Consider the following 72,089-nt stretch of genomic DNA (forward strand, 5'->3'; position numbering starts at 1 on the left):
TGTGTGTTCAGGACTGGAGGACGGGCAGAAAGAGAGAGAGAGAGAGAGAGAGAGAGAGAGAATGGGTGTTTTCTTTTTCATGAGTAGATTTGGTGTGGGTGTTATTTGTATAGTTCTCCAGTTGTAGCAAAGAGGGTTTTATTGCACAGTCATGTGTATTTATTTAGCACTTTCTTTTCTTGGGTTATTGATTTTTGGATGTGATACTTTTCTTCTATAGTTAACTTTTGGTGTAAGCTGCTACTAGTTTTAAGGGTCTGTAATTCAGTTTCAATGTATGTTGGGTGGTGATGTGTTCCAACAGATTATCTGCGAATGTTGAGTGTGACCTATTGCTTTTCAGTGCTCTGAGACGCTCTGTATACCTGGTTCTGAAATGCCTGTATGTTTGAACCACATATACAGACTGACAGCAATTGCAAGTTAGTTGGTATATACCTGACTGCCTGTATTTGTCAGTGTTTGTGGTATTTCTTCCAAGTCTGCGTTGTATTGTGTTGGTGGTTCTGTGTACTATGTTGAGTCCTTGGTTCTTTCGTGTATTACCCACCTTGTGTGTGACTTTGTCTTTGTAAGTCATTATGTGCCATTTGTTGCTAACTGTCTGCTGATTTGTTGTGTGTTGTGTTGTGTTTGTGTGCATGCTTCATGGTTATGTGTTGCTTGCTTTTGTATTTTGTGGTTTATTTTATCCACTATCTGCTGTGCAATTTGTTATATTATGTTCAGTTTTTTTGTGTTTGTTCATGGATGTTTTGTTCAGTCTGTGTAGTAAATATCTGAAGCTAGATTCTCTGTGAGATATGGGGTGATTTGACTGGCTAAGAATAAGGGTGCTGGTGATTGTGGGTTTCCTGTAGATTGTGAATTCATGTTTGTTGTTTCTCTTGTTTATGCTGAGATCTAAGAAATCTAGGACTTTAGACATAATGCAATACACAACATAAAGTGCACCAAATCGTTAATTCACATCATAACTGTGAAATGTAAGCAAATGATGTATAATATTTGACAACAATTATTCATTCACAATTGTAAATATTTTGTACCAGAAGTTTCTCTAAACGTTAATAAATAAAACAAATTACAATAAGAAAATATAATAACCCACTGAAAATAGCACAAAAAGTTCTGAAACATGTCTGGGTAAAAGGGCACTGTAAAGGTGTCTTACATAAGGCAGAATTCCTAGTCCTATGTATCCATTATGCTTTTTTATTACATACTGGCACCACTGTCAAAACTTTCTTCCTGAGAAACCTTGACGATTCACTGCTGGCCTGTGTCAATGCCACTGTTTAAAATGCATTGTGTATAGTTTTGATGTGATGTGATAGTCATTGTGAAATGACCTGTATTCATCGTTAATTAGTTAGTTGGTCGCGTGTTCCATTGATCAATCACACGGTATGGTAGCCGTTATGATGTGGAACATTTCAAGTGCACAAGAGATGCATATATGAAACAAGATTTTTTGATATATATGTATTACAATAGAGAGTTAAGGATTAATATTTCTATTATTTACCCTATTCCCTTTAATGGCACAACTATGTTTGTAGATTTATTTTTTCCTATTGAAGAATTCATCTATGGTATAGAAGGAGTTGTCAAGGAGATATGATTTAAATTTATTTTTGAAACTATTATTGTTGTCTGTCAGACATTTTATTTCATCTGGTAATCTGTCGATTATTTTTACAGCAGCGTATTTTACCCCTTTCTGTGTCAAAGATAGGTTGAGTAAAGGATAGTGTAAGTCTTTCTTTGTTCTGGTATTATAATCATGAATGTCAGTGTTGTTTTTAACTGGTCCATGTTGTTGAGAACAAATTTCATTAGTGAGTAAATGTACTGTAAGACTGTTGTAAGGATTCCCAATCTTTTAAAAGGATACCTACAAGATGTGCGACTATGAACCCCACACATTATTCTAACCACTTTCTTTTGAGCAGTGAATACTTTTTGTCTAAATGTTGAGTTACCCCAAAATATTATTCTGTATGACATCAGAAGTGAAAGTATGCAAAGCATGTTAGCTTACTAATTTGTGTATCCCCAAAATTGGCAATTATTCTGATTGCAAAAGATGCTGCACCTAGTCGCTTTAGAAGATCCAAAATACGAATTTCCCAATTAAGATTCTCATCTATGTGTACATCCAAAAACCTAGTATGCTCTACCCTGTCTACTGACTTCTGTTGATTTGTTATGTTTATTGAAGAATCTGTACTTTTTGCAGCAGAAAATTGGATGTACTGTGGTTTTTCAAATTTTAGAGCAAGCCCATTTGCAGAAAACCAATTTTCAATTGGAGTTTCTTTTACCGGTTTAATAATGATTCTTGTATCATTAGCAAACAGTGTCAGTTCAGATTCCTGTTTCAGACAGAAAGAGAAGTTGTTCACATATATCGAGAACAGAATGGGAGCTACGATTGAGCCCTGTGGCACATCTAATGTATTACTTTTGAATACATTATGGGAAAGGCAGTGATCAATGTCTTATAAATATTTACTATTAAAAACAGTCTTTATCACGATTTATTTATCAAGGTGACCGGTTTCGACCACTACTGTGGTCATCTTCAGACCGTTGAGTAGGAACTTCTTTCTGTTGGAGAATCACTACTCATGATTCTCCAACAGAAAGAGGTTCCTACTCAGTGGTCTGAAGATGACCACAGTAGTGGTCGAAACTGGTTACCTTGATAAATAAATCGTGATCAAGACTGCTTTTAATGTAATTTCACCCCAGTTAGATGAAGTGCTTATTTTAATCACTTGACCCATATAAGGAATCTTTCTGCTTCGTATTCTGTAGGTACAACTTAAACCACTCATACGTTATTTCATTTATACCATAGAACTGTAATTTCTGTAACATAATGTCATGGTTCGCACAACAAACGCTTTGGACATGTCACAGAAAATTCTTATTGGTGACATTTTAATATTTAAAGACTCTACTATGTGGACAGTGAAACTGTATATTGCTGTCTCAGTGGAACAGCATTTTTGAAATCTGAACTGTGATTTACTAAGTATCCCATTACTGTTGAGATGGCTAACCACTCTTGAGTACATTACTTTCTCGAAGATTTTTGAAAATATCATAGGCGAGGATACTGACCGATAATTATTGACATTTGTGTTGTCCCCATTTTAGTAGAGTGGCCTGACTGTGGCATATTTCAACCTGTCTGGGAAAATACCTTGCGTTACATATATATCTCATAACATCAGCTGTAATTGCTCCACATTGCTTTAGTACCGTATTAGAGATGTCATCTACTCCAACAGAACATTTATTTTCCAAAAATTTATTAATTTGACTTATGTAACAAGAGGTTGTTAGGTGAAACTTAATCTGACTAATTTTTTTCAAAACAGACTCTTCCATGTACTGCCTTGCTTTTTCTTTTGAGCTGTGCTCAACATTTTTTTCTCTACACTTAAGAAATGGTTGTTATATACAATAGTCACTTGTGTTCTGTTGGTTAGGATGGTCTCGTTCTCCTTAATAGTAATACTACCTACCCCAGTGGTTACTTTTCCTGTCTCCCTTCTAATAACATTCCATATTGATTTGATTTTATTGCCGGAGTTGTTAATTTCTTCTCTAACATCCATATTTCTTGATTTCCTTATAGCTTTTCTCAGTATGTTACAATAATTTTTATAGTGTAAAACTACTTCTGGGTCTTTACTAGTTCTTGCTGTCACATAAAGTTTTCTTTTTCTTTCTGAAGACACTTTAATACTTGTTGTAATCCAAGGTTTCTTTGAAAAGTGTGTGGTGTTACATTTAGTAATTACCTTTGGGTAACAATGTTCAAAAATGGATATAAATTTATCAAGAAATATGTATGCATTTAGCATTAGCATTTGGCTCATTATATACATCTTCAGAATTAACATTTCTTAAGCTTTCTTTGAAGTGCTCTATAGATACCGGGTTGAGCAACCTCTCACTTTTACTTAATAGTTTCCAAACTGTACACCCTGTTAGGTTTTGTTAGTCAATTAGTTGTGCATCATGGTCTGACAATCCATTTATCACATGGAAAGTTTATTTTACATCCTCTTTCTGTACAAATACATTATCTATAAGCGTGCTACTGTCTTGAGCTGTATGTGTGGGGAAATTGATCACTAATTCTAAGTTATATGTTGTTAATAACACTTCTAGTTCACTCTCAGAATTATTTAGAAAGTTTACATTGAAATCACCACAGATTAACAACTTCTTGTTTTTGTGTGACAGACAGCATAATAGGGAGTCAAACTTTCTTATGGATAGCTCCCAGTCTCCTAATGGGGACCTGTACACTATTGCTAATTTCAATACTACATTATCTAGCTCAAGTTCACATGCACAAACCTCAAAGTGCTGATCAACACAAAATTTGCTTACTTCTACAGTTTTGCATTGGTACTCTTGTTTTATGAAAATGGCAAACTCCTCCTTTATCCATCCTAGATCTACAAGAGTAAGATGCTAAATTATACCCATTTATACTGACACTATCCATGCCCACAGTTACATGATGTTCAGACAGACAGAGTATATCAATCTCATTCTTATTTTAGATATCATCTGAACACACTAATAGCTCACCTGTTATATCCCCCCCCCCCTGATATTTTGATGAAGTAAGTTGATGGTGGTGGTAAGTGTTTAACGTCCCGTCGACAACAAGGTCATTAGAGACGGAGCGCAAGCTCAGGTTAGGGAAGGATTGGGAAGGAAATCGGCCGTGCCCTTTCAAAGGAACCATCCCGGCATTTGCCTGAAACGATTTAGGTAAATCACAGAAAACCTAAATCAGGATGGCCGGAGACGGGATTGAACCGTCGTCCTCCCGAATGCGAGTCCAGTGTGCTAACCACTGCGCCACCTCGCTCGGTATGAAGTAAGTTGATACGACCCTTTGTTTTATCCCTATTTACTGTACATGAAGTTTCCTTTATTCTATTTATCTTGATTGTCATCTGTCTGGTCTTTGGCTTTAACCTAAAAATCCTGTCTACTTGGACCCATTAACCACAGGGATCACCCCTTGTATGACTGTGGACCCCTTAGAGTTTCTGCTAATAGAGAACATGTCTTATTTTTCCGTATCCTATTCAGGTGCAGGGCATGTGTAGTGTATCCCCACCTACCAATAGCATTTACTGGAACAACACTTATGTGAGATTTCGCCGGTGTCTGGAGCAGCCTGTTCAACTTAGTGTTAACATGCCTAATGACGCAGTGTTTACCCAGTGCTCATCATGGCGCTGAAAGACCTCCACAAACCCCACATCTGTGTGTTCAGTTTCTGCTCCTATGTCTAAAATTTTATGTCGTTAATATATTTCTTCCGGTGCTTCAAAATGCTCCACAATTATGCGAACACAACTATCAGTACCTGTAGTTCGTTTTTTTCAATTCAAAAGAATTAATATTTTTTCCGAAAAAGCCCTTGTATGGCTGTTGGGTCCGTGACAGCGCCGGGGCAACGCCATCTAGGCGTTGGCCGGGGCCGTAGTGTAACTGTGGGCATCTGCTGCTTGAATATACCGCCTTTGCTTATGAGATCTGTATGAGTAGCTCAGTCGTGTTGTCCGAGAAAAGAGAATGGCCAGTTTCTAGTTTAACTTGGTTTGAGTGCCTGCTATTTTTATTTATTTTTTTCTGAACTGTGAAACGTTGAGTTGGCAATAGTGTACCGAAAGACTTCGTTCACGTCAAAGTAGTATCTCTGGAAGTAATAGCTGCGCGATTCGGAATGGCAGGTGAAGCGACAATTATGCGGCTATGCAGAGGAACTTTTGGGAATGTAAGTTGACCTGTCATAATTCTGATTATATGGTGTCACTCCGAGAATCGGCCTGACTAAATGACGTTGAAGACTACGCTTCTAATGCATGACTTCTTGTAACAGTTACGCGATGGTATTATGTAACCCACCACTTTCTTAAGGTGATTTGGTATTTAAATGGCAAACACTGAGAAATGCATTGTTAGCAGGCACTTGATTTGGCACTAGATTCGTATTATCAGAAATAATTAGTAGGCTTATGATTTGTCATTAGATTCATCTTATTTTAAATAACAATTACGCATAAGCAGTAACAGTTCTTCGTATTTTTGACACAGAGAGAGAGAGAGAAGAAGACTACTCTTTGGTTTACTGTATATATATGATGATATGCTGTAGCTCTAAGGTCATCCATCACTAGTTTGCCAGTTTTGTGCGAAAGACAGATGTTGGTAATAACGGGTCAAGACGAATAGGCAATACGAGTCGTCGGAGTTGATCAGCGGGGTATTGTTAATGGCTGTTGGTGACGCCACACTTAACTGCGTATATTCACAGTATTATTGTTAGCCAGCGATTGTGGAAAAAAAAATCTGGTTGTGGTGACAGAAAGCTCTGTTGGTCTCAGATCTAGGTTAGGTTGGAAGGTGACAGCACTTGTCGTTTGCGAGTTGGCGGAAAAAAAAAAAAAAAATCATAGTTATGGTAACAGACATAGCATTGCCTGAGGTTTGCATCAGGTTAGGAGAACACAGTTAGCTCCATAGCTAACCTGTTTTAAAAAATAGCCACCGATATCATGTTACTGTCACCATGTTTTTTACACCATTTGTTCCTTGTTTCCTATGTCATCGGTCTGAGCCGACGAGACGTATTGAATATTTCTGTTTATTCAGAATAACTTCTTGTATAGTGTGCAGTGATATTATCTGCTCAGTCATTAAAGAGTTGAATGTTGTTAGTTCCTAATACATGTATAATCTTTCGATAGAAGATGTCATAAGCCCTTTGATCTGTTGTAGGTACGGAGGCTTCATAGTGCCACAAAGCAGCAAGCAGCGGCAGCAGCTGCTGTTGCTGCAGAGACTAAGGTGCAGCCAAGGATTAAAAAATTTTTAGTGTATCGATGGAATCCTGATAAGCCCACAGAAAAACCTACAATGCAAGAATATGATGTGGATCTCAACACGTAAGAACAAATTCAGCATTACCCATTGCTCTTCATTTTGAGGCACAGTGAGTTATGGGGTGTATACAATTGACGTGTCCGGAAAAATGGGCTTACAGTCAAATACAAAAACTGAAGAGATAAGTGTTGCCATCTGTTGCTGGATGAGGGAACTATAAAAATTAGCATGGTCTCATGACTATCACTTAGGGGTGAGACCAATGTCAATTTCAGTAGTTCCTGTACCTAGCAACAGATTGCAACATGTACCTAAGGTTTTACATTTGAGGGTTAGCCCATTTTTCCATCCATGTCTTCAGTAGTTTGTTTGTAATTGGCAAGTTCAGGGACTAGAGAATTAATATAAAATTTTAAATAGTAGTAATAAATAACACACAGGATAACAGAAAATGTTATTTGATCCCCATAATGTAATTATAGCAAATATGGTGGACCCATATTTTACTTGACATTGGATGATGTAATGCTCCGAGAGTAGAAGTTCTGTTTTTTCATTTTATTGTATGTCATGGTAGTGATTTGAATCCTTAATAAATAAATAAATAAACAAATTAAAGCTGAGAAAACAATTGACCACATCTTGAGCTGCTGCAAAGTGATCACCAAGACTGACTATAAACAGTGGCACTATTGGTTGCTTATGCCAAAGTAAAATCTACCGGTGGCAAAAAAATAAAAAATGACATTGACCCAACATTGACATAATCTAGAAAGCATTGCCAAAAACAAAAAGGTCAAATTACAATGGGACTTTGGACAGGTCGGCTTTTGGTACACAATATACCAGACATTACAATTATGGAGAACAAGAAAGTGTGGAGCATTGATACCACACGGGATTACAGAAAGGAGTTAAATAACTTAAAAAGATACAAGGACTTCAAAATTGAACTGTAGCTACTGTGGTGTAAACCAGTGAAAGTGCTCCCAGTGGCTGTCAGTGGCCAGTGCCAAAAGAGCTTAGTAACCACTTGAAAATCATTGGCATTAACAGTCAACTGCATTATAAAAAGTCCTTTGGGAGGTGTCAGCCTAATAAAAAAAATAGCAGGACCAGCATAATTACCTCTTTTTTATTGTTCTGATAATAATAATAACTCAAAGTAACACATTGTTTCATAACTTGTCATGTTTTGTGTTTATTTCACATATGCTCTGGGGAATATTAGCAATCCTTTGAAGTAAACTGAGTTGTCTAGAGATAATGAGATGACAGAAGGAAATATTGACCCAGTGAATGTTTAAAGCACGTGATCACAAAAATTGTAAAGCAAAATAAGAATACAAATAAATAAAACAATGCATATTTAACATTCTGTTTACTAGTTCTATCGCTAAGTCATGTTTTTCATACTATGCCCTTTTTGGAATTTTAATTTCAGGTGTGGTCCGATGGTGCTGGATGGTCTAATAAAAATAAAAAATGACATTGACCCAACATTGACATTCAGGAGATCATGCCGGGAAGGCATATGTGGATCCTGTGCAATGAACATTGGAGGTGTCAACACACTGGCATGTATCAGGTGCCTAAATTGAAAATGATTTTTCTGCTTATTTGTGGTCACAGTGTATCAAGGCTTTTGCAGCTAGTCATCAGGAGGACAAAATTTTGTATAAATGTGGCTTGAAGTTTCATTACAAAAGGGACTTCTAGATTGATTTATTTTACACATGATACTAATGCCTATGGCATAGACCATATCAATTCCGGCTGGCTAAGGAAAAAAATTACCTTCATAGTCTCAGATGTTATTGAATTTAGCATATGTTACAGTAAAGGACTAAGTAAGGAACAAACTTTTTTTCGTTTTATTTCCAAAAAAATTTCTGCTCCAAGATAAAGCCCTCCAAAGATGACACTGCACATGCCATTTTGAAAATGCATGTTTTGGAAAAAAAAAATTTAAATGTTTCTCTGACACAGTTTTTTGCCCTTTTTCGAAAGGTAGTTGCTTTATGATTACAAAGAAATCCTTCATTTGGACTTATTTGTCAAAGTTCTTTTACTATAGCATTGTGAACTTTTTATAATTTATGGGAAACATTTTTTTTCTTCAAAATGCGAATCCATTTTTTTTTATTAGTTTCATATAGTTCAACATTCCCTGAAAAGGAGAGCTTCCACTTTTCTAAGCTGAACATAAAGCAATTGAACTTTTTGTCATGCATAAAACCAGTTTTATCATCACATAACAGGTTCATAAAAATCAAAACCTAACCTTATTTAACATAGCTTTAGTTTTGAAAGATGAGGAAGCATTTTAAATGGTTTCAAATGTATGTGCAAGGTCCAAAGACTTAAAGGTGTCAATTTATACAACTTCTGTGCACTCTGCTTAGCTAGTCAATTAACTAAAAATATATTCCACTGCTTCAGCATCTTCCTTTGATATAAAGTGATGCCTTCGTGTTGAATCAATAGGAACTGGAGCACTTAAAATCTTCAAACCATTGTGAACAGGAAGTGAGCACTGATGGCATTGCTGCTGTCCTTCAACTGAAAACCTATATCCAGTAGTTGGTCCATGTGGTGGATGAAGTGCACTACAATTTCATTCAAGTCATAACTAGTGTCTATAATCTCTGCAATCCACCACACACACACACACACACACACACACACACACACACACACACACACACACACACACACACACACACGCTCGCGCGCCACAAACATCCCTCTTCTCAGGTTATGAATCTGAATATTATCCTGCTGTCTCTGACATGTTGACTGAACTAACAAAAATTTCTTCTTTCTTCCTCTTTAAAGTGCATGCAATATGAGTTCTCCCATTATGTTGAGTCTAAAAATTTGTCTTCTGAATTTCATTCACAGGAGTAGTTTGTTTGGACCATTCTTCTTTCTTCCGCTCACGGAATTCTTCGATTTCCTCTTTGGACAAAAGAATGAGGGCTCTGGATGTGTAAGATTTTAGAAATCATAAAATTCTCAGCATTCTGAATCGCAGCTGTATTTGGTCTAGAAAGATTATATTTTGTAGCTTGATGTTTCATTAGGCTCCTTCACCATCACAAGGCCCATTCCTGTGACCAGAATCACTGTATATCCAGTCATTTGGCGCAAGTGACTTACTCAATTCAGACAGCTGTTAAAGATTTTTAAAATGACTAGGAGCACCATCAGAAATAATGATGATCTTCTCTGCCCATTTACAGTTGAAGAATTTTGCGCATTGCTAGTAAAGCATGTGCTGAGTCATGTCCTGTGTCATCACTTATAACTACAACACTTGTGTCTTGTTTGAAAATATGTCCCACCTGTAAAAATTGAAACCTGGTCATTGTTGTTGTTGTTGTTGTTGTTGTTGTCTTCAGTCCTGAGACTGGTTTGATGCAGCTCTCCATGCTACTCTATCCTGTGCAAGCTGCTTCATCTCCCAGTACCTACTGCAACCTACATCCTTCTGAATCTGCTTAGTGTACTCATCTCTCGGTCTCCCTCTACGATTTTTACCCTCCACGCTGCCCTCCAATGCTAAATTTGTGATCCCTTGATGCCTCAAAACATGTCCTATCAACCGATCCCTTCTTCTAGTCAAGTTGTGCCACAAACTTCTCCCCAATCCTATTCAATACCTCCTCATTAGTTACGTGATCTATCCACCTTATCTTCAGTATTCTTCTGTAGCACCACATTTCGAAAGCTTCTATTCTCTTCTTGTCCAAACTAGTAATCGTCCATGTTTCACTTCCATACATGGCTACACTCCAAACAAATACTTTCAGAAACGACTTCCTGATACATAAATCTATATTCGATGTTAACAAATTTCTCTTCTTCAGAAACGCTTTCCTTGCCATTGCCAGTCTACATTTTATATCCTCTCTACTTCGACCATCATCAGTTATTTTACTTCCTAAATAGCAAAACTCTTTTACTACTTTAAGTGTCTCATTTCCTAATCTAATTCCCTCAGCATCACCCGATTTAATTTGACTACATTCCATTATCCTCGTTTTGCTTTTGTTAATGTTCATCTTATATCCTCCTTTCAAGACACTGTCCATTCCGTTCAACTGCTCTTCCAAGTCCTTTGCCGTCTCTGACAGAATTACAATGTCATCGGCGAACCTCAAAGTTTTTACTTCGTCTCCATGAATTTTAATACCTACTCCAAATTTTTCTTTTGTTTCCTTTACAGCTTGCTCAATATACAGATTGAATAACATCGGGGAGAGGCTACAACCCTGTCTCACTCCTTTCCCAACCACTGCTTCCCTTTCATGCCCCTCGACTCTTATTACTGCCATCTGGTTTCTGTACAAATTATAAATAGCCTTTCGCTCCCTGTATTTTACCCCTGCCACCTTTAGAATTTGAAAAAGAGTATTCCAGTCAACATTGTCAAAAGCTTTCTCTAAGTCTACAAATGCTAGAAACGTAGGTTTGCCTTTTCTTAATCTTTCTTCTAAGATAAGTCGTAAGGTCAGTATTGCCTCACGTGTTCCAACATTTCGACGGAATCCAAACTGATCCTCCCCGAGGTCTGCATCTACCAGTTTTTCCATTCGTCTGTAAAGAATTTGCGTTAGTATTTTGCAGCCTTGGCTTATTAAACTGATAGTTCGGTAATTTTCACATCTGTCAGCACCTGCTTTCTTTGGGATTGGAATTATTATATTCTTCTTGAAGTCTGAGGGTATTTCGCCTGTCTCATACATCTTTCTCACCAGCTGGTAGAGTTTTGTCATGACTGGCTCTCCCAAGGCCGTCAGTAGTTCTAATGGAATTTTGTCTACTCCGGGGGTCTTGTTTCGACTCAGGTCTTTCAGTGCTCTGTCAAACTCGTCACGCAGTATCGTACCTCCCATTTCGTCTTCGTCTTCATCTACATCCTCTTCTATTTCCATAATATTGTCCTCAAGTACATCGCCCTTGTATAAACCTTCTATATACTCCTTCCACCTTTCTGCCTTCCCTTCTTTACTTAGAACTGGGTTTCCATCTGAGCTCTTGATTTTCATACAAGATGTTCTCTTATCTCCAAAGGTCTCTTTAATTTTCCTTTAGGCAGTATCTATCTTACCCCTAGTGAGGTAATCCTCTACATCCTTACATTTGTCCTCTAGCCATCCCTGCTTACCCATTTTGTACTTCCTGTCGATCTCATTTTTGAGACGTCTGTACTCCTTTTTGCCTGCTTCATTTACTGCATTTTTATATTTTCTCCTTTCATCAATTAAATTCAATATTTCTTCTGTTACCCAAGGATTTCTACTCGCCCTCGTCTTTTTACCTACTTGATCCTCTGCTGCCTTCACTACTTCATCCCTCAAAGCTACCCATTCTTCTTCTACTGTATTTGTTTCCCCCATTCCTGTCAATTGCTCCCTTATGCTCTCCCTGAAACTCTTTACAACCTCTGGTTCTTTCAGTTTATCCAGGTCCCATCTCCTTAAATTTCCACCTTTTTGCAGTTTCTTCAGTTTTAATCTACAGGTCATAACCAATAGATTGTGGTCAGAGTCCACATCTGCCCCTGGAAATGTCTTACAACTTAAAACCTGGTTCCTAAATCTCTGTCTTACCATTATATAATCTATCTGATACCTTTTAGTATCTCCAGGGTTCTTCCACGTATACAACCTTCTTTCATGATTCTTAAACCAAGTGTTAGCTATGATTAAGTTGTGCTCTGTGCAAAATTCTACTAGGCGGCTTCCTCTTTCATTTCTTAGCCCCAATCCATATTCACCTACTATGTTTCCCTCTCTCCCTTTTCCTACACTCGAATTCCAGTCACCCATTACTATTAAATTTTCGTCTCCCTTCACTATCTGAATAATTTCTTTTATTTCATTGTACATTTCTTCAATTTCTTCATCATCTGCAGAGCTAGTTGGCATATAAACTTGTACTACTGTAGTAGGTGTGGGCTTCGTATCTATCTTGGCCACAATAATGCGTTCACTATGCTGTTTGTAGTAGCTTACCCGCATTCCTATTTTCCTATTCATTATTAAACCTACTCCTGCATTACCCCTATTTGATTTTGTGTTTATAACCCTGTAGTCACCTGACCAGAAGTCTTGTTCCTCCTGCCACCGAACTTCACTAATTCCCACTATATCTAACTTCAACCTATCCATTTCCCTTTTTAAATTTTCTAACGTACCTGCCCGATTAAGGGATCTGACATTCCACGCTCCGATCCGTAGAACGCCAGTTTTCTTTCTCCTGGTAACGACATCCTCCTGAGTAGTCCCCGCCCGGAGATCCGAATGGGGGACTATTTTACCTCCGGAATATTTTACCCAAGAGGATGCCATCATCATTTAATCATACAGTAAAGCTGCATGTCCTCGGGAAAAATTACGGCTGTAGTTTCCCCTTGCTTTCAGCCGTTCGCAGTACCAGCACAGCAAGGCCGTTTTGGTTAATGTTGCAAGGCCAGATCAGTCAATCATCCAGACTGTTGCCCCTGCAACTACTGAAAAGGCTGCTGCCCCTCTTCAGGAACCACACGTTTGTCTGGCCTCTCACAGATACCCCTCCGTTGTGGTTGCACCTACGGTACGGCCATCTGTATCGCTGAGGCACGCAAGCCTCCCCACCAACGGCAAGGTCCATGGTTCATGGGGGGGACCTGGTCATTACTCCAATGATATCCTTGTACTTCATGTGGGAGAATGCAAAATCACAGTGAAGCACTAAATATAGTTCTTCAGCTTGTACACACCCTTTCACTTCTGCAAACTGTTGTTGTTGTAATTTCTTCAGATGCTTGTGTTTTACTGCTTTCAGTGGCCATTTACAAAGTTCATCAATGAAACTTTCAAAGGCATCAGTTTTCTTAATAGTTTTTCTCCTCCCATAGCATGTATGTAATTTCTGCAGTTATCTGCTAAGTCTTCCAGGCCAATTGTCTGTAAAGACAGTCCACCCTTTCCAGGGAAGTCACCACATTCTTGAAACAAACGAGTCTCTCGGTTTATGCCAAAGACTACTAATGACTTCACCTGCCCAACCAAGGTGTTATGTCACATGCTCCAGTAAGTTCTTTGAAGTTACCACTCAAAGTTCAAAATTCACGCAATACACACATAAACAGACATCTCGAGATGGGTGTGCAACTACCCACTTAGGTCGTGGTGAATAAAATTTTGATATTCCAGTATGTGTAGTTGTATAGTTGCTCTTATAAATTGTAAAATTTTCTTTAAGACTGCGAGTTATGTACCTCTTCACTTTCACAATCTTTTGACCTTAGGCTGTTACAGTTATAAGGTCTTCTTTATTGGCACTCTGGCAAGAACTGTTCCATATATCTTCCAAATAAAATGACTGCACTATTTGAACTTGAGTTGCTTCTACAGGATGACCATAATAGGGATTTGGTCTTCCAAAGACTCTTTTTACACACCTCCCATTTCCTGATTTGTCCACCATGTGCTTTGATACTGATGGAATGTGGTCCAAAATTGTTTTATTTGAAAATGTCTTTGGGATGTAGGTAAAACTTAAAACTTTTCACTATAGGGTGCACAGTATTCAACAGCTGAAATGGTATTTGTGAAAAATTCCTCGCAGTAGGTGCAAGAATGCTTTGGTTCATTTTCTTGTGAAGATGGAATTTCTTCTTTGAAGAGTGTGGTCCCTTTTGCTGTAGTGTATTCATCCACAGCTTTAGTAATTTCTTTGCACTTTCTTGATGCATAGACTTTAGGACTCAACTTCACTGACCACAGTTTCTTAACAGGACTAATACCTATATCTGTAGTAGAGTGATTCAGGGTATTTAACTCTCCCTCTGTTGATGCAAAATCATCTGCAGCATGTGAGGCTTCACCTTGTACAGATACTATCATTGTTGTTAATCTGTCAAAATATTAAGAACACAAAAAATGATCACTGGAAACATCTTCACTTTGAAACAGGGTCTTCAAATGAGAACACTTATTCCCAGTGTGAACAAAATATGTTTTTTTTGTGTGTATATCACTGGTGTATGGGTATGCAAATAGTCAGCACACTTCACTCTCCTGTGGCCCCCCGTCAGAAGACATTTCAAACTATTTTTTCCACAAAACACACTGCAACTGTGTCAGCTGGTGAATTCCTCACAAAATCACAGAACTCGCTGGATGGTTTTAGATTTCTTAGAAGCCTCTTCAGTAAACAAATTAGCACTAAACAACTACAATACAGAAATCCGCAATGAACAACCATGACAAAGAAACTACAACAAAGTGTAATAAATATCTGCAACAATGAAATAGAAAAGAAATAACTGCAACAAAGACTATAAAAATAAACGTTTTAACAAAGAAATTAGTAAGAAACAACTTCACTGAAGACATACATTACCCTTGAAAGTTTTTAAAATAAAACCAGACCAACTTAAAAAATGGAAGCTCTCCTCTACAGAGAATACAGTACTACATGGTACTAACCAAACGGAAAAAATCTAACTTTTATAGATCGGCATTTTTGAAAAAAAAAAAAAAAAAAATTCTGTAAATTATAAAAAAATTCAAAAGGTGATGGTAAAAGGATGCTGACAGATATGTCCAAATGGAGGATACCATTGTAATCATAAATCAATTATCTTTCAAATAAAAAAAAAACTCGAACAAAATATCTAGAACTGTTACAGAGATACAGCATTTTAAGTTTTTCTGAAATTTGCATGTTCAAAATGGTGTTCGCAGTGTCATCTTTGGAGGCCTGTATCTCGGGGCAGGAATTTTTTTGGAGAAAAAAAAAGTATTTCTTACTTACTCTTGAATTTTAATGTGTTAAAAATAAATAACATCAGAGACTGTGAAGGTATTCCCCCCCCCCCCCCCCTGCCCAAATTGATACAGGTTGTGCCCTATAATCAGTTGATGAACTAATTGCCTTATAGTTCACATCGGTGTGGAATCAAATGGCTACAGGCTACGCCATAATGATTTCAGAAATTTATGCTGTTTTGAGTCATTCCTCGTTTTAGCAAGTTAATGCCCTTTACAGTAACTGCCAATAATTTTCATTCTTTCAAGAAAACTCCAAATATGGTATTTAATTTGGCTGTATCAGCACTCTGTTTAATGGTGGCTAATAAAATGAGAATACAATTAATTATTTGAATTTATGATTGTCATGTATTTGTTGTTCCTTGCGTGATTTAAGAGGCTTAACTGTGTTCCTTAATGGGTAATTCTTGATAATATTAAATCCTCCCCCCCCCCCTTTCCAACTTGCCCCTGTGTGATTTCCTTAATTACAGTTTCTGTAGATTGATTTTCATTTTAATCAAAGTCGTAAGGGGTACAGCAATCGGTTGCAAATAATATGTATTGCTTATCCGAATTTTAGTCACTGTGTGACCAAGTTACAATAAGTTAACTTGCACACCTTTTCAAATATACACTTGTGTAAGATTTAAATGTGAGCCAGTTATAAAATAGGGTCATTTCCTGCCAAAGAGACCAATATTAAAAAGTGTCCCCACTCGACCATCTCCAAATCTAATGAAGTTTGATGTGAAGGTTCTATATGGTCTTTGATGGTTATGTACCAAATTCCAGTCAAGTATGTTCAGTGGTTGAATTTTTAGGGGCTTTTAAAGAGAGGCTACTTATTTAGCCTCTAAAGTGTCTAAAAAAAGTCGCCGTGCTTTTCTGATAGCCAAGGTTTGACCGACCACTGCTACTTTTCATATGAACCAATCGCACCAAAACTTCTGAGCGTTATTCCTACCTATGATATTTGTATGTGGATCTTATTTAATTAACATTGGCTGCCTAGAAGAAAATATATTCATCTGCAAAGAACACGCGATCTAGTGTCATGCAAATTTTAGGGAATTTTTGGGGGCAATATCTCAACTGTCTCTTGTTCAATCCTCCTTTTATTACCAGAGCTGGAAAGAACATGCTTTAATTTTTGGACCTTGCATATTGATGAGTAAGAATACCTATTGGAAAAAGAGGGAGAATGGATTATCGGTGAATACGAAAAATTAATACAGTTTGAAGTTGTAGATAAAAAATGTGTAATTGTAGTATCTTTTAGTAGTATAAGATTTGCCTGCTGTTTAGGGAATACAACTACTAATAAATGTCTTTACATTATTTTACAGTATAGAATATAGATATAATAAAATCTCAGAAAATGCTCTTGAGATCATAAAACCTAGATGATCATAATGGAATGTTATGTTGTTTACACTGTTTTAACCCTACAATGTGTGGTGGTGCATATATGCATTGTCACTCAGTTTCCATCGACATTATAAAGCAGCAATATTTTTTTTTTTAAGGCTCTGTCCTCGCAGCAGTGATACATTGCTGAAATACCACTTTCAATGGTTGCTTTCATTGCCAATTTTTACTAAGTCAGTCTTCTGTGATGCGTAATCTTTGGTGTTGACAGTGTACAATCTTAGTGTTGAGTACTGAGTGTTTGAATACTCAATCACTGTTGTAGCTGAAGGTAAGCATTAAAGCAATATGTTTTGATGGCCTAATTTGTATATTTTATATTCAAACAAGACCGAATCTTCCATGTTTCAAACCTGGATACTCATAAGCTTTCAAAATTTTGTGTTATAGGTTAATAAACTATTATATAAAATGAACCAAGAGACCCCTTTACCCAGCTATTTTGGTGGATCAGATGGAGCTGATTGTCTTAAGTCATCACTATTCTATTATGAAAAAAGTAAACTGCAATCGGTTAAGAAAATGTCACCAAGTAGGTCTGGGCTTGACTTTACTGAAAATGCCCCAATTTGTCCCTACCATATTGCCTTGTTGATGACAAAATTTCAGTTCCTGCAGAAGCCTTGCTGTAGTCCATATGGTAAAGAAAAACATGCAACTAAGAAGGCTTTAACAGCAGAGACCATTCCAGTGTCTGATAGATTGAAGTTACTGACAAATGTTTTTAAATCTGGTCAGAAAATTTGTACCAAATGTAGACAAGAAGTGGCCCTAAAAGACTCATCCCACCAGGATAAGCAGGAATCACCACCCACTGAAATCATGAATGTTGTTGATTCACTGATAATACCACCTGGAGAGTCACCATTAAAGGTTCAAACGGATCAGCTTAAAGGGGTTCAATGGGATACATAAAGTGCAAAGTTTTGAACCCCCATTACAAAGGTAATTGCCACAGCTGCTGGTGTGAGCCAAGTAGATATTGCTAAAATACAAACAGAAGAGTGCCAAAAATTTAAAGATATGGATATCTTTATTGAAGAACTTAAGTTGCAGTCTAGGAGACTAAAGCTAGGAGATGGGATTTTGACAACACATGCAAACTGAAAAGGGAAAAGCTCAATGATGTAAAACAAAATGGTTTAACTTTTTTGGAGATGTTGATTTTTCTTGTTTATGCTCAGGCTAAAAGGATTGTGTTGCAGTAAAAATAAATAGGAAAAAGATTCACATGCATAAACATCTGCTCCTTTGAAACCTGAAAGAAATGTTTATTGTTTATTGTAAGCAATATGGAAATCAACTGAGCTTCTCAATTTTGAGAGTTCACGCTGAAATGGCGTATTACAGTTGGTGCTTCTGGATCACATTCAATATGTGTATGTGCAATTCATCAAAATGTCAAATTAATATTGGCTTCAGAAACATCCATCCAAGATGACTACAAGGTTTTGCGAGAGAGAGAGGAGGGGGGGGGGGGGGGGCTGCATTCAGTTTGGAATTGAAAGATTGTATGCTGCAATGTTGTGAGGAATGTTCAGGAAAAATACAACTAGAGACTTTTCTCAGAGACACTTGTAGAGACTATGGCCCTGAAGAAACAGTGTAATACCAACAATGGGTCCTTACTGACAGACACATATGGGAGACATGTCGGAGAACTGCTGAAGATTTCATGGAGACACTGATTCTGAAAATTACCACTTTAAAACGCAGTCACTTCGTGACAAATACTAAAGTTCATACTGTAAGCAGTTAAATGAAATCTTGCAGAAAATGAATTAATTTTGTTGATATTTTGCTGGAAATTATTCATTTGTTGTCGAAGATGCTGTGCAAGGATTTCATTGGGAGAATAGTCAGGCCACATTACATCTATTTGTTATCTATTTTGGTGGCAAAGAATCAGAGTATTAGCGTTTGTATGATCAGTGACTGTCTCCATCATGATACCATAGCTGTCCATGCCTTTCAAATAAAGTTAATAGCATATTTCACAGGAACAAGATGATGTCCTCATGCACGCACATGGTTCTGTTCGTTCCCTCCACAGGCCAGCTGCTAAATACACCTGCTGGCTTCATGAGCAACATATTTTCATGACTTTTGAAGCACAGTCACCATCATCATCTGGAAGACAACACAGTTTTCCTCAGTCTGCCCTTGATAAAATTGTAGAACTATTTAACCAAAAATGGAACTCTTTAGTGTTTTTTGTTTTGCAAATTTGCCGTGTTGTGTATTATGCTTGTTTTATAGCAATGTTAATGTTTGAAACTAATTTGTATACTAAAAAATAATTGTGGGACTTAATGATCAAAATGTTTTACTTTTCAGTCTTCTTGAAGTGCTAAAATAATAGCAGTTGAAATGGATTCTTACCCATCAGTATGCTAGGTCCTTAAATTAAACAATATGCCGTTGGAAGCTTAAAGCATGTTCTTTCAAACTGTGGCAATAAAAAGAGGATTGAAAAGACACAGTTGAGATATTGTCCCCCAAAAATACCCCGAAGTTTGCACGTAGAAAATTTTGGCCTACTTTGTAGAGGCATATCGTTTCTTCTAGGCATCCAATGTTAGTTAAATTTGATTCATACATAGACAGCATAGGTAGGAATAACCCTCTGAAGTTTTGGTGTGATTGGTTCGTATGAAAAGTAGCAGCGGCCAGTCAAACCTTGGCTCTCAGAATAGCACAACGAATTTTTTAGCCAACTTAGAAGCTTTGAGCTATATTTAGGTTTGGCTAAATCCCAAATTTTTGCCATGATGTGGTTAAACATAAAAAGTTGTCTATGTGTATTAAAACAAGTGACCAAATGTGTGCTACAACTTTTTAAAGAGCCTAGTAAACTTTGCACATTTGCACCTTTGTATGTGGTGCGAAGATGAGCAGTCTTTTTTTTAAAAGCCCCTAAAAATTCAACAATTGAAGATACTGAACAGAAATTTGGTATATAAGCTTCAAAGACCTTATAGGACCATCACACCAAATTTCATTAGATGTGGAGATGGTTGATTGAGGACCCGTGGTCCCCTTGACATGGAATGACCCAGCATATACCAGTAAATGTGAGTGAAAACATTAAAACCACATATATGCACATAGTTCAAACTGGAGTAATCATATCGGAGGTTGAGTGTTCTGTGTGGTCACTGTTTACAGTACAACACAAATCTAATGTGCCTTCTTTAGATGTGTAATGCATTATCAGCATGTATTAACTGTATTTTACAATTAATATTTTTTATTTTATACTTTTTATATTATATGGATGTAAAACAGTGACTACTGATTTACAGATATACATGTTACTTTTGTAAAGTACCCTGTGGCATCAGTTATTCACTTTAAAATTGAACATAGTTTAAAAAATAGAAACAATCTTGTTCAAAATACGAAATTTTTATTGAAATCTTTTTACATACTAAGCACCGTTGAAAGAATTGGAACATATAAGAGTGATGTTACAAGTTGTTATTCCAGCTGTGGCATGTCAAAAGAACCAGGAATCTTCCTGCTTTAACATGACCTATCTCACAAGTTTCACATGAAAATACATTATAATAAACTAAAACTAATAAACTTTCAGTTACATCATGCAATAATAAGGGATATACATTATATTTGTCTTTAGTAACTATGTACTCATATGTGATCTAGGAGTGTGATCATAACTATATCATTATTGTTAGATCAGTGTGTCTGTTGGGTCCAGCCCATATTAGCTGAATCCCAATGGTTTTTAAACAGTTTGCAAAATTGGAAGTGTCTCGTGACCTCCTGCTCATTAAGCAGTGCCCTACAAGACGATGCCTGATGACAAAAGATTGCAGACTCCCCCAACATTTCCATACACCTTCTCTTCTTGCATGGATGGAGCATCGTCATATGTGTGGACAAAAGTGTTGCACTGTGTCCACTTACAAGGTGAACAGTTAACACAGGTGTGCTGATCAGACAATAATGACCTAGTTCGCATATCAGTGCAAAGTTTCTGGAGACAGTTATAATGGATTAACCACATGAAAGTTTGTTAGTTTTAACAGTGAACTGTGTATATTATAAAGTATCTGTATGTGAAACTACTGAGAGACATCGTGTTAAAGTAGAAAGATTTCTTGTCCATATGTTTTGTTTGTTCCAGTTCCTTCAGCTGTGCTTAGTACATAACACAGTTCTAGTAAAAATGTCATTAACTTAGCTATTTTGAAGAAGATATTGTGAGCTATGTTCAGTTGTAAATTGTGCAGCAATAATAGATGCCACTGGTTAGTTCGCACAACTACCACTATGAGCAACTGTAAAACGTTAGTCACTGTTCTTAGTCACAATCACGTTTCATGTCTATAAGTCTTAAAAAGCATAAAATAATAAAACATACTAATTATAAAATAAAGTTAATACATGTTGTGAACACATTATGTATGTAAAGAGCTCACTGTAGAGTGGTATGACGTACACTGAAGCCAGTTATGTTGCAACTGTAACCAGTGCCCTCACTGTGAACTCAGTCTTCAATATGATTACTTCAGTTGTGACTAAATGCATACGTGCAGTTTGAATGTTTCCACTTACATCTACTGGTATGTATTTGATGATGGATCATATTTAATGCTTATACAATTATACATTTAATAAGGCATGTGTGTCACCTTATTGTAAATGGTTCTATATGTCTTTTAGCGCTGAAGATGACCACTGAGTTACCGAAATCTGGATATATAATGATTATTTGAGACTAATTGCTGTACCCTTTACCACATCAAATACATACAGTCTCTGGGCACAACTCCTTACCAAATGATTCAAACATGATTTCATTTTAATGTCTCTTGAAATCGTGGAAACTTCATGCTATTAGATATATTTAGATTCTGTAACATTAGTCTACTAATGATCAAATAGTTGCTGAAAAACAGAAATTTCACAGCATGTAAATGTCCTTTTGCAGCAAAATTGACACCAATCTAAACAAGCCAGTTAAAATATATCCTCTACCGCATATGTACGTAATAAAGGATCTAGTTCCCGATATGAATAACTTTTACAAGCAGTATCGTGAAATTCAGCCTTGGCTGCAGCGGAAAAATGAACCTCTTGCTGGGAGCCATTCTTACCTGCAGTCTGTGGAAGATAGACAGAAGCTGGTGAGTGTTATACAGTGTGGTTAAAATATACTGTTATATATATTTTGTATAATATTTATGTGCACGTATGCTCTGGAGTTCATTTAAGGGAGACCTTGTTAGCTGTTAGCTTTCTTAGTTCTCTTAAAATAATTTCAGTCACCTTTTAAAGTTTTCCATTGATCTGCTGAATGTTGTGATTTGTAACATTAACACTTTTCCACACACCAGTAATTATGAAAGTTAAGTAGTTCCTGTATTTATACTTGCCCGGCAGAATTTTATTTCTATTTTTAAAGTGTGTCAGTGAAAGGGTCCAATTCCACCTATCTGCTTTGACCTGTGACGTAACTGTGTCATTTTGTGTGACATCATTGAGGCATGACATGTTAACATCAATGATCAAACTTGTTGGACAAAATTGCCCTTATCTAGCCACGAATTTGCCAGACAAGTATTTGTCAGTTTAACCTCACTTGCCTGAGGTTTGAGTCCTCCCTTGGGCATGGGTGTGTGTGTTGTCCTTAGTGTAAGTTAGATTAAGTGTTGTGTAAGTCTAGGGACCAATGACCTCAGCAGTTTGCTCCCATAGAACTTACCATTAATTTCCAAATTTGAAGCAGATGCTGTCTGTCTCCGTAAAATGCGGACAGACCAGTTCTGCCATTGACTTTATCACTGTGGAAGAAGAAGAAGAAGAAGAAGATTCCGGTCCAGGGAATGGCTTAAAATGAGGTGTTTGTCCATGAATATCTGCTAAAGGGAATATTACCCTTAGAACCTGATGATTACATCAACTTTCTTCAAATGGACAAATAAATTTTTTAAAACTTGTGGAGAGTCTACTAAAGAAGTGAACTTGTCTGTTGAGTTCACACTTATCTCATCATGTATGTGTCAGACATCCTGTACATGTACCAAAAACGCTTGTAAATTTAAGCATGCTTTTGAAGCAGAAGCTTTGATACTAGTGAGAATGGCTACAAATGCGGGTAAAGCATTCGTAGTAGCATGGAGAGATGCATCAAACCACTGTTTGGACTGAAGACCACAAAAGCAACAACACTGACTCTGGCACTGTGTTTAAAGAAGAAGAAAACAAGACACTGGTCCAGGGAATGGTTTAAAATGAGAGAGAAATATACAACTGGAAACTTATTAAGGATATGTTACATTCAAACCTGATAACTACATCAACTTTCTGTGGGTGGACAGTGTACGTTCAATAACTTTATTATCCCCCCCCCCCCTCGAATATTGAAAAAGAAGACACAAGTATGTGAAAATTCATTCTTTTCTCCTTATTCCACTAAGACTTGATTAAAATATCACTACATAGGAATATATAGCCCACATCTGTGGAAGAATGGAAGAACCAGAGAACTTCGATTTCATCTATTTTGTTTCAGTTCTGCTTTTTGTGACTATATACTTAAAATATTGATTTTGTTTGTAACATTTTCATGTGTAATATATGGCTGGGAAATATGCTATATCTCTACCTTTTTGGTAATTGTCAGTGTTATTTCGTCTTTATACTTGACCGCAGTTTCCATGGTTGTGAAGACTCATGATATAATGAGATAAATTGTAATTAAACAATTTTTCACTAAACATTGTTAATGAAAAGGAAAATTGTTACTCACCATGTAGCAAGAGATGATAAGTCATAGATATGCACAACAAAAGGACTGTCACAAATAGTTTTCAGTCATTAAGGCCTTCGTCAACAATAAATGTGTGTGTGTGAAACCACACGGTGAGCAGCAGCACCTGTGCGTGGTGGGAGTGGCAACTGGATAAGGCAAGGAGGAGGCTGGGGTGGAGAGGGGGAGCAGGAGTAGCAATAAAGGAGAGAAGTAAAGACTGATTGTGATGGTGGAATGACAGCTGTGTAGCGTAGTGCTGGCGTGGGAACAGGGAAGGGGCTGGATGGGTGAGGACAGTGACTAATGAAGCTTGAGGCCAGGAGGGTTTGGGAATGTAGTATATAATACAGGGAGAGTTCCCACCTGCGCAATTCAGAAAAGCTGGTGTTGGTGGGAGTGCTCTGTATGACACAGGTTGTGAAGCAGTCATTGAAATGATGTCCTGTTTGGCAGTGTGTTCAGCAGCAGGGTGGTTCTACTTGTTTCTTGGCCACAGTTTGTCAGTGGCCATTCATGTGGGCAGACAGCTTGTTGGTCGTCTTGTCCATATGAAATGCAGCACAATGGTTGCAGCTTAGCTTGTAGATCACATGGCTGATTTCACAGTTAGCCCTGCCTTTAATGGGATAGGTGGTGATTGTGACCGTACTGGTGTAAGTGATGGCGGGAGGATGTGTGGGGGACAGGTCTTGCATCTAGGTCAATTACAGGGGTATGAGCAATGAGGTAAGGGGTTGGGAGCAGGCATTGTGTAAGGATGGATGAGTATATTGTGTAGATTCAGTGGTCGGCGGAATACCACTGTGGGAGGGCTGGGAAGGATAGTCGGCAGGATGTTTCTCATTTCATGGCATGACGAAAGGTAGTCGAAATGCTGGCAGAGAATGTAATTCAGTTACTCCAGTACTGGGTGGTACTGAGTTATGAGGGGAATGCTCCTCTGTGACCGGACTGTGGGACTTGGGAGGTGGTGGGAGAGTGCATCACAAATGTCGTCACAATTTCTGGTAAACACGTAAAAGACGATCTGTGCTTAGCAAATGTATCAAACAGCATTGTACACATCAAATATTTGTCAAGAATAGTTAAGTTTCACAAAATGTGGATCGTTCACGGGGGTCTTCACAAATTGTTTGCAAAGAGTGTGTTGGACTACCTGGTGGCACGCTCTAGTGTGTGATGTTTGTTTCTAAATTGTTAGTGTGATATTTGCCCAAGTGCTGCATGTTACGTGAGGTCGTGGGAGTTTGTTTTTTGTTGTCTTGGCACTATATTGTGTCAGTGTCATTAGTTATTGGCTACAAATTTATTTTAGGTTTTGAAACTGTTAGTTTGTTGTGTTGTTAATGGTTTGAAAGGTTGCACAAATGTTTTTTTGTTGAACTGCTTTGTGGACATCAGTTTCGTAACACTCTTGCACTGAATGGATGGACACCTGCTTTGGCCACAGGTTAGTTTATTTGATTGTAAAAGTAAAGCTATTATCAACCTGAAAATTGGGTTGAACATCGTAGTGCTTAACTAGGCATGATCCTATTGGTTGTGGTTTGCCATTAAGTTCCTACAACTTTTGCACTGACTTATTTGGCCAGTTATAGGGAGATCTACAGTGAAACAAGGATTCTGAACCACAGTGTAACTTGGTCTTTTTCAAATTAAGAAAAAATTACCAGAGGTTAAAGAAGTGAAAAGTGAGGTAAAAATCCTAGGATGGACTGAGAATCAAAACCAGTACTTTTAAATTCATAATTTTAGGTTTTCTGTGGTGCCATTAAATCAGCTTCAGGCACACTCTTGCTTCAGCATTGTGTATGAATGTCAGTTAAGTTTTGAATTGATCACAACATGTGTTAATACAAAATTTTTATCTCTGGCTTGTCTGTACTTGGGTCGGAAACATTACCCCATATTCAAAGCATGTCATCCTGCTTTTTGATTGGTTCAGCAGTTTATAATTTCAGTAGGAAGCCGTTAAATAGTCACTCCATATTTAACTCACTTTTCTTTGTAAATATTGCAGACTCAAAGATAAATTCAGACACAGTTAGAAAATAGAGAAACCTTGGACACTTTCATGTGAGTGACTTTTGTGGGAGTAATTTTCTTCTTTTCCAACACATGATTTGTTAACCTAACACCATTTGGATAAATCATTTTATCATGTAACATTGAAATAAATGAAATGTCATGTGGCTAGGGCCTCCCGTCGGGTAGACCGTTCGCCTGGTGCAGGTCTTTTGATTTGATGCCACTTTGGCAACTTGCGCGTTGGTGGGGATGATGATTAGAACAACACAACACCCAGCTCCTGAGCGGAGAAAATCTTCAACCCAGCTGGGAATCGAACCCGGGCCCTTAGGATTGACAGTCTGTCATGCTGACCATTCAGCTACCGGGGGCGGGCATGTAACATTAATGTAGTGATAAAGTTAAAGCAGCCATTTTCATTCAGAGACAGTGTGTTGACATTACCTTGAACTTTGGATTTAATTGAATGTTGTTAACTTGTTGATGCTTATTGGAATGCTTTCTCTTGTTACAGGATGGTCTCTATGAATGCATTCTTTGTGCTTGCTGCAGCACATCATGCCCCTCATACTGGTGGAATGGTGATAAATACCTTGGTCCAGCTGTCTTAATGCAGGTATTGGAAACAGTAAATTTATTTAGCAGCAAAGTTTTTTCTGATAGATGAACCAGGGAATTTGAAATCACTCTTCTTAAATTCAGCAAACGCTTCCATTTCTTTCCTAATGTAAGTTTACACTTGCAGTAATACTGTTTGTATTGATTTGACTATATTTGCCATCAAACATAAGAGTGAGTCACTACAGGTATTCAGATTATTTCTATTCATAAATTTAATCTGTTCAGGCAAGATTCAACAATTGGTGATTATATAACTGTTTGAAGGATCTCCAACATTGTACATTTTCCTTTATCAGAGGGTGTAATGAGCTATCTAGAGGCAATAATAATAATAATAATAATAATAATAATAATAATAATAATAATAATAATAATTTTATTGTCGTTCTGCTGATTACAGCAATAGACAGTCAAGAGCATATATTTCTACATAAACTCCTATATTGATGTAAATTGGTTTACATAAAATAGGTACAGATTAGAATACAGTACATTCATCTTCATAGAATTCATCAATGGTATAAAATGGATTGTTCACTAGTAGCTTGTATAATTTAGTTTTAAAGATATTTACAGGAAGTTCTTTAAAGTCATCACTTAGTCTATTAAACATTCTTAGTCCAAGAACTAGGCAAGAGTTATGCGAGTTTGATAATCTATGATATGGTACGTCGACAGATGTTCTGTTTCTAGTATTATGGCTATGAAATCACTTCTCAACACAAAATTAGACACATTGTTTCTAATGTACATTAAAACATTGTAGATGAATAAGTAAGACATTGCAATTTAATAAACAGAGGTTTACAATTTTCTGTTTTGTCAGAATCCGTTATTATTCTTATTACTTTCTTCTGTAAAAGTAAAATGTCATTTACATGACAGCTACTACCCCACAGTAAAATTCCATAAGAGATGATGCTTTGGAAGAAGGCAAAATATGCTGATCTCACATAGTCATTGGGAACATGTCTTTTTAAATTATATATTTTTAATGTGTGGTGCCCACGTCAATTTATTGTCAATAGTAACACGTAAAAATTCAACAGTTTCTAATTCCTGGTAGTTAGGAATCTCTTTGAGGCTAAAGTAAAGTGTCTGGGTTTTGTTTTCATTTAGCAAGAAGCCATTAGCTTTGAACCATAATGAGGACTGAGCAAGGGTATTTTTGGTCAGTGTTTTCAGTGTACCTAGATCAGAGCTTTTATGTAGAAAAGTTGTGTCATCAGCATACAATATTTTATGAGAATTTATGAATAAGGGCAGGTCATTAATCATTAGTATAAACAGTAAAGGTCCAAGCACCGACCCTTGGGGCACTCCGTACCCAACATTAACCAAATTTGATTTCTCCCTACCAATGCACACAACTTGTTGACGGTTCTCTAGAAAAGACCTGAACATATTTATACTGTTGTCATCAAAACCATAGTAAACTAGCTTATTCAGCACAGTGTCATGCTCTACACAGTCAAAGGCTCTGCTCAGGTCACAAAATGTAGCATGGGCATAGTCCCTAGCCTCGAACACATCTAGGACTAATGTTACTAGGGAGTCCATTGCATCCATTGTGGATTTACCTTTCCTAAATCCAAACTGTTTATCACTAATGATATTTAGTTTACCCAAGTAGGCACTAACTTGCTCATACGTAATTGTTTCTAAGATTTTTGAAAATACTGGCGTTATGGATATAGGTCTGTAACTAGCGGCACAGTTCTTTTCCCCTTTTTTTGTATATGGGCACAACTCTAGAAATTATTAGTATGTCGGGGAACTTACTTTCAACTAGGCATTTGTTAACACAAAAGGTTAAAGGATAAATCACACAATCAATAACATCTTTCAACAAATTACATGACATATAGTAATCAACACTAACTGAAGGTATGAAATTTTTCACTATTTTTAGGATAGTATTTGGGCTCACTTCTGTGAAAGTGGTGGTGCTTGGGGGAAGCTTTTCAAAGCAGCTGTCCGTAATACTAAGTGCATTTCCAGGTGGTTTGATTATTGAACTACAAATTTCTTCAATGGACTGAATGCAGTTTTTATTAAAGTCTTCTGGGGTAATGGCAATTTCCTCTTTGTGTTTAGTGTGTGCAATGAAGTTTATTACGCCCCAGGCCTTCTTGCATTTATTGTTAGATTTTTCAATGTTTACTACTATGTTATGCAGTTTCTTTGCTTCATTTATTGCCTTCCTATACTTGCATTTATCTTTAGCATACAGGTCTTTTATACTGTTCTGATTTACTGGTTTTGTACAGACTAGAATACAGCATAACAGTATTTTTCAGTTGCCCTAACTGTGGTGTATATCATTCCTTCATTTTCCTTTTCTTGTAATTACTAATAATATTCACTGTACATTTTTTTTGGGGTGATGTTATTTTCAAATACATTTAAAAAGACAGAGAAAAGCTTTGTGAATACAATATCAGCTGAACAGTGTTGAAGCCTAATAAAACATGTGTCCCAACTGAAATAAGTGAGGGCCTGTCTAAACCTATCCATCCTCTCTGCTCACTGGTCTAGTAATCACAGTTTTAGATTCTGGTTTGGTGCAGTCTGGATTTACATTATTAAGACTGATATACTGTGTCGTGGTTCTCTTAATATTTGTAAATATATTGTCTAGACAGGATGAGCCTCTGGTAGGTTTGCAGTTAACATAGTACAGGTTAAATTGTCGAAGCACATTTTTGAGCTCTGTCCTGCAGGACAACAAAACTTGAATTGATATCCCCTCTAATGCCAACATTGTATTTTTTTCCATTTTGGTATACATATGTATATTAAGAGTTCCCCAAGTTTCTACAGAAAGATATGGGGGTCACCACTAGGTGGCCTGTAAACTACTACTACCATTAGCTTAAGGCTCTCAATTGCTAGACCTGACATTTCAAAATGCATTTCATCACAAAGGGTATTGAGATCTATCCTGCCACAGTTTGGAGCAAGAGGTGTTTTTGCATATATTGCCACCCCAATAGCAACTAAGTAGTGTGTAATCATCCAATACTTTGTACCCAAGCTCATCCTCTTTACACCAATGTTCACTTAAACATAGAATATCTATCACGTTTTCATTTGAAAATTCGTTGACAATTAAGTTTTTATTTGCCATGCCCTGAATATTGAGGTAGCATATTTTAAACTCTACTCTAGGCATTTCTTTTTTTGCATATTCTCTTAGTTGACATGAGCTACTGTTACTGCATGAAAGTTGACCAGGTTGTGTCCTTATGGTACTAGAACACCTAACCTGGTCTATGCATACAAGTTTTTTGTCATCTCAGTTGAAACATAATCCAAACACATTACTGGTTTTTTTCCTTCTCTAGCTTATCCAATACTATTCCGATAATTGTATCACTTAAAACACGTTTACCTAGATAACTGAAATGTTGACCATGCTTGGTATGCTGCTACAACTACTGGTGTTGATTAAGGAAACATTCGTAAAGTGCTTACATATAGCTTTGTACTCCTTGTTTGTCTGCTCCACTTCCTTATTCACATATGACCACTGGGGCAAATCATGTCGATGTGGCACATTAACAACAATCCCGTTGGTGTGTGTTAACATTCCGAGAGTTTTCTTCAGTGTCGAAGTAACAATCTTCCTTTCGTTTCTGCTGGAGTAATAGATAAATATCGTTTAAAAGTAGTTTTTAAGCTAAACATTCATCTTAATTGCGGAAGAGTTACAGCAGCACTGAGCACTGCAGTGAACTCTTATGATGCAGTAATGTCTTACGGTCATTAAAATGACTTTTCTCTTTGGTCTTTAGGTTTGTGTGCATTGGTGTGTGAAGTAAGATGCAGCATTCTGAACAAAAAATAGTTGAAATACCACTTCTTATGAATAAACTGGGGCTAAGATTTTATAGGACCAACCCACAGATGATGAGTCTCCCAGATCTTTCTGCACGACCGCTTTCCTGTTTTAGTTAACTGTTGCTGTACACCATATTTTTATTCCATAATTTGTAATTGGGAAAATGATTGATATGCAGCCAAACAGTGTCTTTATAATGTTTGCATAACATATTTATGGGATGTGTGCTCTTGAATAAGTTTCACCTCCTAAGAATTTACTTGAGATTCTATTTGTGGCTATCTACAAGAAATTTTACGTTCCGTTACTACTTTACGTTTTCACAGCTGTTGTGTATTTCCTCACCTCTATCATTTTGTATTTTTCTATTCTATTACTAACTTGTATTTTTCTTTCATTGGCCTACTGCACTATTTCATATACAACACTGTTGCAGTAGATCTCTTAAGTCTTCATAGGCTTCACTTTTATGGACAGATTATCATCAGTATGTAGCATTTTCAGTGTAGTTTTGATGAGTGGTTCCATACAGAATCTTGAGGCACACTATACTTAGTATTAGCACATTCTGCTCTGTGTGTACTGTTCTAAGAAGCTACGTAATACATTATCTAGTCATAGGCACTGGATGTAATTCAAATCCTCCGTAATTTGTCTGATATTACAGCACTGGCAATAAAAAGCTTTTCAAAGATAAAGTATACATCTATGACACATTCACTTTTTACATACTACTTACCATCTTATCAAGGAAGAGAGCAATTGCTGGATTCATTTTTAAATAAACCTTTTTCAATTGGAAAAAGTGTGTTGTTCAGAAAATGGAAAAAGTGACTTACAATAGAACTGTAAATTTTGTGTTCTGTTTGATAGCATTTTTAAACACTGAGTACTGGGTTTTGAAAAAAAAAATCTATTTAAAATATGTTTCTGATTTCTGTTGACAGATATCATATACACAGTTTTTGAGATTTTAATATTTGGCAGATTATGTCCTGAGACGTGGAACAATTTAATTAACAAATTATGATGGTTATGTCTGTGGTGTCGGTGAGAGCAAGCCACTGGGCTTAGACAGCTAAATCTTGAAGATATAAGTTTTTTTAAATCACCTGAGGAAAAATAGCCTTGAGAGCACTTGCAGTTTCACACCGGTCATTTTTAAAACTTGCAGTATGGGTAGTGGTGAAGCCACTATAAAATTTGTGGTACTTCTTCGAAGCTGTTAATAACATCCTGTATGTTAAAGCCAGTTCCTTGTTTTGTTTATCACCTTTGTGCATAGCTTACTGGAATAATTATGTCTTGGTAGCAGATATAGTGTAATTGGTAATTTGTAGGGGACAGGAAAAAATAATTTTATTTCGTTGCAAATATCAGCGTTGTATCAGGCCAATTTTTCCTCTATTTTTTGTTGTCAATTTCAGCACTATTTTATCAATTTGGATGCTATATTTTGCCAATTTTGGCGTTTTTTAATTATTTTTTTACAGCTTTGTTTTAATGTATGTTCCTTATTTTTTTCTTGTCTCCTTTATAATTTTATGTTGAAAATGAAAATATGTCCATCAGTTATATTACATTTATTTACATTATGGAAAAACTGATAAATTAATCTTTTAAATAAAAAAATAACAATATGAATTAGACTACTGCTTGCCAAGTAGGTGAAGCATTGAGTGGCAGACAAGCACATAAAAAGACTGTTGGTCTACCCATTTCATACTGTAGTTGTTATTCGTTTCTGGATATGTGATACAAGAAAAACAGGCTGTGAAACTGTACAGCTAAATGTTTTTCAAAAGACATTATTGTCATAACTTCAAAATTCTCTTCTGCAATACTCAGGTAACTGGAGTTAATCTTCTGTCCATCATATGTGATGTTTGTGTGACATCGCGTATCCTGGATCCCTACTCATCACTGTTGATGGCACTTCCCTACACACCAACATCCCTCATGCCCATGGTCTTGCCACTGTTGAGCATACCTTTCCCAATGTCCTCCAGGCTCCAAACCCTCTGTCTCATTCCACATTCACCTTACTAACTTCAACACACAACTACTTCTCCGTCGAAGGGAAGGTATACGTACAAATCTGCGGCACTACCATGAGCATTCATGTGCCCCACTGATGCCGACTTGTTTATTGGCCATCTAGAGGAAACCTTCCTAATCTGTCACAAACCCCAAACCCCTGATTTGGTTCAGGTTCATTGATGAAATCTTAATGTGGACTCAGGACCAAGACATCTTGTCCTCATTCCTTTGCAACCTCAAACCTTCTCTCCTATCTGCTTCTCCTCAACCCAGCACACCACCTTCCTGGATGTAGACCTCGTCCTTTCTGATGCTCCCTCCACACCTTCATACACATTAAACCATCCAACCACCAACGTTACCTGTATTTTGACAGCTGTTGTCCCATCTACACAAAAATAGTTTCCATACAGCCTGGCCATCTGGAGATGGCATATCTGCAGTGACAGGAACATTCTTTTCCAGTATGCCAAAGGCCTCCGCAAACACGCCACCCCTGAGATGTAGTCTGCAAGCAGATTTCCCATACCATTTTTCAACATACCCTCAGTCCTCCCATCACATCCCCGACCCCCAAGAACCAGCTGCAAGGGAGTGCCCCCCTTCCATCACCCAATATGATCCTGGACTGGAACCAACTGAACCACATCCTTTGTCAGGGCTTTGATTACCTATCATCACACCCTGAAATGCGGGACATCCTAATAAGATGCTTCTCAGCCCTTCTAAAGTGGTGTTCTGTTGTGCAACCACTCTCCACAATGTCATAGTCCATCATATTGTCACTCCCAATCCCTTGCCACAGGGATCGTATATGTTTGGAAGACCCAGTTGCAAGACCTACCCAATCCACCAACGCAGCACTCCCTATTCCAGTCCTGTCACAGGTTTACCATACCCGAACAGAGACCAGGCCACATGTGAAAGCAGCCATCATATACCAGCTTTTTGCAATCATTGCACAGCTTATTACATTGGTATTACTACTAGCAAGCTGTCCACCAAGATGAATAGACACTGCAAACATGTGGCCAAGAGCAGTGTAGACCATCCTTTGGCACAAAATGCATGATGTGCCAGGCAGTGCTCTTCTCTCCCCCCGTCTGTACCCTGCTATCCCTCCCCTTCCCCCACATACTTCAGATTCTGCTTTCGTTCAGCTTGACAGTTGTGTTCCAGTTGGGGCAGTGGTCGTGTGTGTAAGGCGTGCCTGCTTGCATAAATGTATGTGTCTTCTTTTCTGAAGAAAGTGTTGGCCAAAAGCTAAATGTGTAACAGTCATTTTGCTGTGCCTGTCTGCAACTCAGTGTGCCATCTTTGCAGTGACAAGCCATCTATCCTTTTCCTAATGCTGTTGATATTCTGACCTGGCTTTTCCATTATCTGAAAAAACATGCGCACACGTTCACATAAGCATAACTGACACATGTGTGGCCATTGTTTCAGGGCTTTGGAGCCTGACTGCATCTGATGGAGAAGCTATCTGCTGGGATGGGGGTGGGAGTGGGGGGAAGGTGATGCTAGTGCTGCTTTTGGGAGTGGGCAGGGACTTGGTGGGGACAGGATAGTGTTGTTAGGTGCAGCATCGGGAGGATGTACTGGGGGATTGGGATTGGGGGGAATGGTGAAAAGGAAAGGACTTGAGGGTACATTGATGTGATAGTACCGGAGCAGGAGTAAGGAAGGGGTTGGCTATTGAAGGTTTGGATGAGGGGGTTACAGTGTGTGTTCCCATCTGTGAAATTCATTAAAACTATGTAATTACTTTTTCATGTTACTGTATTACATTCTGTTTATGTTTCTTGTGATTAATGTCCTAAGACGACTTGCAGGCTGTTGATTATTCTGTAGATTGGGTTGATGCTTGGGAGAGATGGGAAGTATCGTGAGAAGCATGTTTCTCATTTCAGGGAACAGTGAAAAGTAACTGAAGAGTTGTAGAAAATGTAATGTAACATGGAAATGGAGAGATTTCAGACCCGTGTCCATATTACTTATTTTCCTGTGCTTTGTACAGTGACTTATCCTTAAAGTTTTGCCTTACCTTTGTAACAACCTGTATAATGTGAAGTTTTCCAAGCTTGCCCTACCCTCTTTGTTAATTGCATTTTGAGTTGACATTTTATTGTGTGAGTCCTCCATTCTTTAAGCACGAGCTTTCAAATTATAAAATATTGCCTTGTTTTATTTTTTTCTTGTAATTCACTGTTTGTTTAGTGGGTATATCTAGGGGATTATGTTGATTCCAGCAATTGTGTTGTTTGAAGAATGTGTATGATTAATTAGTTTTAAATGTGAAATATGTTCCTTGCAGGCATATCGGTGGATAATTGATTCTCGTGATGAAGCTACAGAACAACGTCTGAGTAGGTTGCGAGATCCCTACTCTGTTTATCGTTGTCATACAATTATGAACTGCACGAAGACATGTCCTAAGGTATGTGTGTGTTAGTGAACTCATTTCATAGACATGGATATTTTGGCTACTTTATTCAAAAGCTTTCACAGTGTGCAGTTACTCCTAAAAGATACAGCCTTGCCTCTCATGACATGGGACCCATTTCTTCTTCTATTGTGCCCACTCCCCCCCCCCCCCCCCTCCCCCAAATACTCACCCTCAGCCCCACCTCAACAAATTAATACTGGTGCCTGTCACTCCAATGGGACCCATCCCCTATCACACACTGAACCCTCCATCACCTCTAATCCTGTGTTATCTGCTCACATGGATCCAACCATTCTCTGTCGACTTTTGTCTCCCTTTTTTTCTTAGATTTATTGAAATGTGTCATAAATAATTGCAGTTTTTCATGGTAGAATTTCCATAATCATATTTGATTTTTGTTGCAGGGTCTGAACCCAGGTAAGGCAATTGCGGAGATTAAAAAATTGCTGTCTGGGTTCAGCAAGAAAGAGGAACCTGGTTTGGAAACAGCTGCACTACAGAAGTAATGCTAGGGCTTTAAAAATATATTGAGTTATTTATTTCCTGCCACAACTGAACTTAATTCAGTTGGCTTATCGTTCTCTGAAGGCACTGTCTCATTTGGATTGGCAGCAATTTACTGTCAGTTGTAAATATTATAAGAATTGTTGCACAATGATCAGCCGCAATTGTGTGTTTTTGATTTGCAGTATTATAAATATTTATTACGTGGTAACTTATTGTGATTGTGCAGACCACTTTGGAGTATATAAACACAGTTCTCATTTACTTCATTCATTCAGGTTACATTTATTATCGCTGATGGTTGCAAAGAATGTCAGTCCACCTACCTTTTTTATAGGGAATTGTGTTTTCTTTAAGCAGCTTTAATATTAATCACAGGTTGTGTCTATTTTGTTTACAAAGTATTTTCATTTTATTCTCAATCTGTCTCGCGTGTGTGTGTTCTAGTTTTCATAGAACATTTGTGCAATAGAGCAGTTATTCGTAAAGTTGCTTTGTTAAGTGGTTGGTGCTTCATAAAATATTAACAAAATGCTGATAATTTTGACACATACATATGATCCTCAAATTCATAGGAGTAACAAGCTTTTGTGCAAGTGAAGCAATATGTATGTAATTTATAAAGTGTTTCTGTACAGTTTTGGAACAAATTCTATTAAAATCAGCCAAGATATCGATTATATACCTTATTTAAGCAAATTTGGAATGTTGTACTATTTATACAAAAATTCTGCACTAGTGTGTCTTTGTGAAGTTACTGATCAATGTGGTAATCATGAGAGTCACAGCAAATGCCAGCACAGCAAATATTTTTCACAAAGCTGATGTATTGACTTTTGCATCACTTACAGACATTATGTAATAAAGTAATGGATATGGGTACCATCTTCTTCTGTAGCATTACATCTCTCACCCCATGCAACAAAGACTCTAGTGACTTATCTGACCACTCCATTGCAAGAATAATTTAGCTTCCCATTTTGATTTTGGAATGGAAAAATGCTTTACAATACAGTGCAGCAACTTTCCTCTGTGCACACACTGACAAAATGATTGTAATTGTGGAAGAAAAATTGACATCAGACCACAGTTATCTTAATAGAGCAAAACTGATGCTATCAGTGAGTTGAGTTGTCACTGTATAGAAATTATTACTTGGATAACCATTAAGTGAAACAGTATTCTTTGCTAAAAGTAATTAAAGAAAACAAACAAAAAGTTAGTCGCCCACAGGAGATGACATGCTAATACCATGTAACACCACTTCTAACTTTAGTAACAGCTTAGGTTCAGTGAAGATGAGTGCCCACAAGTTTCTTTCATTTGAAATGAGGCAAAAAAATCATGTTTTATGCTATGCAGTTTCACTGATTTTCTGTCAGTTTCTGTGTTGTTTGTGCCTCTGACGTTTTGTGATGCATCGGACTCCAATTGTTGATTGCATACACTTTCTATTTACAGTACTTGGAAACTAGTTAAGATGGACCTTCTTATGACCACTGTTTTTATTCTGTGTTGCATGCATGTGTGTGATATCTATTATGGAAAAATACACATTGCCCAAAGCCTTGCTGAAAAAGAAAAGCTAAATGAAACCAAAGGAAGGAAGGATGTATACCGAAAGTGTTTGTCTTAACAGTCTAAAGTATGCTGGTGCTCAGATGACAATGACAGAAAAGGTAGAGGCTTTATAGAGAGACACTCAGTTGCAAAGCTTTTTAATTATTTTCAATAAAAATTAACTTTCAGCCGACACTGTCACTTTACATAATATTTGAGAACTGGTTACTGTACCAATAAGCCTATCATGGAATTGAATAATCTGGTAAAGGATAAAGTATTCTAACATGGGTAGATGTTAATTAGTTGGTTCTCATGGTAGATAGCAAATTCCCTCCTTTAAGATAAAAAGAAAATGAAAATTACGTTTCAACTCTGACCTTGTCTCGGCTAGTGAAACGGTGGTGCGGACATTTATGTCTACATTTACAGAACAACTGAAATGATAATTTCCCTAGTATAAATGGCCCCGAAGAATGTGGAAGAAGTAAAAAAACTTTTTAATATATTTTTCAATTACTACTTGATACCAACTAAATTGCAAATGGAAATATATGCTAAAGAACATAGTATAATTCCTAAGTTACTGTAGCAAAGTGTGGTCAAAACAAATGCTTCAGAATATATTGCTTCTCTAAATATGTGCAGAAGTCAGATATTACAGAACATTCATCTAACGAGATAGTGGTGTTTCTAATAACACAAGGCTGTTCATAAATGCCTCCAGAATTTCAGAAGATAACACTGTGTTCCAGAGAGACTTACATACTTCCTGTGGAATTAGGATCTGGAGACTTAGTGGGCCAGTCAAGGTGTGTTGTAACGCCTGAGTGTTTGTCAAACCAGGAAGGTATAGTTGACTCTTGGTAATTTGAAACTTGAGCTGAGTGAAAAAGTTGAAATTATTCAGAGTTCAAAATAATAACAGTTCAAATAATTGAAGGGATGGAGGAAAAAATTCAAGTAAATGGAAGTTTGATTGAAGAGAGATAAATATGACATCTGTCTAGCATTGTCTGCAGGTTTTTGATAGTGATGAAGAGCTGAGAAGAAAGGGTCAGTCGTTTCCATTCTGAAGGCGTGGGATCATAAGGTACGGACAAATGACCTGGTTACGCTCAGTGTGACTGGAGTTGATGCATGTCGGTCCTAACCACAGGAAAGTTGTTTTTTAGTTCGTCTGTTCTTTCCATAGAAGGGAGCTGTCCACATTGGCACACTCTTTGCAGATTTATTTCTTAACATAATGTCATGTTTTTCAGAATTTGGGAACTGCCCCTCAGTTCTCACAAATCACTTCAAACTGAGAGTGAGCAAAAGACTTGACCTTTTCCTTCAACATGAAACCAACTACAGGGAACACTTTGTCCTCTTCACTGATTTATCCACATGAACAAGCACTCTTCAAGATGGGGAAATTCGTCCTCACTTGATCTTTACCGTCCTATGCTTGGAACACGACGGTGACAAAATCGTATTTTTAAAAATCATTGACATTGTAGATCGTAAAATAGGAAACAGTTTAATAATGTATTTGATTCCCCAATAGTAAGCTTTTTTTCATTATTGTAGAGATACGCTTACCTTCTAGCACTCGTGGCACTTTTCATTTTCAAGAAACACCTACTGACTAAAACATAGTATGAAAGTGGGCAGATTGGGATGTAGGCTGGAGAAATAAATGACTGGGGGTCTGGGCCTGTACTGGGAATCACAGAAGCAGGGAATTTCAAACTACAGATAGCGCAGGAGCTGTAATTTTGAATTTTAAAGTGTTGGCTAGATGCCATTACCAATACAACTTCAAATCACTGTGGGAACTGAAACTTTCAAAAAAATTGGAAAGAGTAATTCAAAGAAATTGGACAGTACACATATCCTGGTTGAACTTTTAACTGTTACTAATATCAACAGGCCTTCAATGTCAATACATTTAAGATCAATACTAATCATTTAAAGTTACGTACTTCTCATTACTTTCATTGTGCATAGACACATATATATGGTTGGAATACACATTTTTAACAATAATGCCACAACGAAGTTAGTCATGCGTCTGCCTGCTACCACTTACAGAGACAAAACAAGTGAAGATACATAAATTAACCAGTTGAAGAGCATATCTCTTCCTTTTTTTTGTGTAAAAATATTCTGTCACAAAGCAATTTGTTAATTCACATTTGGCTTTACATGTATAAGAAGAAAAGAATGAAGGGAAAAAATCTCTTATAATTGCCTCCCACTGCGCACTGACATCATACGGAGTGGCATGGTGTCAGATCATATTTTCCTTTTTGAGAGTTGGTAACCCTGGCCGGTATGGGTATAGCCTTTATTTTCAGCCATTGAAGTTATCCTGTATAGTTATCAATTTGTATGGGCATGTCAGCTTCTTTTAATGCATACCTATATAAGTTTTCTTTCATAAGAAAGTGCTTGCTGTAACTACATAGACCCATTGTTGTCAATCAGTATCTTCAGTGTTAAGCTTGCGAAGCATGCACATGCAGCTCGATGTCTGTTACTGTTCCAGATCGCTCTCACACATTTAGTAGAAAGCCAGAGCGTCCGTGCATTTACAGTAGCTTTCACTGCACGAATTTATGAAGCTTGTATTCAGTGTCTTGATACTTTATGAAGTCTTTGATGCGGTGACAACTGGTTTCTATATTAGTGGCCCTAAGAATTTATTTCGCCTCGTCGCCACCTACCCAGGTGGCGGATAGGGGAATGCTCACCAGATATGTTGGGTACTGGGGAAATAAAATATTCAGGGCGAACCAAAACTAGCAAGCCTCTGCCCCTCTAACAGGGGAAGAGGGTTGGTGGCAGGAAGGGCATCTGGCTGTAAAACCATTGCCAAAACAAGAGGAATGATGGGAATGATGGATGCTTCTCAAGATAAATGTTCTGGGGGAGGCGTTTTGCCAAGGATCCAAAGGTGTTCAAGATCAGAGTGGGAACTCTAAACGTGGGAACAGTGACGGGAAAGGGAAGAGAGATAGTAGACATGATGCAGAGGAGGAAGATAAAGGTTTTGTGTGTGCAAGAGACAAGGTGGAAGGCCAATAAGGCAAAGATCTTAGCTGAACGCTATAAACTACTTTATAGTAGTGCAAGCTCGGAATCAAGAAATGGAGTTGGAGTTATTTTGCTCAGAGAGCAGTTGGCCCAGACCACATCCCCGTTGAGGTATGGAAGTGTCTCAGTAAAAAGGGAATTGAGCTCCTTTGGGGTTTAATGAAGATGATTTGGCGACAGGAGGAGATGCCAGGTGAGTGGAGAACTAGTGCACTGATCCCAATATTTAAGGGGAAAGGTGATGTGCAGGACTGCAGTAACTATAGAGCTATTAGACTGATGACACACAATGAAAATTTGGGAAAGAGTTATAGAAGCAAGATTACGCAAGGAGACTGTGGTGTGTGAAGAACTGTTTGGGTTCATGCCTGGAAGGGAAACGACTGATGCAATACATGCTTTAAAGCTGATAGTGGAGAGAGACGGGGAGCTAAAAGCCGGTCTACATATGGCTTTCGTTGATTTGGAGAAAGCATATGACAGAGTCCCAGGGGACGAAATATGGAGAATCATGAGAGAGCAGTGTGTGCCAGAGAAGTATGTGAGGTTAGTGAAGGAAATGTACAGAGGAGCAATGACACAGGTGAGAAGTAGTGTGGGCATGACAAATGAGTTTCCAGTAAAAGTGGGGTTACATCACGGGTCTGCACGTAGTCCCTACCTCTTTGACCTGATAATGGATGTGCTGGTGAAAGATGTTAAGAAGGAAGTGGCATGGAATATTATGATTGCTGATGATGTGGTTCTTCGTGAGCAGAGCATTGACAGACTTGAGGAAAAGCTGATGGAATTGAGGAAGGCACTAGAAGAAAGAGGGATGAAAATTAACAGAAGAAAGTCAATATTTAGCACTGAAGGCTGTGCAAATGAGCTCTTGCAAGATCCAGGATGATGAGCTGAAATTGGCCTGCAAGTTTAAATACCAGGGGTCGTACATATAGAGGGGTGGAGGACTGGAAAGCGAGATACAACATCGAATAAATTGTGGTTGGAACAACTGGAGGAAAATGAGTGGAGTGTTGTGTGACAAGAAGGTGAGCATTGGGTTGAAAGGGAAAGTGTACAAGTCGGTGGTAAGGCCTGCTATGATATGTGGGGCATACACATGGCCAATCACAGTAGTCCAGGAAAGGAAGATGGAAGTTACGGAAATGAGGATGCTGAGGTGGATGTGGAGGGTAACAAGGAATGACAGGATTAGAAATGAATTTGTTAGAGCAGCTGTGAAAGTGGGACCCATGGTTAAAAGATACAAGAGAGCAGACTAAGGTGGTATGGACACTTACAGAGAAAAGGGGAAGAGTATATCGGAAACAGAGTTGAAGATATAAAGATTGAAGGAGCGAGAAGGAGAGGAAGACCGAAGATGAGGTGGAAGGATAAGATATCCGGGAACCTAAGGGAGAAGGGATGGAAGAAGGAAGAGGCAATGGATAGAGTACTATGGAGGAGAATGATCCAGAAGAGTAACGCCGACCCTACGTGACGTGGGATAAGGTGACTATAAAGAAAGAAAGTCACTCTCACTTATTCAGTGGGGTGAGACAAGCTGTACATCAGACATCCATCGACAGGGTAAGTTTCTTGCCGCTTTTACGACATTGTTGAGCACAGAAAATTCATATTTTTATGATGTTGTTAAGCACAGAAAACTCGTGTAACGCAAAGTATTGCCATCTTTAATTTTTCACGCGCACACTCACATATACCACATGCACACTTAGCACTTGGCAGCCAGGTTTCATATGTTTTATGTGTCTTTCATACATCTGCATTACATAAAGTTTCTGTAGTGTCCTTTCCGTGTACTATATACATAACATATTAAAATAGAAATACAATTACAAAATACACTTACCCTATTCATTTGGTAACATGCTATTATTGTCGCTTATATACATTATAGTCTGTGTGTCATTTTGTTTTAGTAAATTTTGTTAAATTACTATTTTATTACATTATTCAATTCCTGTTGTACGAGTACACTTTTTACTCTCATTTGGTTATACATTCTTTACATAACATTCATACAATAATAGATTCTGTTTTCCTTTATGGCATAAATTCACATACATTTAATTTCAATTTACAGTGACGTCTTGCCAGAGCATATTTATCAATTCCAAAGAATGAAAGAAGTAAACAATAGTTGCTACAATAGATACTACACGCCATTCAGATAACTACTCCAGGAATGACCTAAACACTACAGGGTTGAGGAAATTTCAAGGAAAGGCATTTATGTGTTCAGTTACATCTTGTTACTAGACATAACTGTGATCCCCAGAACAAAATAGTTTGTTATTTGTAGACACAACTCAAAACTGATGATACCAATCGTATCATATCCTTACTCAGTGTTTAAAAGTGCAGCTGCTAGAGTGTGCCCGATCCCACCCCAAGTTCTGTGTTGACCCTTGATGACCCATCCCTGATGTGGTGTTGTCGGAAGTTGTGTGGTCAGTTGATCTCCTTGCCACCGGCCAGGTAGGTTTCATCACTTGGACCTTGTGAGATGGCGCAAAGGTTAGCACACTGGACTCTCATTTGGCAGTGCTACGTTCCAAACCCGCTCTGTCCATCCTGATTTAAGTATTTCGGTAAACCGGTTCTGTTCATTTTATAAAGGATAACCATTTCATATGCTGAGGTATACAGAGTTGTATAATCAATACCACATGTTATGTACAATGAGAGTAAAACTGTTTACATAAGTAACAAACATTCATAAAAATTTCAAAGTAAATCAGGTATTTGAAGCTTTCATGGTTGGTAAATGCTCACAGTAGTTGGGTTTTGACCCCTTGATTATTTGGTAGTGCTCAACTCAGTTCAACATCGTGATATGTGATGTACTGCAACTGCTTTCTTCTTCACATACTTTCACATTCATACATATCATAAACTTATCACTTTATTTACCTTGTGGTGCAGGCCATTCTTACTTTTTATATAGTACCTAATATTCTACAATCATTTATCTTTCTTCACTTTAGGAAGTGTCAATGTGTTGTCCCCTTGGAAAACCTTTTTCATTTATTGAATCATATATTCATTCACTTCAGTGTGCAGTCTTGCTATTACAAAACTTATTTAAAGTCGTATGTGTGTCTCTACTTATCTAGTAAATCTGAAAGGTTAAGTGTATTATAGGCATGGTGTGACCTCTTATTCAGTTTGGCACTTATACTGTAATTGCTTGTTTACCTGCAGCAAGACTGTTATGGCCCATGAAATTTAATTAGTGTGTGTACGTTCAATACTTAAATTTGTAAATATTGTACATATGTAGATATAATGTATATAGTAGCGTAGTAGTGGACACACAGAAACTTCAAGGAGAGGGTGCTAAAGATATCTTGAGCTACCCTTACTTTAACAGTAATAAAAAATAATCAAGTCGCATGCAAAGTTCAAGAAAGTTTTATTTAAAGTGATTATACAAATATACAAGGCAATGCCTATTCGGCGAATAGTCCATATTTATAACGTTACGTATTGAAGGTTCTCTGTGCAAGAAAACAGTAGAATATTCACGACTTTTCTTGAATGACTGCCAGACAGAATAATGTATCTAGAATGGCCGCGACTTTTCTCGTAGGTATGTGTTGGCTATCTATGTGCCAGACAGAAACGTATAAAACACGATGACGTGGACGCGCATGCTACATAGTAAAGTACAACTACTCAATTTGATCGAGTTGAGTGATGAAAGAAAGAAAGAAATAGCCTGCGGGCTGACTGGTGGGGGTGGCGTGGGTGGCAATGTGGGCAGCACTGTAGTAGCATAACTTCAGTAGATATCTCGTAGTTTAGGTTCCCTATCTATGTGTATAATCCCTTAGCTTATTTTTGTGTGTGTGTGTGTGTGTGTGTGTGTGTGTGTGTGTGTGTGTGTGTGTGGGGGGGGGGGGGGGGGGTTGTGTAGATAGTTGTAATTGTAGCATAGACTTAACTTCAGTAGATATCTCGTAGTTTAGGTTCCCTATCTATGTGTATAATCCCTTAGCTTCTTTGTGTGTGTGTGTGTGGGGGGGGGGGGGGGGGTGTAGATAGTTGTAATTGTAGCATAGACTCTACCCTAAATTTTCTATGTCCCTGTTTATGCAATAGGCATTACAAATGCTAGTGCAGGCTGTAGCTCATAGGGTTTGTTTGTTTTTGGTGCTCCAAGACTCCCAGCTGTGTCTGTCTGGCGTGCATGTGCTTGCAGTTTGTTAAGTAGCTTGCTCCCCAATGTGCGTGCACTGCAGCGTTATGATACCACTTAAACGTTGCGGCAAGCTGTGTATTGCATTGTGCGCCACTGTGAGTTTCACAAGTTCATTTGTTTGTTTACAAATGGGTCTCACACAAGGCGAAGTGTTGTATTTTGAGTATATTCGTCTCTAAGACACACAGAATCTTCCTTGTCACATCCACTCATCGTTTACTCATTTGACATATTAGGAAAAGCACAAACAAAAAATTTCCTTATCAACTGGCAATGTAAATACATGTATGTGATTTTCCAGCACCCTAAATCTAATATTATTATACATATATACCACTTAGAGCGGTGGTCGTCAAACATTTTTGCTCACAGGCCAAAACTAACAATATTATGTGGCACCTCGGGCCGCAGATTTCCAGGTCTTTTTTTATTAACTGCAAACCTTATAAATTGTGTGTTATGAACCTCCAGTAGACTAGCTATAGTAAAGAAGCGAGAGGGTTATCACTGATTTTCTAGCACTTATCGTTAAAGTTGATACCATTCGGACAACTATGTGTAGAATGTTCTCTGTTTCAGATTGTTGCCACCCTCAATGTCCCGTAAATTGTAACACTGTAATTATCCGACGAAGTGTTGCTGCTTTGTATTTGTGAAAAGATGTTTAATAATACTTAAACGTTGCGGCGAGCTTATACTTAAATGTAATATGTAACACGAGACATGATCACATCTGTTTTCTACATGTTTTGAAAGTAATTTTTCTTAAATTTACTTGACTGAACTACAACAGCCATAATTTTATTTCGTACTAAATGAGGTAGCTGGCATTGGCTAGATATGTATTTATTCCAATCTTATGTTATTCCGTCTCTTCCTTCCCTCACTATTTGTCATCCATCTCGACTTTCCCCTCACTCACCATCTCTTCACCCCTTTATAATTTATCTGTCCATTTTTCACTCCTCCTGTATGTGTCCATGCCCTCCTCCCCCTTCTCCCTCCACATTACCATCCCCTGCCCCAATAAGATGTTGCCTTTGCTTACCCCACAATATTTCTTTATGGATTGAAAATAATGTGTGTATCAGTGTGGTTGAAATTGATGTGAGGTTTTAGGAGACGTGGAGGATAAAACAAACAAACACACACACACACACACACTCATTTTTAAGAGCTAATGACTAATTATTTCTTTTAACAAATATGTACTGCATATGACAGTCTCTCTAATGCGTGTTCATGAACCCAACACACTTTCATTTAAGATTGATAAAAAAGCAGATAATTGGTATGAGGCACATGCACCCATTTGTTGTCAGTGCTGAGAAAAAAAAAGAAGACATTTCCATTATTATGTCCCCTCCCACCGCAATGACAAATCTATCTGCCCCTGTACCAAGTGGCACCTGTAAAGGTGATAGGATAGCTGTACACACTCCTACTTACAATTCTTCCAGTATATTTTTCATTTGACGAAGGAGACAGGTACAGCTGACAGCTGCAAACCATTTATTCTTTACCGGATTTGGATATGTACCATTTATTGTTCTTTAGAAACAGTGAACATTAGCACCTGTTAAAATGAAATAATACTTTCGGAAACAAACCACTGACAGCTGTTGGATGTAAGTGACTCCTTCGCCAAATAACATTGCTGTGCAGTAGCTGACAACAATAAGCTATGTTTATGACACTGATATTCTGCAATACAGGAAAAAAGATTTTTAAATACCCATCTGCCGGTTTGACAACTATTAAATTATGAGGGATATATTCGAAGGAGACATACAACTAGTTGTGTCACATTGTCAACAATTACATTTTTAGTCAGTCTTCACAGGCATCGAGTGCTGAGACCAACTGGAATAACCGTTGTGGTAGCACAAGTCAGTGACAACTTGTGCCATTCACAGACTTTCAGAGAATGTCTGTCATCATGAAACCTCCTGGCAGATTAAAACTGTGTGCCCGACCAAGACTCGAACTCGGGACCTTTGCCTTTCGCGGGCAAGTGCTCTACCATCTAAGCCACCGAAGCACGACTCACGCCCGGTACTCACAGCTTTACTTCTGCCAGTATCCGTCTCCTACCTTCCAAACTTTACAGAAGCTCTCCTGCGGAACTTACAGAACTAGCACTCCTGAAAGAAAGGATATTGCGGAGACATGGCTTAGCCACAGCCTGGGGGATGTTTCCAGAATGAGATTTTCACTCTGCAGCGGAGTGTGCGCTGATATGAAACTTTCCTGGCAGTGTGCTTCGGTAGCTCAGTTGGTAGAGCACTTGCCCGCAAAAGGCAAAGGTCCCGAGTTCGAGTCTCGGTTGGGCACACAGTTTTAATCTGCCAGGAAGTTTCATATCAGCGCACACTCCGCTGCAGAGTGAAAATCTCATTCTGGAAACATCCCCCAGGCTGTGGCTAAGCCATGTCTCCGCAATATCCTTTCTTTCAGGAGTGCTAGTTCTGCAAGTTCCGCAGGAGAGCTTCTGTAAAGTTTGGAAGGTAGGAGACGGATACTGGCAGAAGTAAAGCTGTGAGTACTGGGCGTGAGTCGTGCTTTGGTAGCTCAGATGGTAGAGCACTTGCCCGCTAAAGGCAAAGGTCCCGAGTTCGAGTCTCGGGTGGGCACACAGTTTTAATCTGCCAGGAAGTTTCATATCAGCGCACACTCCGCTGCAGAGTGAAAATCTCATTCTGGAAACATCCCCCAGGCTGTGGCTAAGCCATGTCTCCGCAATATCCTTTCTTTCAGGAGTGCTAGTTCTGCAAGTTCCGCAGGAGAGCTTCTGTATAGTTTGGAAGGTAGGAGACGGATACCGGCAGAAGTAAAGCTGTGAGTACCGGGCGTGAGTTGTGCTTCGGTAGCTCAGATGTTAGAGCACTTGCCCGCGAAAGGCAAAGGTCCCGAGTTCGAGTCTCGGTCGGGCACACAGTTTTAATCTGCCAGGAAGTTTCATATCAGCGCACACTCCGCTGCAGAGTGAAAATCTCATTCTGGAATGTCTGTCATCATGTTTACGAGTGTTGAAAACTGCATAAAATGCTGCTGATCAAATTTCAGTAAACTGGAAAAAAAATCCATTCCAGTTTAATTACCTCTGTGAAAATAAAATTCACATTACTTGCATAATCTTATGATATTCATGTAGCTAGGCAGGAGCATATGAAGGGTGAAGGGAAGGAAGGGAATCATTAGTAATTTTGAGCCACTACTAAAAGCAAATCTGGGATCAGTGTATCTTGTTCCTGAAACTTATTTTAAAGTACTTTCATGCAAGATAATTGCATTAATCTCAAACTTTCAAAAAATGTACAAATAAATAAGAAATTCAAAAAATAAGAAAAGGATAGATGCACTGCACATGCAACAGGCTATATAAGAAAGCTACAGGCCTTTTATTGAATCTGGTTTTTATTCATTATAATCGCAAAAACAAATGTAAATACAAATATATAATTGTTCATTAATGTGACTTGTGATGTTGAACTTTTTTGGTTATGTTGTATATATCTGCATTTGGGCTGCATGCAATCCTCATTAAGACTGGACAACCGATTACGATATTTATTTTTCAGGTACTTCATTTTTGAAAATGAAGTTTCACAAAGGTAAGTTGAAGGGAATAATGTTAAAATGAACTGTGCACAGTCTCGTAAATTTTTATGATTGTTAGGCGCACATTTCCAAAATTCAGTGTACTGTTGTTTCACGATGTTCTATAAACAGAGCTTTAAGCTGTGTGTCATGCTGAAGTTTGATTATTTCATTTAGCAAATTAGTTTTAGGAAATCCAAATTGGCAGAATAATTTGATATCATCATGTGCAACATGCCAAGGGTTCTCTACGAGAATGAAACAGCTTCGAATATTTCTAACATCTGCAAATCTGTTTTTTATTTCTTCCAAATAGGCTTCAAAATATTCTTTCATGTTTTGGTAAATAGTTAAGGTGATAGTTAAGCCTGATTGGAGCATAGCAACAGTTGCAAAATTAGACAGATCTTTTACTTCACGTTCGTTTATATATAATTGCAGTTTGGCTTCCAATGCAAATATTTTGTTAGTCATTTGCCCAATTATCTTGTTTGATCCTAGCAATTCCATGTTAAGTGTGTTGAATTTTTGTGTAATATTGGTCAAAAAAGCTGTAAGTATCCACTATTCATCATCAAGTTCAAGATAATTTTCGCCACTTTGTTGTAAGAATAAAATAATTTCAGATTTCATTGACAAACTGTTCCAGCACTTTTCCTATGCGTAGCCATCTGACAGCAGTATGTAGGAGAACATCACTGTAACAAGCTTGCAATTCCTGCAGAAGTTTTTGAAATTTTTGGTGATTAAGTTCACGGGCACGAATGATATTTATAATGCTTATATTTTTTGTTCAATATCGTATTTGAAATTTGATATGCCAAACTTTCTTGATGCAGTAAGCAGTGAATTGGAGAGTAAATTTGGCTAATTCCATTCCATCTTAATCAGTGTTACCAAACCATTGTTGATGCCCTTCATTGACAGACAACCATCTGTACATACTGATATTAATTTGCTCATAGATAAGTAATCTTTTTTTTATGAATTCTGTAAATGCATCCACAAAATCACATCCTTTTGTATGACCTATCATGAATATAATTGCTAAAAAATCTTCCTCTATTACCCCATCATTTGTGCTGTAAGGCACAAATAATGAAAACTAAGCCATCAAAACTAAATCTGGAATCACACGTAAGACTGAAGTATTTTCATAGTTTGACTTTATTAATTACTGCCTCAAACATATATTTTGAAATATCTACTATATGACGTCGACAGGTAGATTCTGAAAGTGTGAGCTTATTTATTTCAGCTGATATTTGTTTACTGTTGGAGAAATTTTGAAACAAAGTTTCAGAAACAGTCATCATACATTGCTTCACTAATTCAGCATCAGTGAAAGCTTTCATATTTTTTTTGCCAGAGTATTACATATTTGGTATGGCACTCTTGTGACAGTCTCACTTTGCCCAACTGCTATTAACATAACGTTTTGTTGACGACGAATGGTAGATTTTAGATGAGAAATTTTTTCCTTTCTTTCATTTGAATTCAAATGAAAACCTACTGTAAATGAATTGTGCTTACTTGTGTAGTGGTGAAGTAAATTGTATCTCTTCAGTCCCACAATTGTATTCTGGCATATTAAGCAAGTAGCAGAACCTTCTTTGTGTCTACTTATAAACCAAAACTCTTCTTCCCATATTTCTTGGAAACTTCTTTTCTCTTCAGGTATTTTCCTCATAGTCACTGTTCTTGAGGGTACATCAGACATTATTTATTTCACTAATAATTATATTACCAAAAGTGAGCACAAATGTACTCTATACATGACGAATGCTCAGGGTCACCGAAACTTAATTCATGACTGACACACTGACACACCAAAGCTAACAATGAGGCGGTTGTGGGACAAGACTGCCGCTGACAAACAAGTGACCATGAGTGTGCGGCTCATTTGATGCACAGGTCACATTGTTGGCTAACAGGCTGCTTACACCTTTAGCCGGCAAGTGGCGTGTTAAATGAAAGTGGTGGACGGCTTGTAGTTACCTAATTACTTACTCGGCTTAAATCACAATTCTATGCAGTTTCTGTAAACAAAACACTGCTATGCTAGACAAGTGGATAACTAATGCTATCCGTGCAAAGTTGAATAGGGTTGTGGGCTGCGTGCGGCCCACAGGCTGCAGTTTGACAACCACTGACTTAGAGGGTATAAGGGTATACCTTCCTTGATCGTATCTGATAAGGCAAGTGCCGATCAAGCTCGTGCCACTGCTCTCCTCCAAGGTCACAGAATGGGGGTCTACTGTGACCGGTTCAAGTTTTACAGCGTCACTGTGGCATCGGTCTCTGGGTTGTACGTAACTTCTACTAAGTGGACTGTTGGCGTTTGATTACGCCAATTAGTATCCTGTGAGGCTCTCGACTGAAATTCTCTTTCACTTTGCGCATTATTTGACATATGTGCATTATTTTGCTGGCCAAATCCCATTGTATGGGGGTTATTCAGCTGTCGGGCATTGTTTTGTGTTTGCCAAGTGATCGGCTGATTATTGCCGGCAGCTTGTGTTTGTACATATTGCACAGGCTGGCCATATGTGACTTGCCCATTTTAGTTGTTTCTGTTAAATTTTTGGTCATTTCTTTTACATCCATCCTTGAATTTAAGGCTTTGTTCATTGCCATTGTGATAAATGTTACCATTACCATAGGTTGCTATCCGTGTTGTGCTACGAATCCGTTGTTGACCTGTTGGACCGTAAATCTCTGTGGCACTATCTGCATGTTAACAGGTGTGGATTGTACTGGCCTCTCTTCATATATCAAATCCGAGTCCAGTACAGATAGAAACTATTTGGTGTCATGTTCCGGAATGGTATTGAATTTTTCCCTAACGTGGGCAGGAAGACGGCTCTTTAAAATTATTAGCACATCTACTTGAGATGCCGGGTGTGGCCAGTCTCTGGTTTCATTCAAATATTTTGCAAAAAAAGCCCCTTAAGCTTCCATGTTTGCTATTGAATGGAGCCGAGTTGAATACGTTACGTCTGAGCCTCTCTTGTACGACCTCGGACCAATATTTACACAGAAAGGCTCTCTCCAACTGTTCATAGTAGTGGCAATGTTCCACCATATCTGTAGCCCATAGCAGAATGTCTCCTTGTGTGGTGTCCAACAACAAGTATAATTTTCTGGACTTCAGTTCAGATACAAGGTAAAACGTTTTGAAATGCTCTGATAAAGACCACAGGGTTTGTTCTTTTCCCTTCAGAGTTAAATACCGGGAATTGTCTGTGCATAAGTAATCCCTTGTCTGCAAGTAATTTTGACAAACATGCCACATTGTCAGTGACAGGCGTGTTTATGTTCGCTTGTGGCGTAACGCATGGCAACTGCGCTTGCTCAACAGTTACAGCTGGTGGCAAGTGTTGCTGCATTCTGCAACCTTCACTGTTTTCCTTCGATGAACAAGAGCCCTGTATTGTCAGTAACCAGTGAAAGTATCCAACTTCTCTAAAAGCATGTGTTTGTTTTCTGTCATATGTTGTTTTGGAATGTCAGTAGTTTTAGCAATACTGCCTCGTAGCCATTTCTCTGCTTCCTTTATACCTGAATCTGAGCTAGAAGTTGACTTAACTGGTCTACTCTTAGACTTAACTTTTGTACTCCTGTAGGTAAGTTTTTACATATGTCTTGCAGCTCGCTGACTGCATTCATCACATGAGGTTTCGTCTCCTGAATTTGAGAATATGCTTCACTGAGGTTTTGCACTCACCTGCAAGTTGTTCCTGTTTATCGTCTGTGGATGATACTTTTTCCATTAACATATTTATATTGTGGGACACATTGGTGATTATTTCTTGGTTTATTTGTTTACCTAGCTCTGTCAACTTCCCAGATAGTTTGTCAGATGATTCAGTGTGTATAGTTCTGCTCACCTCATTGAACTGTTGACTAATACTGTCCTTGAAATCATTAAATGCGTGATTTTCGTGTGTAAGCTGTTGTCCTATATTTTCCTGAGGTTTTGTGAATTGCTGTGTCATACCTTTAAGCTGTTGTGCTACACTTACCTGAAATTCCTGTTGTTTTGTAAACTGTTGTGTTATTAGTTGCATGAGTTATGTCAAATTGTGTGTCTCACTAATATTTACATTGCTTTTATGAAATGTTTCCTGGTCTTGCGTGTGTGATGTCGTGAGGAAGTTTTGTTGTCGCACACTTCAGAACTGAGAAATTGTCTCATTGAGCATCATAAAAGTGACATAATGATTAGTTATATTACCAGTGTCATCATTCTATAATAGTGGGATGCCAGCCTCGTTGTTTCGGTAGCCATTGACCAGTTTACAAGTTGGTGCGTTATCTTCAACTGTTGCCAAAACGGTTTTCTGACATTTTGGCATATCACATTTTGTAATACGTTTTTAACAATGGCCATTTCCTTTGACTCCATAGTGAATAGTGTTTAATGAAATTATTTTTTGAAACTGAAATTTTTTTCTGTATCGGTACTTTTCAATTAAAGTAGAATTATGTGCATGTTCACTAATGAACCTCTGACACATTATAGAATTTGATGTGTTATCTTGCACTTCATACAAATTTTCATTCTTTCTATAGAAATGCACTTTCCGTAAAGGATATTAATTGTAAGGAAAAGAGATTACCTGCTGCCAGAGAGACCGCACCAAGTGCGGCCATATAAGCATACAGCGTAGCAGCTTCCTACCTTTACTGCTGAAACCAGCATTCCCAGTGTGTCTCGTTGTAGGCAGAATTTAATTTTAATATTCCCCTTCAATGTTTTTCTTTTTTCCACTCTCACGGTCATGTATCAAATACAACAAAGGTTCCATTAATTTCTTGTGACAATAAAATGAAGCATGTATCTCAAAAACTTTTTATCTCAACAATTGAAAGGTCTGTCCGTATTCTGCTCAGCGCCATCCTTTAAATAGTCACCATTGAATAGTTGCATCTAGGGTAGCGGGCAAAATAATAGAAACTGGCTAATAATTGCTGGTTGAATAATCAAAAAAATTAATTGGAAAGTATAATTGAAAGAAATTGGACAGTACACATATCTTTGGTGAACTTTAATTGGTACTAATATCAGCAGACCTTCAATGTTGATACATGATACTAATCATTTAAAATTACGTACTCCTCTTTTCATAACACTTTTTAATATACAGTTGGAATACACATTTTTAAACAATACTGGCACGATGGAGCTAGTCATACGTCCGCCTGCTATCAGGTGAAGATACAGAAATTAATCAATTGAAGAATGTATCTCTTCTCTTTTTTATATAAAAAACATTGTCTCTGGCACAAAGAAACTCATTAATTCACATTTGGCATTGCATGTATAAAAAGAAAAGAATGAAAAAAAAGGAGTATGATCATTACAGAACACATGGATTTTTTTCAGTTTATCGAGTACTTTCAGGAAGGAAGATAGGAGTATCCCCAGCAAACTCCTAATGAAGATGTTGAAGAAATGGCAACATGTTGAAATAAAAATTCTTGTTCATGTTCATAGTGATCAAAATAAATGGGCTGAAGTTAGGGTATTAAAAGTGTTCCTGAAACAACATAGCACAACCTCCACCCTGAATTATTGAAAATTTGTGTTCCTGTTTTTTTGAGTCACCAATCTTCGAAGCAATGTGCCATAAATTCCTTTCTTGTGCCAACTTCTTTATCTCTGAATAGCACTTACATCCTATGTCCTCAGCTATTTATTGGATGTATTCCAGTCTTGTCTTCACTTACATTTTCCGCCTTCTACAGCTCTCTCTAGTAGCCCATAAGTTATTCCAAGATGTTGTTCTTGTCAGTGCCTTACAGGAGATCGTTTCTTTGTGGATTCTACTTAGGACCACCTCACCTTGTCAATCCACCAAATTTTCAACATCCTTCTATAGGACCACATCTCAAATGCTTTGATTCCCTTCTTTTCTGCTTTTCTCCTCAGTCTGTGACTCACCACCATACAGTGCTTTTTTCAAAATGTACATTCTCAAAAAAATTTCCTCTTCTCGAAACTTGATGCTATGTAAGGTATAGTAGCCTTTGCCCAGGAATGCCCTCTTTGGCATTCTAGTTCCACTCCTGAAATCATCTGACCGTTCGACAACATAATTCAGACTCTCAGCAATTCTTACACACTACAAGGTCCACTGGCTCATAACCAAACTGAGATCAAGTGGTTTAAGCTCCGCCACACTTACTCAAGTAATAAAATTAAGCACAATGTTGTTTTAGCTTTGTTAATGCTATAACACCCAGCTGCACAACATAACTACATAATCTAAGTGTTAATCAACACTGAGTCGTATGCAAAACCTAATAAATGTCAAATTAATCTTCTTCTTACAATCAGAACTTGCTGTAATACATAGCAGCAACATAAAGAAAAGTTAAACTTAATAGCAGTGTGCCCTCCTGCACTTATCTTCTTGTAAAAGGTGACCTGAGTCACAACTTGGTAAATTACAAACATGACTAACCACTCCAATTGCAACAGTGCATTGAGCTGGAAACACACTAGTGAGCACTCATGACAGCAACATTCAACAATGGATTGCACAGGCCTGTTGTGTGGCTGTGGCCAGGCAATTAACCTATCAAGTGGCTGTGGTTAAGCAGTACACACAGCGAAACCTGTAAACAGACTGCAAGCAACCGAACTGTGAACACGGGAACCAGACAGACTACCAGGTCTATTACAAATGCAAGCTCAGCATCACAACCATAGAGCCCACAGACAAAGCTGTTATTTGCAACCACAAACAGCAAGGCACTGAGGGCCTACCAGGCAGCACTTAATGCCTAGTGACCACTCTGGACTTGCCACGCAGTAGCAGTGTGAGAGAGACCACTGACTGACAGGCAGAGGAACTATTCAGTCTGTGGTAAAGGTATGAATTAAGAACAGCCAGAGAAACTTATTTCCTTCGTCAACCGATTGAAGGACTTGTTGTTTTGCTCATGGTTTCCTTGCACAGCTGTCCAACTTCCTTGAATACCCTATTTAGACATGTCCATTCCTCTTCAACTCAATCACCAACTCTGGTGTTCATTAGTGGGCTTGATATGGACATAAGTATGGTTGAAGTTATCAGAGAGGTGGAGTTCAATGTTCAGGTTGGTTGGCTGGCTGATTTGGGGAGGGGGTCAAACAGTGAGGTCATCAGTTGTATTGGTTTAAGAAGGATGGGGAAGTAATTCAGCTGTGCCCTTTCAAAAGACCCATCCCAGCATTTGCCTGATGTGATTTAGGGAAATCATGGAAAACCTAAATTGGGGCAGCCGGATGCGAATTTGAACCCCTGTCCCCCCCTCATGAATAGGACTCCAGTGTGCTAACCATTGTGCCACCTTGCTCAGTCAATGTCCAGGAGAGTGCCATGAGGTAGACCACATGAAGTAAATGAGAGAGAAGCCACTGAGGCTGTGGAGGAATGAGGAGGGGCATCTTGGGCCTGGGCCCAGATCATAAAGATATGATCAGTGAGCCTGAATCAGACAAATGGTTTCAGGTCTTGGGTACCTAGGAATGCTCCCTGTAGATGACCCATAATCCGACTGGCATGTGAGGGTGCTATGGCAGTGTCCATGGCCATACCACAGGAATTATTTATACACCTTTTCCTCAAAGGATAAGTAGCTATGTGTGAGGATGTAATTAGTTAGATGTTGGGAAGCATGTGGAACTTGGGTCTGTGAGGATTCACTGATGTGAATAGGGAGATGGATTCAGAGGAATGGCTCTGGGATGGGTGTAAGGATTTCAGCAGTGATTGCAGATTATGCTGGGATCCTTAGATGGAATCACTTTGGCAAAGCCTTTGGTGAAGGAATCAAACAGTTGGCAGATACTTTCTCTCAGGCAATAGCTGTGATTCATCACACCAGAGGTGAAGTCTTTGTCTGCAAGGAGAATGATTAAATCAGGTTCTGTCTAAAGGCTGCAGAACACACTGCTGAGCACCACATGCTCAATTTTAATGGCTTCTTCACGACCTGTGCCATCTCCTTGCGATATATCCTTCATGTCTGTAACCCTTCTGGCCTTTGTCTCCATTAACCCCCGCATTGCATTCACCTCCACACTGCCCAGGACCCATCTTCACTCATAGTGCATCAACATCCTCTTCGCCATGGTTTCCTCTTCCTCTTCCTCTGTTCTGTTGCTTCCTCCCAGCTACTCATCCACATCATTGTCTTTGTGTGCTACACAAACTCGCACACCATTGCTGTCGTCACATTCCTTTTCTGTGCATCTGTTGCTCCCCTACAACCCATCAGCCAACCTTTCTTAACCCTTTCTACTGTTCCCCACCTCCTTCCTCCCTTTGCCTGTTGCATCCAGCACAACCACCCACCCCTGTTGACATGGAGAACTGGAGTCATGGCATTGCATATTGAGCCAGCAGAATGTAGCTGTAAAGGAGTGCATGTGAGCGTGGGTTGGGATGGGTAGGAGATTGCAAGTGCATGAGCATGTATATAAGTGTACTGTAGCTAGAGAAAGGATTTGTCCAGAAGTTTACAAAGTTTCCAGTCTTGTTTATGTGCCTGCCATCAACACATCATCTCTACTATTCCATGGGTTTACTCCCAAATTATCTATGTTCTGCCACAATTTTTCTTACTATATTAACACTATGAATAATTATTTGTGTAGTTGTTTCAGCAATTACATGACATGTAACTCCCAGATGAATTGATAATCGTTTTGTAACACTAAGAATTTAATAGCGTCACTCATCTACCTTAATGCCCTTCTATTTTATGCATATGCTGAGTAGAAACATCTTTTTTGAAGTGCAATGAAAACGAGTTAACTACAGATGATTTATTAATGTCTATGAAATTAGATTTGAAGCTCTTTCTAAAAGTATACTAAATCTAAATTTATGGCAATATTTTTTTCATCAAAAGAGAATTGCGCTTGCTAATATTATTTATGACTGTATACAAAAGAAAAATGATGGGCTCTATGGTGGAACCTTGTGGGGCATCAAATATAATTAGTTTCCCATTGCATGAAGGCTAATAATTACATACAGGCCTCTTTTCTACTGTCACCATTTTTCTGAGAGTTGATAGATTCAACCATTTTCTAATCTTCCTGTGACAATGTAATATTCCAACTACACAAAATGTGCTAGAAACCTGTTATTTATTATCTAATAAACTAAGCATATTCCCACAGTATGTTGAAGTAACCTTCTAAATATTGGAACCACTGAAGAGTCTGAAGTGTGACTTCAGTAATACGATATCCTATCGTTGAGTAGCCACTGTCGTATTACCTATCAAAATATTTTTAACACATTGGCTGTCACACTTGTGGTGGAAGTCGGTGAAGAATCCCTGAGGGGAAATTCAAGAACATGACCCAAAACTTTTACTTAGGGGTCACACAGGTAATGAAAGATGTTAGTAGCAACCTTGGCGGCAGGTTGGTGGCTGCAAGTGTAGCAATTAGTTATGCAACACAGGGGCAACAACCACTCTGAGTCAACTTCTGATCCAGAAACAGTGTTTCTATAAAGGTAACATTTCAAGCTTCAGAGGAACTGGAGGTAAGCTGATTTAGGCTAGAAATTCAAAGAACTCCAGAATGTGCTTTATGTCAAGGAAGGAATTCCATTCATACCGACGGTAGACTTTTGCTCCAGGGATGTAATGACCACCAGGATAAATCAGGAAAAGGAAGGTTGTGAGGAGGCTGGTACACAGCTGTTAACATCTGAATGATCAATTGTTCATTGGTTGTGAAACCAATGCTTACAACCTGCTGTGTAGAACCAGTGACACAAATAGCAAAGTTGAGCACCTTCGTGAATATTTACTTGAGAGTAAATATTTACTTGAGAGTAACCTGGAGAGCCTGAATAGGGGCAGGGATTATACCTTCATGAAGATTATAAGAGGGGAAATAATTGACATAACTTTTGGGTGCAGCTTAATGGGTAGGTATGTCAAACAATGGCATGTTGTATTTGAGCCATTGTTGTCTGACTAAATGTATAGTATATCAAGCTAGAGGTTGAAACCGGTGCTAAACAGACCATGCCTTATAGCAATCTTATGAAAATAGTCTGGAACTTGTACAGGGGAGACCTAAACCCATGTCTACCTGAAGTCAGAACTTAAAAAGCAACCCAGTAGATCTTGAGGATATATCAGATGAAATGATGTCTGCCATTGCGACAACGTACTTAGAAAACTGTCCTATCATCACAAAGTGCACAAACAGGAATCAATCTTGGTGGAACAATAATATGTAGTTGCAAAGAAAGCAAGCAATAAGACAGTATAATACTGAAGAAGAAAATGAGAATGGGAAAAATATTGGGAGGCCATTGCCAAATACAATCTTGCAATTAGCAAGCAAATCTATAATCCTGGAAAGCATTCTGTGAAGAAGCGGAAGGTACAATTTCATGCACAAGACTTCATAAAAACCTCACTTGAATACCAACTAATCGAGGAGGCACTCTAAGGAGTATACAAGGACAGCATCTGAGACACTGGATGTGCTCCGAGACTCACTTCTCTCTATGCACTCTGGCAGGTAACACATACCAAGATTCAGTCCTGTAGAGGTACTATCTTACAGGAAACCAAGGGAACTGTCTTACAGAGAATGCCTTGATTAAAAAAAAATTCCATTGGACAGTGGGAATGTTTCAACCATTCAAGTCACCAGGTCGTGATACAATCTGTCCAGTTCTACAGCAACAAGCAGGAGAGGGACTGATTAGATTCCTATGCAGTCTGTATACTGTCAACCTATCAGCAGGAGTCATTCCTAATGCTTATTACCAAGGCTAAGGATATGAATCTGATCAGTGTGTCATTCTTTCTATAGACATTAGAAAAACTGGTGAATGTGCATTTCAGGGAATGGAGGTAACTGAGGTTCTTCCACATGTAAACCAACGTGCATATCAACCAGGCAAATCATATGAAACAGTGCTTCATAGCTTTGTTGGGAACGTGGAAATAAACACCCCACTTTCAGGAAATTGTTCTCTGCATCTTCCTGGATATTGAGGGGGCTTTTAGGAAATTTCGAACTATTTTTGAGAAATTTCAATTCCTTACTACACTATCTGTTGGACAGCAGCAAGCAGTTGTGATTTAGTGATTTAAGTATAAATTTTCTAAAGGATTATGATAGGAAAAATTGTATGGAAACCTTGTAGGGATCCTACAATTTAATCTCAGTTCTCAGCTTTTCAACACAGATGGATAAAGATTGCAGGAACCCAATGGATAATGTTTTCTTTGATGAAGTTCAAAGCAAGGAAACAATTGTGTACCCAGTAACAAATGCTCTCTCTGAACCTGATGCACAATTAGTTAGGATAAATAACATAGTGCCTTGGTGGGAATCAGTTATGATATTTTGAGAGCAGTTAACAAGAGATGACCTGGGATGAAATTTGTGGTGAACCAAATACTGACATAAAATTTAATCTATTTCTTGATAAATTAATATCATTATTTGAAAATAGTTTTCCGCATAAGATAATCAGAAAGAACATTAAACAGCCATGTAAAACATCATGGATCACTAGAAGTATTGCAGGATACTGTGGAAGGAAAACGGAATTGTATTTGTTGGCAAGAACAAGTAAAGATCCTGCGGTAGTCGCAGATCTCTCTCTCTCTCTCTCTCTCTCTCTCTCTCTCTCTCTCTCTCTCTCTCTCTCTATTTATTTTTTATTTTTTTTTTAAATCAAGAAACATGCACGAACTCAGTAATCCTGACAACAGATTTAAGACTACATGAAGTATAGTGAAATGAGAAACAGGACAGCTGGCCAAAGAACAAGATAACATTACTATTGACTTAAATGGAAGGATTATAAATGATGAGTCACAGATAGCAAATATTTTAAATAATCATTTCATAAATAAAGTAAAAAGTATAGGGACAAACAATACAGTACAAAAAGCTTAGCAGTATGTTGAAATAGCAACTCCTATAAAATTCAGTCATATGAATTTGTCACCAACTTTTCCCTCCGAAATTAGGAAGGTTATATATACCCTCAAAAATAAAAGCTAATATGGATTTGATGGTTTTCAGTAGTGTACTAAAGATTTGTTCCTATGTAATAAGTCCTGTCTTACCTGAAATATGTATTGCATAATTTACTCAAGGCATTTTTCCAGAGAGACTGAAATATGCCCTTGTTAAATCCCTCTATAATAAAGGTGATAGGAGAAATGTCAATAACTAGCCACCTGTTTCACTACTGACATCATTTTCCAAAATTATTGAGAAGATGATGTATTCTAGAATAGTATGCCACCTGAGAAACAGTACTATCCACAGTAAATCACAGTCTCAATTTCAGAAGAGTTCTTTACTGAGAATGCCATTTACACATTCACTGTTGAAATTTTAGAAGTATTAAATAGCAAAGTAGCACTGGTTGGTATTTTCTGCGACCAATCAAAGGCATTTGACTATGTAACCACAATATTCTCCTAGAGTTGTTTTTGGAGTTGATGGCATAGCCAGCCAATGGATAATGTCATACCTAATCAAAAGAATTCAGAAAATTGTACTTTGTAGATCAAGCAATGTAACCAGGCAAGAGTTCTCTGACAGGGGAGAAATCACATACGGAGTTCCCAAAGGCTCAATCTTAAGTATGCCATTGTTCCTCATATATGTAAATGGTCTATCTAATATGCAACAAGCAGTGTTAGTTCTTTTTGCAGAAGACACTAGTATTGTAATTAGTCCAAGCATGCATACATGACAGAAAAAAAATGGTAAAAATGTTCTTAACAGAGTCATTGACTAGTTTTCTGTGAACTTTTTTTTAAAAAGGTAAGACGTACCAACATATTTAGTTCTGTGCATCTAGGGGTTACCAGTGATAAATGTAATACATGGCAAGGAAATTAACATAGAATGGAAACTTCAAAATTCTTAGGTGCCCATGTTGATGAGAATCTGAACTGGAAACACCAAATTTTTGAACTCCTAAAACAATTTAGTTCAGCCACATTTGAACTAGTAAGCATTGCAAATTGTGGGGAGAGACAAATCAGTAAGTTGACACATTCTGCATTGTTTTCATTCAGTAGTGTTACATGGAATAATGTTTAGGGCTAATTCATCATTAAGAAAGAGTTTTCATTGGACAAAATGTGCTGTGAGGAATGTCTGTGGTGCTCACTGATGATCATCTTGTAGACATAAATGTAAGAAGTTGGGGATTCTGACTACTGCTTCACAGCATATTTTATTCTGTCACAAACTTTGTTGTAAACAATCCACTGCAGTTAAAAAGAAACAATGATGCCCACTATTACAATACCAGAGGGAAAAAATGACATTCATTACTCCTTATTAAGGTTGTCTGTAGCACAAAAAGGGGTGCAAAATGCTACAGCTAAAATTGTTGATAACTTACACAGTTTTTGGGGACTCTGAACAATAATATTGCTGTCAGATGAGGTATACATTCTCTTCGGGAGCCACAGTCAATAGGCTCTATGCTTTCATATTGATTTGATGCTGTGTATCATACAAATCAGAAATAAAATGTTATGTACAGAATGCAGTACAGTTTGTAATAATTCACTATCAAGTCGCCTAGACTGTGAAAACTCACCACATTGGTGACCCCAAGTTATGAATACGTGTTCACGACTGTGATCGCCCGTATTCATTCTGCGCTTACTACATTCAATATACACAGAATGAGTGCTGTGGATGTGTGAAGCACCCCTACTGACACAGTGAACAGAGTGAAAATTTGGTTCAAACTCAAATTATAAGTGTATCTTGTGTATTGACAACGATGACTTGCAACATAAAGTGTGACAGTTATTGAACTATATGAAAAGAAATGTAAGTTAGTTACAAACTATGGTGTGCACACACTTTATTCAACATGTAAACATTATTACAGATATTGGGATTTAATTTATGACAAATTCAATATGCCTGCCATCACTGGTGATGATGTGGTGCAGACAAATAGCAAAATTCTGCATGACTCGCTGAAGTGTCGGAACATCGATGCTGTTGATGACCTCCTGAATGGCTGTTTTCAGCTCAGCAAAGGTTTCAGGGTTATTGCTGTGCACCTTGTCTTTAATAAAGCCCCACAAAAAAAGTCACATATATTCAGCCCCGGAGAATATGGCGGACAATCGAGGCCCAAGCCAGTGGCCTCTGGGTACCCCAGAGCCAGAATGTGGTCCCCAAAGTGCTTCTCCAGGACATCAAACACTCTCCTGCTTTGATGGGTTTGAGCTCAATCTTGCATGAACCATATCTTGTTGAAATCCGGGTCACTTTGGATAATGGGGATGAAATCATGTTGCTAAACCTTCGCATACCATTTGGTAGTCACCAAGCCATCAAGGAATATTGCTCCAATTATTGCATGACTGGACATTGCTCACCACACAGTCACCCATTGAGGATGAAGAGATTTCTCAATCATGAAATGCAGATTCTCACTCCCCCAAATGCACCAATTTTTGTTATTGAGAAATCCATCCAAATGAAAGTGGGCTTCATCGCTAAACTGGACCATACAATTACCATCATGATACACGGCCAACCATGCAGTTTGAATGTTCTAATGCAAATCGTTCAGAGGTTATGGTGATTTTATTTCATGTATGTCAATAATTGTCACCCAGTAATTACTCTACAGATCTGACAATATGAACACTACATCAGTGCTCCACATACGTATCAGTGCAGTGCCCTCACTGTATAGAAAATTTCATACAACAAACTGTGCCTCGACTAACCACTACATTGCCAATGCAAGCCACACAACAACAACAATGAGCTTCTGCCCTCACATCATCAATTCGCCTTCTTCTGATGGGAGTATCATTAGTGCCAACCTTAATTGTATGATTTCAGCAGTCAACCGTGGTGATTATCTTGCGTTTCAAGCCTCCACGCAATCACCTCAGGCACCATTCCATATAAAAACAGAACAACAGCAACTGGTGAATAGTCAAGGTGCCATGGTGACATCACCATCACAGTCACCATCTGGCATATAGCACAGCAACTACATAGCGTAACATGCAATATGCACATCCCCTCACTGGCCTGACCATTAATTTCCTGTATTCTGTGTAGATGACATGATGTATATTTGCTATAGCTGAATGCTTTTTTGCACACTGAGACATTAAGGATAATTCAGAAAAAATTGTCATGGTACTATGTCACTTGGGAGCATACGCTGTACAAGTGACTGATATTATCCTGTCACTAATGCCCTCTAGCACCAAAATGAATTCTGAGAAGACTCACATACTAATTGGAACAACAGCTACATCAAGTGCTGAATGAAGCAAATCTTGACAACAGAACTCCATCACAGCTGTGGTGCTGCCTCCAGCACTCGACTGACACAGAGGTCATCAACAATTACATGTTGTTGACTATCTGGATTGCAAAGTTGCTGACTGCATGCCAGACAGCACTGATTACCCATGAGCAGCAACCAATGGAAGATGTATTCACACTGGCTGACAGAATATATGCCCTTGTGTGTCGGGACAACTGCTGCCCAGATGCACCACCCCATGACAGCACGCCACACTGCAATGTTGGTTCACCACAAACCACTACAGCGCGATATCTGAATCATCCTGGCAATATCAATATTCAGCTGCCACGACGAACAATCATGGCCAAATTGGGCAACACTGACTTTGCATGCTGATACCACTGAACATTTGGTGATCAGGCACAAAAATGCTGATCTTCATGCTGGCACCAAAACGCTGGCAGTGGGTAGGAACAGGCGGACCCACCCAACACGCTACAATTGCCTTCAGGCCATGTTCACAACAATAGGAGGTGGACTTATGTTCCTCACAGATGTCATAGACAACACCCACTTCCTGATTGACATAAGGTCTGGTGTCAGTATACTCCCACAGCACCTCAACTTGGCGCAATCCACCTCAGAACCTCTGCACCCCCTGACCAACAATGATTTTCCAATACGGGTATGTGCCATCACAACTAGAACATTGATTTTTCCCAACAGAGTAGACTTTCTATGTAGCCAATGTTATGCAACCAGTTCTTAGGGTGGACTTCTTGCAACTTCAAACTTTCCGCTGGCTTGCAGTGGTCTGCATTTTACCACCTTGACACACACACACACACACACACACACACACACACACACACACACACATCTCAATCAGTTGGCACTCTTATGAAATGTTCCACAACCACAAACATTCTATGACCTCTGGCAGGATCTTGACATCTTAAATTTTTACCAGAGAAACATCCTACATGCAGTGGACATCCAGGCTCCACTTACTCATGCATTTAAAGGACCAAACACTCATGGACATCACTGGTTCACATGGACTGAAGACATGTAAGTGGCTTTCGCACACTCAGTTGACAGTTTGGTTTCAGCAGTGGCCTTAGACTACCTGGTGCTGGGTGTGCCTCTTACAATCACTAACGACACCAGTAAAGTGGCAATATGTGTAGTACTCCAACAAATCATTAAGCAAATACAACCACTTCAGTTTTTCTCTGTCCGCTATTTCAGTGAAGATACTGATGGGTGAGTGGTTGTGATTTACACAGACCATAAACTGGTCACAGATGCAATTCAACATCTGTCAAAATAAGTTACTCAAAGACAATTTAGACACATTGACTATATTTCCAATTTGCCACAAATAACTGGGGCAGACAACCTTTTCATGGGTCAGTGCCATTTCACTTCAAATGGAATATCTGCAAGTGGCACAGGGACAGACATTGGATCCATCAATTATGGCCCTTGCTTCTAACACAGTGATCAGTTTGAAGACTGAACGATGTCAGCTACCAGAGATGGACGCAGTTCTACTTTGTGATTCTTCACTTGGGAAATGTTGGCCATTGTTCCAGTGTCCTTTCATAAAGCCATTTTTTGATCATTGCACAATCTTTCCCATTCAGGAATATGGCCTGCAATGGAGCTTGTCACTGACTGCTTCATATAGCCAAATGTCAAAAGGGATTGCAAAGAATGGACATGCGCATGCTATGCCTATCAACAAAGCAAAGTCAGCCTTCATGTGCAACCACTACTGGGCAACTTCACAGATCTGTGGGGATGGTGACACAATGGGTTGAGGAGATACTGATGACCAACATGATGGTGGAATCCACAGCTATGGCATTTGTGCATACATGGACCATCTGGTTCAGCTGCCCACTCACAATAATGACAGACCAATGATGACAGTTTGAGACCTCACTGTTTGGAGCATTATGCAACATGTGCAGTGTCGAAACCTGGCATATGACAGCATACCATCCACAGAGTAATGGTCTTGTTGAGAGCTGGCACAGAACAATGAAAGCAGTGCCATGTGTCATGATGGTGAATGTGCAGACGTGCTCCCTTGGATCTTGCTGCAAAAGAGGATCTACATGGGTTGCTTGCTGAATTGCTGAACAAAGAGAAACTGTGACTACCAGTGTACCTTTTCACACCACTCATGGTTGATGATCTACAACTATTACTGGAACTACTACAAATGGTGTGGAGAAGAACTCAGTGCATCGTCTTCCCATTGCTGTGGCCCCACACACCACTGCCTACTTCACACGCAAGAGACTGATGACAATGCAATTTGTCATCACACATGACTACATGGTCTGACCTACATTCACATCCCCCCTCAAGGGCCATACCGTGTCAACAATTGCAGTGACAACATCTTCAGAATCGAAGTCATTGGCAAACCAATGATGGTGGCCATCAACCTCTGTAAGCCAGCGTGGACTCTGGAAGATCTCTCTCATCAACAGAACATGAATGACTGGCGTCACCCATACAACAGCCAACAACAGTGGATGACGAAGTGTCACCTCCCACCTCAGTGTTTGGCAGACTACAGTGCCTCCCACAACACCTCAGGGATTACAAACTCACATAAGTGATGGCAGTCATTTGTCACTGTGATAGCGCCTCCACTTGTGTTCTGCACTCTATGGGGCAGGACTCTGAACAATAATATCACTGATGGACAATGTATATGTTCTCTTCTGGGGCATAGTTAGATAGTTGGTATGCTCTGTGCTTTTGTACTGAACAGATGCCATGTATTGTACAAAGTGGAAGTAGAACAGTTTTTGCAGAATGCAGCATAGTTGGTAATAATTCATTACCATATCATCCAGACTGTGAAAACCCACCACAGGTTTATATAAAATGTCTGACAGACAGCAAAGTGAAGTTTGGAAATAAACTGAAATACTTTCCTCTGGACAACTTATTTCTTCCGTAGAAGAATTTCTGTTATCGTCATTTGTGAAAGGTGATGGTAGCAATTACTGACATCTGGGTACTTAATAATAATAGTAATAATATTAATAATAACAATAAAACAAAATTACAAATATTTAGCATGTAGCCATATTTACAAATTAATTTGCCATGTGAAATAACTCATCACACATCATTATGATTTATTGTGCAGATCTTCTGTCAAACATTAAACTAACTAACCAACCATTTGTGGATTAAGATGATGGGTAGTAAATGGAAGGTAGAAGTCACCCTGTTGAATGGGAAAATGGTGATGAATACCACCATACTGTGTCTGCAAGGAGGAGTTCTGACACTGCAACTGTGAAACCTAGTGGCGAACGAACTCATCAAAGAGTTAAATACTGGAGGTAACTTTTGAAAAGGACACACACATAATTTAGTCATAGTAATACTTGAAAAATTTGCTGGTGCATTAGAACACTGGCACAGTGCACATTGAACATTGTGCAAAAATGGTGTAAGAACAGGATCAGAGGATCAGTCCCAAGAAAACTGTTGAAGCACCTTTCACGAGGAAGCATATCGAGGACACATACTGGAATCTCAAGCTTTTTGACAAAACTATACTAGTAGATGGGGCAGTGAAATATCTAGAGTTAATCCTGGATGTGTAATAATCTTGGAGCCCACACATAAGGAATATATGTTCTGAAACAGAAGGTACTCTTATGTGCACTAGAAGGGCCGATGGTAAAAACTGGGAGATAAGCCCTGGATTATATACTGGATACACACCACTGTGTCAAGACATAGACAAGTTATGGAGCTACAGTATGGAGAAATAAATTACAACAGAAGGTGGCTGATAAGGTATTTGGCAAGGTGCAGAGACTGCTTACTTAAGCATAATTAGCAGCACTCCTACTGATGGAGCAGAGACCATATTTGATATGCTCCTGTTACATCCTCCAATACCAATGGAGGAACCAGCAGGTACATGGAAGTTAAAAACTGGAAATATCTGAAACCTTCAGGAAGTCCAGAGACCCACGACAATATAGTCAATGTGGTAAACATAGGAATGTTTGGGGAACTGCTGGCTGACTATACAACAACTTGTAACTGCTTCAATAATCCTATCTTGGTAATAATTCAAAGTAGGGAGCAGTGGAAGAACAGTTCTCTGTGCAGCCCAGGAGACATAGTGTGGTGTATTGAGAGATCAATTCCAGGTCGAAATATCTACTATCAGAGTGTGCACAGAGGAGAGTCTCTGTAGGTGCTACAACTATTGTGACATCTACATTCACTCAGACAGCCAAGAATCTCTGAAACCCCCTGTAATGTGATCGGATATCATTGCAGCATGCCATGAAGCACTTGTGAGGTGAGGGAAAGGCACAAGGTAAACCTGCTGTGGGTCACTGATCAGTCAGGAATCAGTGGCAAGAAATAAGCTGCAAGGAGCCAGAAAAGGTGTAATTACTCCATTTGATGGACCAGAACCTGTCTTAATCACCAGTATGGCAAAGGTAAGAACAAAACATTGTAATTGGATCAGGAGGCAGCACACAGATTATTGGATTAAGATCGAAAATGGAAGTATGGCAAGCTAGTGATGCTGGAGCCATGTTTCACTAAAGTTTTGTAACCCTACCTATGATAGGACTGATGACTAGTTGTGGAATTTTAAGAAATAGCTACATATGATGGGTACAGAGAAATAAGTTCTGAAGTGCAGACTGTCTGGTGAGGGGGAAGAAATTGCACCACCTTTAATCTTCCAGTGTGAAGTGTTTGAGACCAAACAACATCCCTGCAGAAAATGTGTCTAATACAGAACTAATAAGAGGCATCCTCCTATGCTTTGAAGGTATCAGCTGGCTTTTCTAGAATTACAGTTTTGGTGTGGGAAACAGTGGACTAAGACCACTATTGATTTGTCTTCCAGGGTCAATCAATCAACCAGCCAATGTGAGTGGCTGTCAACAAGTTAAGAATTCAATAAAACTGAAGCTGGATGGAAATTGACAGGTATTTCTTTATCCTCTCTCTTAACTTCAACATATTTCAGCCATTCAAGAAATATTTCATTGGTAAACTGCTGATTACACAGATAAATTAATTTGTTACTAAACTCAAAAGACTCTCAACTAAAGAGTGTTGATATTTTATTATAAACATTAATGTTTTTCATTTTCAAAGATGTAGAGGTAGATATTACTTCTTGTACTTCTTCTGGTGTAGTGTAGCTGAAATTCCTGTTACTGAAGCTATTTGTAAAGGCTTTGAGTTATGTGTTATGCCATCCATACTGTTCAGTCTGCATGAGTGCACAAGTTCAGCAGTCAACAGTTATGACACTGTTAGTTAGGTAAGCCCATTCACCATGGCAAGGTTGTACCACATTGGGTGAGAGAAATCAGTTTTTAACTGTCATGAGGCAAAAACCACATACAAAGCAAAATGACATCAATTTTTAATTGTCATGGGGTCAAAAACTGCACAAAAAGCAAAATGACATTGGTTTTTAATTTCCTAAGGCCAAAAAAACATATAAAAACAAAAAGACATTGTTTTCTAACTGTCATGAGATGGCACAAGGCATGTTTATTGTGCTGTTCACCGATTTCTGCCACTAGTTGAAATTGAGAAACAACACATTCCATAACAGATCATAGTGTCATGGGGGTCAGGTTCAGAATGTGTTGCATCATGTGTGCTTCCAACTCAGCTATATTCATTATTGGAGCACAGAACACACAACCAGCAGTCATATAGATTAAGCTCAGGTGATCTGGGTGGCCAGGCTGTAGGGAAATGATGGCTGATAATTCTAGTATTTCTGAAATACTTCTGCAGCAATTGCCTCATTGGCTGTGCAAAACGTGATGGAGTGCCATCTTGCATAAAAATGATCATACCCACACGTCCACACTGTTAACGGATTGGAATGACATTGGTGTACAAAAGATTCTCATAGCACTTAGCAATGATGGTACAGGTAAAAAGACCTGCAGGACACATTCCTCCAAAAGGTACAGTGCTGTGATGAACAATACCATCAATGTGCACCACACAGTCACCTTTGTAGAAAGAATTGGTACCAGCAGATGTGTGTGCAGATTTTCCATTGCCCATATTCTGCAGTTGTGTGTACTGACATCTCAATGGAGATGGAAATGGGATTTTTCCATCCAGAGAATGTTCCATAGCCATTCATTGTCTGCTTCCATGCTAGCAATAAATTCCAGAGTGAATGTTTGTCTTGCAGCAGGTCAGCAAGAAGCAACTTCTGACCCTGGGTGATATTGTATGGATAACAATGCAGGATATTTCATAGGATTTAATACAGAGTGCCCAGAGGCATGTCCAACATTTGGGAATTCTCCATGCACTATACGTTACATCAGATCAACTCAATTACATCTCAGCATCGGACCTTTATTTCAGTGTCTTAATTGTCTATGAAATTCTTTTTTGTTAAAAATAAGAGAATTGATATTCAGTCTTCCTTCTTCTTGGAGCCTCACTGCTAGAGGGTTGTATTAACCTTGTGTCTTGAACTTTGTTGTGAATTAATAACTCATTTTAGATCATTTATGTCTTTGCATTGGTGCATAACCCTGTGTCCATGAGACAAGGAAATCTCTTGTCTGTCATTTGACCTCCTAAGTAAGTTGCAAGTAGAGGGTTTGGTGATGCAACAATCATGCACAATAAGCACACTATTGTTTTTCTCAGTTTAAGAATTTTTAAGTCAAGACTGGAGTCTATATTTTTAATGAAGTCCAATTGTAATTATCACTACTGCATAAACTGTTTCTTTGCATTAACAATAACATGATTTTGTGTCTTCAAGTTTGCTGCTTTCTAGCAATGACTTCTAAACTTGTAGCAGAACTCACAGAACTAAAGAAATAATCTCTTGCAGAATCATTTTATGCTGCAAAAAAACAGTGTAAAGGTCAATGCCTTCTCTCCGAGTTTCAAAACTATGTTTTCTGTTCTTGCTGGCAATGTGATGTGTTCTTCCTTTGCTAACATTTTATTTTCTTATTTAAATTTAAAATCACAAAAATATGCACTAGAAGGAAATGACACATTACTCTGTCAACCATTTTACAGAATATTTTTAAAAATATTTTGTGCATGAAATTGGATTGTCATTACATCATTACAAATTGCCTTTCTCTATTTCATGAACGGAATGAAATCATTAATGTACTGGCAAAAAAGTTTTTGGAGCTGAAGAAGAATAAGTTATATTAAAGGAAATGATATAAGATAAAAAGAATTTGAAAAGAAATTAACAAACAAGAAAATGGAAATAAAATTTTTGGAAATTAAAGGTAATGATATCCAATGAAAAAACAGTGTATAAGGTTAGGACAACATTGCTTATTTTCCTTTGCCTATGCATATCATAACTGTTGCCAGTCAATTTAATGATTCATGGCTCATTGTTATTTCAAATTTGGTTATTAAAAGTTTTGTAATTATCTGTAATAATTGTTGGGTGATGCTGCACAAGGTAGCTGACTTTGCATTGCGTGTGTATGCAATGCTGTTACACTGTTTCAACAGATTGACATCTGCTTACTGCAAAGTTCATGTCCTGTCTTATTATTATTTATGTCCCATTATTAAACTGAAGTACATAATTCTACTCAAATAATTTCAGACATCTCAGTGTTATGGTAAAGGTAGGAAGATCTGTAAAAATGGAATTTGAAGCATCTAATGATACAGAATCATATGCCGAAGCTAGTGAGTTTTGTGATACATCTATTGAAGATATTGACACTTCAGTGTGTTGCAGGCCAAGATTGAAGAAATTATTCCACCAAATAATCAAGACTTGTTTACAGCATTACATCAAAGTTAAGTTCAGAGGCAATGATAAAAACAAATTTTGAAATGTCATCTGGAATATCATCTAAGCTAAATGAACTTCCATCTAAGCATAATGAAAACACATTCAAGAAAACGAAATGTCATCTAAAATGACAATTTTTTTATTCCAACAGTTTGTCTTAACAACCAAAATTCCAGAGCTGGGCATTCCTGATGCAGTACAAAAATTAACCAGTGAACAAACTTGTATAAAAGAATCTGTTCAGAAGCTAAGTACTGAAGTAAATAATTTTACTGCCCCACATGAGATTAAAATAAGGGAACAGTTTGATGTAAATAAAATAGAAAGAAACTTCCACATGGGAAAAATATATTAAAAACAAAGACATGTGTGCTTGTGTCTGTGTATGTGCGGATGGATATGTGTGTGTGTGCGAGTGTACACCTGTCCTTTTTTCCCCCTAAGGGAAGTCTTTCCGCTCCCGGGATTGGAATGACTCCTTACCCTCTCCCTTAAAACCCACATCCTTTCGTCTTTCCCTCTCCTTCCCTCTTTCCTGAAGAAGCAACCGTCGGTTGCGAAAGCTAGAAATTCTGTGTGTGTGTTTGTGTGTTTTATTTATTGTGCCTATCTACCAGCGCTTTCTCGCTTGGTAAGTCTTGGAATCTTTGTTTTTAATATATGGAACAGTTTGATGCATAGAGGAAAAGCTTCTCACAGGAATTTTCAAAGTGTATTTTAAATAAGGATACTCAGATCAATGAAAAATTAGATTGTTATATAGCAGTCTGTTACTGAAGTATTATTGTAGAGAAGTACTTCAGAGGAGTCAGTTAAAACAGAATTAAATCAAATCAAAACCACTTTCAGTAAAGATTTATCTGAATGCCATGACAGTGTCACTTCTCAGGTCACTAATGTGCAGCAGTAGTTGTCCACTTTTAAACAGGTGGTAAATGATGTGCCGCCCTCATTTACTAGAGCAAGTGGTGACTCTAGCACCATATGACACAGTGTGTAGAGACAAAATAAATCATGCTAGTCTGTCACATACCCATATG

General features: G+C 38.2%; 1 protein-coding gene across 1 annotated transcript; it reads left to right on the plus strand.

Annotated features, from left to right (window-relative positions):
• Positions 1 to 5,502: 5,502 nt before the first annotated feature.
• Positions 5,503 to 36,322, plus strand: LOC126277912 (succinate dehydrogenase [ubiquinone] iron-sulfur subunit, mitochondrial). Its single transcript, XM_049977479.1, has 7 exons — positions 5,503 to 5,824; positions 6,829 to 6,995; positions 8,378 to 8,521; positions 22,129 to 22,324; positions 26,495 to 26,596; positions 34,800 to 34,922; positions 35,336 to 36,322. Exons 1-7 carry the CDS (start codon positions 5,774 to 5,776, stop codon positions 35,435 to 35,437), a joined length of 885 nt encoding a protein of 294 aa, XP_049833436.1. The 5' UTR covers positions 5,503 to 5,773; the 3' UTR covers positions 35,438 to 36,322.
• The last annotated feature ends 35,767 nt before the right edge of the window (positions 36,323 to 72,089 follow it).

Source organism: Schistocerca gregaria, chromosome 6 (genome assembly GCF_023897955.1).
Source record: "Schistocerca gregaria isolate iqSchGreg1 chromosome 6, iqSchGreg1.2, whole genome shotgun sequence".
In the NCBI taxonomy this organism is placed as follows: domain Eukaryota; kingdom Metazoa; phylum Arthropoda; class Insecta; order Orthoptera; family Acrididae; genus Schistocerca; species Schistocerca gregaria.

What these genes read in the sequence shown, in the direction of transcription:
- LOC126277912 (XM_049977479.1), top strand. Translation starts at nt 5,774, where the DNA reads ATGGCAGGTGAAGCGACAATTATGCGGCTATGCAGAGGAACTTTTGGG. An exon ending in GCAGAGGAACTTTTGGGAAT is followed by an intron (nt 5,825 to 6,828) that starts GTAAGTTGACCT and finishes GATCTGTTGTAG; the next exon opens with GTACGGAGGCTTCATAGTGC. An exon ending in TATGATGTGGATCTCAACAC is followed by an intron (nt 6,996 to 8,377) that starts GTAAGAACAAAT and finishes TTTTAATTTCAG; the next exon opens with GTGTGGTCCGATGGTGCTGG.